The sequence below is a fragment of the Pinus tabuliformis genome, chromosome 1_1, assembly GCF_031772625.1.
Source record: "Pinus tabuliformis cultivar Carrire ecotype Pingquan chromosome 1_1, CPIR1, whole genome shotgun sequence".
In the NCBI taxonomy this organism is placed as follows: domain Eukaryota; kingdom Viridiplantae; phylum Streptophyta; class Pinopsida; order Pinales; family Pinaceae; genus Pinus; species Pinus tabuliformis.
In genome coordinates this window covers 970,978,873-971,050,961 of record NC_142297.1, presented here as the reverse complement: position 1 = coordinate 971,050,961, position 72,089 = coordinate 970,978,873, and the positions used below count along the sequence as shown (strand labels likewise).

Sequence of the window (72,089 nt, the reverse complement as noted above, 5' to 3'; positions counted from 1 at the left end):
ACACAAGGGAGCACTAGGTAAAAATGCATGGAAATGAATGAATAAGAGTTTGTGACCAAGAGTGCCAGCAATCTCTAGGTGTGCTAAGGAGAGAGTGACAAGGTATACTATGTAGTGCCAAGGAATGCTAGAGTGTTAAGGCAGTAGGCTAAGATGTGTCAGGTGCTACGGTGAGCTATGGAGTATTAGGGGGTGCCAAGGAAACATAAGGAAGCACTAGGTCAAAATGCATGGAAATGAATGAATAAGAGCGTGTGAGAGGGAGTTTCAATGAGTTCTAGGTGTGTTAAGGAGGTAGTGACAAGGTTATAAGCTAGGTAATGCCAAGGTATGCTAAACTACCAAGGCATATTAGGAGGTGCCACGGTGTGCTAGAGAGTGTAAAAGCATGCCAAGGAATGTAGAGGATGTTAACACATGCCACATAGTGCCAAGGCATTCTAAGATATGTCAGGTGCTATGGTATGTCAAGATGTAAATTGTGTTGCTTAATTGTTTTAGACCAAGGTTGGATGTGATGAGCCTTGTCTTGGTAACTTGTTAAGTGGGATGAGTTGAGATTGTACATGAGTACCCTGAGTTACAAGTAGTTCTTAGGTGAACAAGGCATATTTTGAATTTCCATGACACATGAGAATCCAGGTTTGGCCTTAGAATTTTTTATGCGAACACACTCAAGTGCCACAACACATCTACTATGCAAATTGAAATCTTCCATGAAAGAAAAAGTAGTGGATTGAATGCACAGAGTTTAGGGTCTGCCACATCTTCATATGTTAATGCTTATTATTGTGATATAAAATAGCCATTTATATGTTTGGTGTAAGACTCCTCTGGAGATTTCTATCCAACAACAACATCTTTATGGTAAAAGGTGTATTGTCAGAGGTTGCTCCATCAAAAATAGCAATTAAAAGGGACCTTGTTGTGCACACAGATGAATAATTAAGAAGATTATTATCTATGAGTGTTGATGTGGAGGTATGTGAAAAGGTTACATAGGCAGCGAACCTTTTTGTTCAACCAATCAAGATATAAAAAGGAAAATGTGTGATTATATATACATGTGTGATAGTATTTTGAGAAATTCCAACCTAACCCACCAATTTGTTGACATTTTGCTAGAGCTTATCTATAATTGTTCCTAAAGTTAATAAATAGGTAAAATAGGACTAACTTTTCAATACAAAATATAAATTGGTAGGAATAGGGCCAAATTGTGAAAGCGTAAAAATTGGTATGGTTTAAGGGACCAATCCCTTTGAAAAGTCTTAAATGTGGAAATGAAGGTTGACCCTCGTTCTAGAATCCCTTTGGGCATCCATCTTAGAAATTGGTGTAGGATGCAACACTTCAGAATACTTTTTGTAGCATTGATGTCAACACTTGATGTATGGTGACATGGGGTTGGAGTTGGCCTATCAAAGCTCATTGGTATACTTTGGACCTTCTCTAGGGTGATGCCTTAGATTATTTGGAGTATGAGGGCATGGTTTGATATTTAGTTTGCATTGAATAAGTTTTGGAGGCTAGATACTACAGAAAAACCCCTTGTTCTGGACAGGGAAGCACATGCCACTGAAGAAAGTAACAGAAAGTACACAAATTTGAAACTCAAATCACATCACTATTTATTAATCTTTGAAAAAGGAAATAACTAAAAAAATTAGCCACTACTATTCACTTTTCCTTTAGTCTAGAAGGTACAATGAATATGGAAACATGTACAACAATGTCTCAACTTTCTTAACTCCTAATCCTAATGCACATTCCTTGCATGGATAGACAAGACAATTAAATTATCCCTCTACTGAATATGATATGAGATATGCAAACATGCTTCCTTAGCTAAGGCTGAGAATTAATAACTAGGGAATTGCTCCTTTTAACTGTGCATGAAAAAACTAAACAAAGAAAAGAGTTTCACTACTCTAGGTGCTAGAAACGAATCCACTACCTAAGGTAAGTGCTTTGCCCAGAACAAGATATCAAGGACTCTAAAACTTTGTTGCTTCCTTCAAGAGAGGTGTATGCCAAACAAAACTAAGATATCTTGCACTATCCTCCAAATTCATTCACCTTTAATAGAAATCTTGTGCCCAGAAAAAGACAAGAGACCAATATCCAACAAAATTCGCTAACCAACCAGAGACCCTTGTGCCCAAACAGAGAGATAATAAGGGAATGTCAACTAGGGTGGAATCTTTCACCACTGAAATTGACAAGAGATAGAAGGGGTAAAAGACTATCAGACCTAATGCTCAAGAATAAATGTATTAATCCACACTTGGTGATCCAAAATGAATTCAATCCTTCTTTATTTATAGATTTTCTAGAGGGGTTTCATATTCTTAAGTGATTGAGTAAACCTTACTCCAAACCCCATATTTGGGTTTTTTAAGACCAGTTTCCCCAAAAATTGCCCGAATATGGGTATTTTTGGGTTTTTTCCCCTTTATGGAGGACTATAGCCTACAGGGATGGATAGGATATTACGTCCCATTCGTCTTCAATTTTTAGAGGATGTTACATGGCACCTGATAAAAGAAACAATGTTTTAGTTTAGGAGGTAATAAATAAATGCTTATTTCTTTCCACACGGGACATACATCTTGCAAAAATGATCATGGGGTACAAATACTACAAAAGGCCTAAATCTTACTAGCATTGTCATAGTCCAAGAATAAAAACCCTTTCACGTGAAACAAGTTCAGTACCACATACTACAAGAACAAATGACAAATTAAAAAACAATATACTTATTCAATGAAAGAATGATGAATCCTATTAGCGCACTTTAAATTGAATAGCTCTTGAGTTGCAGTGTCAATCAAAATTTCTCAGGTTAGATCATAATTAAGTACTCAATGTTGTTTTGGGTCCAATTTGGGGAAAAGGAGGAGCTCTTAGTGATAATGGGATGATTAGGCTTTTCAGAAGGGAGATCTGCAATACTTTTCAACATACAAGCCATTCATTCTAGTGGAGGAGATATAGAGAAGCCTTTAATAAGGACCTTTCCAAGATCAATTTGGAGGAAAATCCATTTTCAAAGCTTGAACATAGTTCTAGATTCAAACAACAGTAGTCATTTTTCAGAACAATTATTACTTCCCAAGAAATTGGAGCCAAGATGACATGTTGACCATTTATTCTTCTACTGGACAAGGAAGCATTTATGAAAAGTCCTTGGCCCTTTGATCTAGTATTTGATGTAAATATCTTGATTAGAAATGTAATAAGAGATGCAGTTTATATTAAGAAAAAGGGAAAAGTAGAGGGCCAGTTAATAATTATCTCTAAAAAACTCTCAATAGAATCCTAACATATTTGAAATGGCAAAGGTTAACTCCATGGTTATTTTTTGTTTTAGAAACTTTGCTAATTTCCATGATTGAAGCATGTATTCATGCCTTGAAAGAAGCTCACAAATGCTTTTGATATTGGTTGAACCAAAGAAAATGTGCAAAGTTACACTCACATAGAGGTATGGAAAAAAAGTATGTGGAACTTGTTGTCCCAAACTCCACACAAATAATGGACAAAAGGTAAAAAAACCAACTCAAAAGGTATGTGTAGCTTTTGTCATGTAGAGGTAGGTGTTAACTCCACACTCTACAACAAAGGCTTTTTGGCGCAAGTGACACAAAGGTTTGCATGCAGAACTTTGGATTAAAAGGAGTGGAGCTTGATGCTACATGTCCACTATTACCCCACTTTTCGTATGATTTATAGGAGATAAAAATAATGAGATAAGGGAGATACATAGTAGATACTATTGTTATTCAAATTTATAAAAAAATATTACTATGTCTTCCTCGACATAAAAAAAAAATATCTTCCATAAAATGTTTCCTCCATGAACCTAATTTAAAATGAATCTCTTTTGTTGACGCACCTAGCCGCAAATAGAAACGAAGCCGATGGGCCAATTTCAGTTTAGAAAATTCACAATTAGTTTCAATTGTAAGATCTCCTATTTTCAGTTTAGATTTCAGTTACAAGCAATGAAACAGGACTCGCTGATCAATCGCAATTAATCACAAGTCGGAATCTACTAACTCTCCAAATGATCCGATCCAAATATTTGTGAGTCAAACTCACGTTGACCAAGTTTAACTCGTGGTCAACACAAGTTTGACTTGCAACTTGCCGATTAAAGCAGATTCCTGCGATTGATTACCATTTATTCGATTTTTGGCCTTGACTCGATGAGAATAAGTTTTTCAAGTTTGGGTATGCCGCATTGCTAAAAACGAAACGTCGGTCATTCCAAAATTTATTTCTCATTTCTCAAGCCCACAACTCATACGTCGAGACCTTCAGTAATCAATCACTACTCACTATTACACAGTCCAAACTCCATATTGGGGAACCTCCAACATAAGCCTAAGTCCAGACTATATATCGGGCAGTTGCCAGTGTGTGCTCTATCCATACTCCATATCGACCCTCAGGCAGTCACGCGTCACCTTTAACATCTGTTACCCTCAGGCTTAGCTACTTCACTATTCAACAATCGAGGTACATTGGCACTTGGCTTAAATAATAGGTATATTACTATATTGAAGTTTCAATGTCATTTTCAATGGCAAGTTTCAAAATTCACTGTTCAGCAATCGAATGTTTGACATATTACTTTGGTTATGACTTTTCAACCCTATAAATGGGGCTTAAATAGATTTAAAAAATTCACTAAGAAATGGTTTCATACCAACCACTGACCAAGTCATCAAGCATTCCTTCCTTGGTCGATGTCTTGCCGACTCCAAAGGCTTTAACCATGCATTCACAAGTTTGGGTATTTTTGTTCTTCCAGAATCTGTTATTGATGTATTGGTTTAGTTGTCTTATTCTAAATGATCTTGAAAAGTCAAGATTACAATGCAATATATGTTGATAATATTTCCTTTAGGTAGCATTTCCTCATATATACCTAATTGTGTTTCAAGGTCATAATGATATATTAGGCTGAAATGTGCTTGTGTTGCTGGATAGACTCCTCTTTGATCCTTAAGAAAACCTCGTATCCTTTAAAACCAAACCTCTTTTTTGCAAAGTTATATATGGCATTTTAATTTTAATTTTTTATTGTCTTTTAAAGGAGCCAAATTAAATAAAAGGCACAACTCCAAATCTAAGTAGAAGCTACAATTTAAACACGAGTCCAAAACAACAACAATGCTTAGGGAGAAGGACTTTTCTTGGGCTTATTGTGACAAGATTCTTGGAGACCCCAAGCTCCTTTGTAAATTTTGCAAAGCGAAATGTAGTGGAGGAATATATAGATTCAAGTACCACCTTCCACAAATACCTTGCCATGATATAGGTCTCTCAAAAAATGCTGACGAAAATGTCAAACACCAAGCAACCTTGGCCATTGATATGTTGAATCAGCATAATGCAAAGAAAGAAAAGTAAAAAAACGAAATATGAACCCCTGGAGTTGAAAATTTTTCTTCCACTACCCCATTGTCATCTCCCTCTGTTGAATCTTCAGTGCAGTTCCAAAGTTTACCACACATGCCTCTAAGTCCAAGTCAAACTCAAGGCCAAATGAATCCTCCTGCATTCAACATTGGAGGTAGAAACATAAACACCTTTTTTTCTCCCTGCACAAAACACGGTTCCCAACCTACCTTGGATACCACTGGTTGGAAAAAAAATATCCATAGTCAGGCAAGGGAGGCCATTTCTAACTTTTGGTACTATTCTGACATACCTTTACACTATGCCATAAGTCCTTATTAGCAAGCTAAGATTGATGCAATTGATGTTGCAAGTCCAGGGTTCAAAGCCCCTTCATCAGAGAACATTAGGAGAAATTTGCTATTAGAAAGTGTTGAAGGTGTCATTCTTGTGCTATCTGAGTTTCGTTCATCATGGATAGAAACAGGGTGAACCATCACGAGTGATGGATGGAAAAATCAAGGAATAGACCTTTAAAAAATCTCTTTGTATCTTTTCCATTAGGTACAATGTTTCTCAAATCAGTGGATGCCTCAGAAAAGGTTAAGACTGCACAAATTATTTGTGAAATGATGGAAGAAGTTGTTCAAGAGGTGGGAGAAGAACAGGTTGTACAAACTGTCACCGACAATGCAGCTAATTATATGGCTGCTAGTAGACTTTTTGAGATTAGGCACCCCACTATTTTTTGGACCTATTGTGTTGCCCATTGCATAGATTTAATGCTTGAGGACATCGGTAAGCTTCATTAGATACATGAGGTTGTGGAGAAGGAAAAATCCATAACCAAATACCTATACGACCACACTATTGTCCTAAACACCATGGGAAAATACACTAAAGGTAAAGAAATTGTTTGACCTACAGTGATGAGATTTGCAACAAATTTCATATCTTTGCAGTTTGTGGTTGAGCAAAAGATAAATCTGAAGAGGATGTTCTTGGGACCTGAGTGGATGGCATCTAAGCATTCCAAGACCCTTGAAGGAATTGAAGTTGTTTCACTTGTGTTTAATGATGATTTCTGGAAAGATGCCAAAGAGATTATTGTTGTGATGGAGTCCCTTGTTAGAGTTCTCAAGTACTTCAAGTCTTTTAACTTTTTCATGTTTTAAATTTCATTTCAAGCTTCTTTTTGTTTTCAATGTTTCATATTCATTTAAATTTGAAAGCTTGAACTTTCAGGATGGTTGATGGTGACAAAACCGCTATGGGTTACATTTATGAGGTGACCGATCTCACAAAGGAGGCCATCAAAAGAATATATGGGGATGAGAAGGAAAAGTATATGCCTCTCTGGGACATTATTGATGCAGGTTTGGAAAGGAAATTGCATTCCCCCTTACATGCTTCTAGGCACTTCTTAAACCCACAGTATTTTTATGATAAGAGCAAATTTAATGAGGATGGGGAGGTTCACAGAGGACTTATGACATGCATGGAAAGGTGCTTGCCTAATCCAGAATTTCAAAGTCATGTCTTTTCCCAACTATAGGATTATAGAGCACCAACTAAATTATTTGCCTATACCAGTGCTATACGAGAAAGGTCTAAGATGTTGCCAGGTACCCTTTGAGGCTTGAAGACTTCATCAATTCATTAAATTTGTTTAAATTTTATTTTGTATGCTAAATGTTTTATTAAATTTTGTTTTCTTTTTAAGTTTTTACTATATAGTATTTAGTACATCTACTCATGAACCCTTGCCACTTGCTAGGTCTTTGGTGGCAAACCTTTTGTAGTGATACGCTAGATTTGAAGAGATTCACCATTCAAATCTTAAACCAAGCATGCATTGCTTCAGGTTGTGAGTGCAACTGGAGAATGTTTGAGAAAATACACTCTAATAAGTGAAACCAATTAACACAAAAGCGCTTAAATGACCTTGTATTTTTCCATTACAATCTACGACTTCGCAACAAGAAAATACTAGGTGAGAGCTTGAATTTGAAGGTTTCATAATCTGATTTGCAATTTAAAGTTTAAACTTTAAAGTTCAAAGTCAAACTTAAATTCACATTTAAATATCTCATGATAATGATAGGTTTGTATCATTCACCAATAGACCTTGAAGAGATAGATTTGCAAACTACGAATGTAGCAGATTGGGTTCAATTAGAGGAGGTTCCTCTTTTGAGCCTACATGACTTGAAGAACTTTGAGAGTTAAGCAATCGAAGGAGTGGGAGGAATCGCTTCTAGTTCTCACTCTTAAGAGTCTTAGACTCTTAGTTACAGATTTTTTTCTAATTAGTATGCGGTTCTGTAAACTTTTAGAAGTAGTCACTAGTTAGGAGTCATGACTCAGTACTTTAGATCATGTTTGGACTCATAAAATATATGAGATGCTTATTCATTCATGATATTTTGGACATCTATTGATATTATGAATTGTTTGGACATGGCTTTACTAAATATCAATGAAAAATGTTTTTTTTTTAATTCAATATATGTCTATATTTTTATATATTGAATTCACTAATTTTTTCCTGATTATTTCCTGATTTTTTGCTTATTTTTCCCCAATCTGATTAAAACTCTTATCTCTTTTGCCTTGCTGATTTATTGTCTATTCTGAGTCTGGTAACATTGTTTACAAGTTTATTTCTTCACTTATGAGTGTTAAGGTGTGCTAGAGAGTGCTAATGCATGATGAGGAGTGTTAGGTAGTACTAGGACAACACAAGGGAGCACTGGGTCAAAATGCATGGAAGTGAATGAATATGAGGGTGTGTCAGGGAGTGACGAGGTATGCTAAGCATAGGTAAGGCATGCCAGGGAATATCAGGGAATGTCAAGAAGTGCTAGAGTGTGCTAGGTAGTTCTGGGGTGTGCTAACATGTGCCAAATAGTGCCAAGGCATGCCAGGTGCTAAGACATGCTAGGATGTGCAGGGTGCCATAGTATGCCAATATGTGTCAAGGAGTTTCAAGGCAACAAAAGGAATAACCAAGCTAAAATGCAAGGAAATGAACACATAAGAGGGTTAATAAGTTGGGACATTATCTTTTTCAAAAGGGGCATGCTAGGCACACTAATAATATGTTCCAATACATGCCAAGTGCTAGTGAGTGATGATGGCTTATTAGGGCCTGACCCAGGTTCATAAGTGTTTTAGCCAAACAAATCCCACACTACCGGCCCTTTCGGTAATAGTTTGCGGAGCACAGACTGAAGTCTCACCCGAGGTAGTATGGGAGGGTGCTAGAACCAGGTTTCCACACCCTAGGGATGTCTTGATGAGGTCTGGAAAGGTCACGAACCGATCCTGCGAGATCGCGCTGCTCTCCGCGGCTGTCTGGCCTTCGCGTAGCTATGTGAGGAGGCACTTTCTAGATTCCTTACCCTTAGTATGTTATTATGATAGATCTGACTTAATTCTATGGTTTTAATCAAACATTCAATATTTATAACCAGTGTGTGCAAACATAAACCTTAAAGATATGCATAAAACCATAAGAACGAACACACAGATCTGCGACCAGATGCACAATAATTCAGAAACACTTATCTTTCATTAATCTTCTGTTCTAGTACAATCCAATTCCACCCTGTACACTCAGCTGCAGGGCCCGCACACACAGCTACGGACTCTACCAAGCCTCTGCGCACACAGCTGCAGAGCCTACTCTAACTACTACCAACCACGACTTAGACTCAGAGAAACTTCCACATTCATAAACCCATAACACTTAAAATCAAAACCAACCAAAAAACTGACTTCTACACTTAGAGCCTCGCTCTATTTATACATTCCCATGGTTCGCGGACCATGGATAAGCTGACACATTCTATATTAATTTACAATATCTTAGGTGGACAATACTTTGACTTGACTCATTATACTTCACACTTCGCGGAACCTTTACAATACCATTACCAAAAATTGTGGGCTTTAAGCCCCAAAACCGTTACGTGGGGGATCTGGTGCCCAACAGGCCCCCAACACAATCATTGTGACTCATCCCGAGTCACTCGACTGGTGCGTTGAACTTTGCGCAGATGTCATCTAGCAACTTCTATGCTTCACTTACATCCACAACACATTCTTCCGCTATTTGTTGTACCCGTTGTGTGCGTGTCTCCGATCCTTCATTGTCAGGTGCCATTGCTTGTCCAAGTGCATATATGCCTTGCATCTGTGCTATCTTTCCCTCGATCTTGGTGGTGACCATGAATGCTTCGTCAAGCCAAGGCTGGATGCGTTCTTTAAGCACTGCTTCTTTCTGACGCGCGACATTGACTTGTGCCTTGAGAGCCTAGGCCTCCCTCATCTTGGCCAATCACCGAGTAAGGGAAACCATCTGTGCGGTCCCCCAGACATTATCATAGGCCTGTTGCAACTCCCACGCTTCTGTCTCTAACCGCTGTAGCGTTGGCTCTTCTTGTAGTGAAGTGAGCATGACGAGTGACTGATCTAACAAGCCGGTGCACTCCTGTATGGTGCGCGCTATTACTTCCAGCCCATATTGAATTACACAGTGGCACTACTTTCTGACTTCCGGGGGTGTAGAGGGCTACGCCTTCAGCCTCAGCTCCACGATCTGTAAGTTCAACTCCAACTGGACTTTCGTGGTCTCCTCTTGGGTCCTACGGAATCCTCTCGCCATGTGATGAATCTTTTCAGCTGCTGGGAGTTCTGCTAGTACACTACTACAGACCTCCTCCACGGCCTGTTCCAATCCTTGGTTGTGTGCAACCAAGTCATCATGTTGTAGACTAATCTACTCTAGATTTACCTTTTGATCCATTAAGACCTAGAGGGTGCACTTTCCTGAGCATGGAGCTCAGCGGTTACCCCATCCTGCAGCTGGTATAGGGTCTCTTTAGGAAGGGTGGCCAAATTCAACCCCCAACCCCTCATGTCACCTTCGGCCTCTGCTAGGATGGCACCTACTGGTAACACCAAAGTGTTCATTGTGCAGGCGCACACCATCTGCTCAGCTGTGGATGTAGCTTCCACAAGGTTCGATATCATCACTCCTGGGGGTCGCACCTGTAATGCCTGCAACTGTGCTCTGAGTGCCCCCAACACATTTGTCTGCTTCGTTAGTAACTCTTCCAGAGCACCCTTAGTGATATCACGAACTGGTTCACTACTGGCAAGAAGATCTCCCTCCAAGGTCTTCGTTGTCTTTGTCTTTTTGCGTGTAGGTGGCTGCCCCTGGACACGCGGCCTCTTGAGTTGGGTCGATTTTGTGGTAAGGTCTGTGTGTTCCTGTGTCTCCACTTCCCCCTATATGTCTTGCTTTATGGACATTTCCTGATCTTCCACGATCTCTTCGATGGGCACGGTTGTGGTTTCTACAGTCACTGTCACTGTTGCCTCCCACTGCATGGCCACTTTCTGTTCCTGGCACGTCTTTCTGTCAAATTTGCAATGCGCAACTTGATTTCCTTCTTCCGCTATTGTGCAGCAATCTTTTTTAATTTGGCCAAGTCCGGGGCATGCCACTCCAGAGGCCATGCCACCATTACCTCGAAGATTGCATCGTCTGTTGCAATGAACATAAGCTTTACCCATGTTCGGGTTGGATCCTTTCGTGCCTGGATATAGGGATTATGCATATCTGCCTTGAACTCGGTCGTGCTTTGCAAACTGTTGTATACTGTCGGGGATAACCATGACTTGCGGTTGATCCATGTTTGGATACTCGCCTCCATAAATACCCAAAACACGTTGATCTTGCGAAACCTCATGGCGTCTTTCGTTGCCCAGAGCGAGATATACCTCACGGCTTCAGGTAGGTTCCTCTAAATGGTGGAAAACTAGCCATCCTTCGGTAGCTCCCCTGCAACCAGCAGGATGGATAGGAGAAACCACATGTAGTGGAAGGTCTTACCCTGCTCCTGGGCTTCCCTACAATGTTGAAAATAATACTGAGAGGGGGGGTGAATCAGTATTATCAAGCAATTTAATAAATCTTCCTTATTTGATCTTTGAATTATTTTTGCATATCAGTACCATAAAATAATGAGCATGAAAAACAGATAGTCACACCAAAGAACACAAGATGTAAGGTGGAAACCCAATGTGGGTGAAAACCACCTGCTGCAATATGTCTCTATCTTCTTTCAATTTAGAAACTTCTTTTACAATGATTTTGTACTGGTGCAGTCCTTTACCAGTACGCAGGCTGCAACCTGTGGAGAGCTACAACTCTCTCTCTTTCTCGTTTTTCCAGTCTACTTCTGGAAGGGAGCTACAACCCCTTACTTCTTTTCATAAAGCATCAGATGATCAATAAGTACATAAAAGATATAGACCACTACAGATATTAGATCAGCAATAACAGAACTAACCCAGAACACCTTATCAATAGAGAAATTCAATCAACAGAACATCTTAAAACAGAGACGCAGTTTTCCTTTCTGTGGCCTGCGACCAGACGCTGTTAACCTTCTGCTACTCTGCGTCCACCCGCAGATATCCTTCTGTTTCGCTGCGTGCCCACGCACTGTTCCTTTGACTTCTCTGCATTCTGTTGCTTCAGGGACGCACCCAAGGATACTATCGCGTCGCGTCTTTCGCTACAGAGACGCACCTGAAAACACTATCGCGCCACGTCCTTCTGCTTCAGGGACGCACCTGAACCTTGATCGCCCTGCGTCCCCACGCAGGTCACTCTCTACTGTACTGCGTCTCAGCGCACTTGCCCTTTACAGTACCTGCATCCCGGCGCACTTTCCCTTCACTGAACCTGCGACCCTTCAGATATAAATGATATGAAGACTTCAGAACAAACCCAAATAGTTAGATCTACTGATCTGTTCATGCGCCGTAGAGATCACAGTCCATTAGAAGATTCGCCTTTTTAGATCTGGACTAGATCTCACCAAATAAGATATTCAACCCAAGACAATTGCACAATCCAAATGAACTCCTTTGCTTTATATAGGCAAGTTTCTCCCCAAAACATGGAACAATACCACGAGCCGACACCATAGAAACACAAAACCGTCGGCTAGATACCACACAAGAAACCCCCACGTGCTTTTCTCTGCCTTGAAATGTGTGCACTGGGTGGACGCACCCCCTGAACGGCCGGCCGGCGTCCTTGGACGCGGTTTCTGCATGGTATACCTGCGGGGGCGCACTTTCTGAACCGATTGCCTGCGTCCTTCTTAATTTTCATCAAACTGAGAGCCTTACTACTGGAGTTGCCATCAAGTACAACATCTGTAACATACAGTCATACCAGAAAACATAATGCCAACAATCTCCCCCTTTGGACTTGATGGCAACCTCACAAACTTCAGCTTCATTCTCCCCCTTTGACATCAAGGGCAAAGGGTATGCTCCCCCTAAGCTCATGCTCCTCCTGAATATGAACCAGATCTGCAGCAACGCACCACCATGAAAGAGATAGAGACATATTGCAGTTATTTCCAAGATCTCCTTCTCCATAATGCCAACAATGCATTATGTGCTCCCCCTGAGCCTGTACCACTAATAAGAAGAGGTTCAACAAGATGATGCATCAACAACCCCCAGCTTTTGCCTGAGGTATTCAAACGTGTCCCTGGGCAATGGTTTGGTAAGAATATCAGCAACCTGTTCCTTGGAAGGAACATACTCCAACTTGACTTTCTGTTCAAGCACTTGTTCCCGGAGAAAATGGTACTTGATTGGTATGTGCTTGGTTTTTGAATGCATAACCGGATTCTTTGAGATGTTGATTGCACTTGTGTTATCACATAAGATGGGGATAGGTGGTGTACAAGTGATTTGAAAATCCTGCAAAGTTTGCATCATCCAAAGGAGTTGAGTGCAACAAGATGCAGCAGCAACATATTCCGCTTCAGCTGTAGACAAGGCAATCGAACTTTGTTTCTTGCTGAACCAAGATACCTGTCTGGAACCCATAAAGAACGCACCACCACTTGTGCTTTTCCTGTCATCCACGCTTCCGGCCCAATCTGCATCTGTATAAGCATGAAGAGTAAGATCTGTATCTCTAGGATACCATAAGCCATAATTTTGAGTCCCTTGAAGATATTTGAAAATTCTCTTTACGGCCTGAAGATGAGTCTCCTTCGGATTTGCCTGAAATCTTCCAACTATTCCAACTACATGCATGATGTCCGGTCGGGTACCTGTCAAATATAGTAAACTTCCAATCAAAGATCTGTAGGTTGGTTGATGTACTGCTGCAGATTCATCATTTGCACTGAGACTACATCCTGTGACCATGGGTGTACATACTGGTTTGGCATCTTCCATGCCATATTTCTTCAAAATCTGCTTGAGATACTTGGTTTGAGATAAAAAGATTCCTCCTTCCTTTTGTTGGATTTGCAAACCAAGGAAATATGTCAGTTCTCCTAGCAAGGACATTTCAAATTCTTTCTGCATGACCGAGGCAAAGCTTTGACTCATAGCTTCTTCATTGCTGCCAAAAATAATGTCATCTACATACACAACAAGTATTAGAAATTTGTCATTTTCAACTTTTATATACAGATTGCTATCTGCTGAACCTTTTGAGAAACCTTGTTGATGAAGATATTTGTCCAACCAGTAGTACCAAGCCCTTGGAGCTTGTTTGAGACCATAGAGAGCCTTTTTCAATCGGCATACAAGATTTGGATCATTTCCAAGAATGAACCCATCTGGCTGTTCAATGTACACTTCTTCTTCCAAGTCTCCATTCAGAAAGGCTGATTTCACATCCATTTGAAATACTTTGAAGTTTTGAAAACTTGAGAGAGCAAGGAACATTCGGATGGCCTCAAGTCTTGCAACAGGAGCAAAAGTTTCTTCAAAGTCTATTCCTTCTTGTTGTGCATACCCTTTACAAACAAGTCTGGCTTTGTTTCTAATTACTTCTCCATTTTCATTCAATTTATTTTTGAAGACCCATTTTGTTCCGATAACATTCTTGTCCTTTGGTCTAGGAACCAGCTCCCAAGTGTTGTTCTTTTCGATTTGCTCAAGTTCTTCATCCATTGCTTTCACCCAACATTCATCTTTGCAAGCTTATTTCACATTTTGTGGTTCAGTAGAGGAGAGTAATGCCAAATAGCTTGAGGCTTCTGCAGTTGTTCTTCTTGTTTGTACACCTGCTTCTTTCTGCCCCACAATCTAAGATTCTGGATGATTCTTCTGAACATATCTGGATGGAGTTTTCTCTTCTATTCTTGTCTACTCCTCTGGTTCTTCTTGAAGTTCTCCTTGGGGTTCTTCTTCTTCATTATTCTGTCTTTGAGGGTAGCCTTCATCTTCTTCTATATCTTCATGATGTACTTGCCTAGGAATATATCCCTTCTCATCAACCACTACATCAATGCTGTCAACAATTTTTCCAAGTCTTTTATTGTAGCATTTGTATGCTTTGCTATGTGGAGAATAGCCAAGAAGAATGCCTTCATCTGCTCTAGGTTCAAGTTTGCCAAGCTGCTCATCAGTATTCTTGATATAGCATTTGCTCCCAAAGATTTTGAAGTGCTTTACCGAAGGAGTTTTACCACTCCAGAGCTCATGAGGAGTTTGAGTGTTGTTCACCCGGACATTTGTCTTGTTGAGAATAATAACCGCAGCATGTGCAGCTTCACCCCAGAAAGTTGCGGGAGTTCCTGATTCATCAAGCATAGCATGAGCCATTTGTTGGATTGTTCTGTTCATTCTTTCAACAACTCCATTTTGCTGAGGAGTTCTAGCTATAGAGAATTCTCTTCTTATCCCATGTTCATCACAGAAATCGAAAAATTCATTTGAAGTAAATTCCCCACCTCTGTCGGATCTGAGGCACTTAATTTTGTGACCTGATTCATTTTCAACCAAGGCTTTGAAGGACTTGAATTTTTCGAATGCTTCATCTTTGTGTTTCATAAGTCCTAACCAGACAAACCTGGAGAAATCGTCGATAAATAATATCAAGTATTCCTCTCCTCTAGGTGTTCTTTTCCTGAATGGGCCACATGTATCTGTATGTACTAGCTCAAGAGGCATGCTAGCTGATCCCTCTTTCTCTGGAAAGTTAGTCCTGGTTTGTTTTCCAAACTGACATGATCTGCATATGGTGTTGTCAGGAATTTTGATATCTGGAAGATCGCTAACTGCCTGATATTTGCATGCTTTCCTTATTTGTGAGAAGCTTATATGTCCCAACCTTCGATGCCATAACCAGTGCTCTTCATCCTTGCTAAGATAGCATTGTTGTTGTCCTTCTTCAAATATGTACAGATTATTTGGAGTTCTTTTGCCCTTGAGTACTGTTTTACCTGTATCAAGATCACGAACAAGACATCCATTTGATCTGAAAATAACCTCGGTTTTCTGATCACACATCTGGCTGACACTTAGTAGATTATGCTTCAATCCATCAACATACAAGACATTCCCAGCCTTGACCTTTTCTTTCAAAGGAGCAATACCTTTTCCTTTTATAGTTGCAGGAGTATCATTTCCAAAAGAAACTTTCTTTCCCTTTTCTAAAGTAGAATAACATTCAAGTTTTTCTTTATCACCTGTCATATGTTTCGAACATCCACTGTCAATGTACCATAGATTTTCTTGTCCTTCTGCATAAAATGCTATCCCACATTTTTCTGTTTGAGGTTCCTTTATTCTCCATGTTTTGGTGCTTGTGGCTTGTTCCTTTTTCTCCTGAAACCTGCTCCTGCATTCAGAGTCTTCATGACCAAAATTATTGCAAATAGAACATTCAACTTCATTTTCAAGAACCGAAAAGTTGTTATAGGTCCTTTTTGTAATCCTTGTCATACTTCTTTGTTTTTGGGCTTCCCTAGTCATGATTGTTTTATATGCAACACATTGAGCTGCTTTGTGACCAAAGTTATGGCAAGAAAAGCATTGTCCATTGAAGAAGCTTCTGCGGTTATTGAATCTACCAGCCAACTGATTGCAATTTCTATTTTCATCTATTCTTGAACCAAACTGAGAAGATTTTACCTGTGGCTGGTTGTAGCTTTTGTTCACCCTTAAGATGGATTGTCCCTGATAGTTTCTGTTTGTAATTCGTCCCTGCTTTACCTGATTATCTTCATTGTTCTTCTGCTCATTTCTTCTTGCTGCATCAAGATAACTTTTTGAGGTGGATGCTTGAGAGGTTTCTCCATTATAGCCCAAACCTGTCTTGTTTAGAGGAGACCGCTGCACATTGATAATCTCATCCAAAGTTTCAGATCCTTTGACAAACTTAAGATTAATAGCTTTTGTTTTCTCAATTTCTTTTCTGAGACCAACAATTTCACCTTCTAGTTTTTCAAGATGTTTTTCCTTTTCATCAATTTGAAATTGCAAAGTATCAATGATCACATTCTTTTCTTCTATGCATCTCTTGAGTCTAGTAATTTCATCATAGAGATTATTCACATCTACAACATCCTCATAATCATCATCTTCAAATGCCATTAACAGCTTATATTTATTACCTTGTTCATCTTCATCACTGTTTGATAAGCCATCACTATCTTCATGGGTGTAGTAGCTTTTCTTATTTGCACTTTGTTTCTTGTTCCATCTAGCAGGTTCCTTTCCTTTATCCTTATAAGGACATTTTGCAGCATAATGACCTACTCTTCCACAAGCAAAACATTTGAAAGGTAGCTTACCTCTGAACCTTCCAGAACCCCTTTGAATATTTCTGACAAAATTTGATTCTTCTTCCTCTTCTTCTGGAACATGGCTTGCTCCATAGTAATCTTCTTTGCCTGATGCCTTAAAAGCAGCTTCCCTTCTGTCTGATGGACCTCCCTTTCTCATTTCATAAGCAGTTAGAATTCCATGTAGCTGAGACATAGTGAGAACACGAAGATTTTCCTTTTCTTCTATTGCAGATACTTTAGATTCAAACTTGGGGGATAATGATCTTAGAATCTTTTGAACTACTATAGTCTCTTTTATTTCTTCACCCAAATTTTTCATACAATTAACAATCTCATCTACCCGAAGAAAATAATTAGCCACACTTTCATCATTATACATCTTGAGAGTCTCATATTGAATCCTGAGAGTTTGAAGTTTAGCTTGTTTTACCTGTTCATCTCCTTCATAGCTAGTGATCATTTTGTACATATCTCTTTTGCTGATTTGAAGTGCATTACCTTCATGAATTCTGTTTGAGATATACTTCCTAATAGAGTATTGACTGCTTTTGCATTTGTTTCATACTGCTTTTTCTCAGCTGGATCTGTAGGAGTAGCTGAAGGAAAAGCATAGCCTGTTTCTACAATGTTCCAAACTTCTGTACCAAGAGATTGAAGATATGCAGTAACTCTTACCTTCCAATAATTGAAATTTGTCCCATCAAAAATCGGTGGCCTGATTGATGCTTCTTTCTCGTAGTTTCTCATGATGAATGATCTACCTTCAAGCGATCAAGCTTCTCTGAAGGACCTGCTCTGATACCAATTGTTGAAAATAATACTGAGAGGGGGGGTGAATCAGTATTATCAAGCAATTTAATAAATCTTCCTTATTTGATCTTTGAATTATTTTTGCATATCAGTACCATAAAATAATGAGCATGAAAAACAGATAGTCACACCAAAGAACACAAGATGTAAGGTGGAAACCCAATGTGGGTGAAAACCACCTGCTGCAATATGTCTCTATCTTCTTTCAATTTAGAAACTTCTTTTACAATGATTTTGTACTGGTGCAGTCCTTTACCAGTACGCAGGCTGCAACCTGCGGAGAGCTACAACTCTCTCTCTTTCTCGTTTTTCCAGTCTACTTCTGGAAGGGAGCTACAACCCCTTACTTCTTTTCATAAAGCATCAGATGATCAATAAGTACATAACAGATATAGACCACTACAGATATCAGATCAGCAATAACAGAACTAACCCAGAACACCTTATCAATAGAGAAATTCAATCAACAGAACATCTTAAAACAGAGACGCAGTTTTCCTTTCTGTGGCCTGCGACCAGACGCTGTTAACCTTCTGCTACTCTGCGTCCACCCGCAGATATCCTTCTGTTTCGCTGCGTGCCCACGCACTGTTCCTTTGACTGCTCTGCATTCTGTTGCTTCAGGGACGCACCCAAGGATACTATCGCGCCGCGTCTTTCGCTACAGAGACGCACCTGAAAACACTATCGCGCCGCGTCCTTCTGCTTCAGGGACGCACCTGAACCTTGATCGCCCTGCGTCCCCACGCAGGTCACTCTCTACTGTACTGCGTCTCAGCGCACTTTCCCTTTATAGTACCTGCGTCCCAGCGCACTTTCCCTTCACTGAACCTGCGACCCTTCAGATATAAATGATATGAAGACTTCAGAACAAACCCAAACAATCAGATCTACCGATCTGTTCATGCGCCGTAGAGATCACAGTCCATTAGAAGATTCGCCTTTTTAGATCTGGACTAGATCTCACCAAATAAGATATTCAACCCAAGACAATTGCACAATCCAAATGAACTCCTTTGCTTTATATAGGCAAGCTTCTCCCCAAAACATGGAACAATACCATGAGCCGACACCATAGAAACACAAAACCGTCAGCTAGATACCACACAAGAAACCCCCACGTGCTTTTCTCTGCCTTGAAATGTGTGCACTGGGTGGACGCACCCCCTGAACGGCCGGCCGGCGTCCCTGGACGTGGTTTCTGCATGGTATACCTGCGGGGGCGCACTTTCTGAACCGATTGCCTGCGTCCTTCTTAATTTTCATCAAACTGAGAGCCTTACTACTGGAGTTGCCATCAAGTACAACATCTGTAACATACAGTCATACCAGAAAACATAATGCCAAAATTCATCAAAAAGTCATCGCAGAGAAACTGTGCCCAATTGAACTGAACCCCCTCTACACACTGCTCCACAAGCACAATGACAGATGTTGGCACCTCGTCTACGTAGCATTTCCTCATGAGCTTGTCGGCCAATAACTAGGTGGCAACGTGCACCCCTCGATCTTTGATACTTGCTATTACATACCCTCGCTTCTGCTTCTCCAGCTTATATTTGGCCTTCATAGCTTCTGCGAGGCCCATGTCGCTGCTCGTTCCTCCTATGGCTATGGGATTGTTTCCTTTGGTAGGCAGCTGGGAAATCCGGTGTATTAAATCGGTCGTGATGGGAATCGGCTCCTCTAGCCAAAGATACCCATCATGTACTAGACATAGTAGCTGTCAGATAACAAAAATTGTGATGGGCGCGCGGTGGTAGTGGGTTATCCACCTCAGATGGAGTAATCCCACCTTCTCGACACCCCGTAACCACTTCTGCTGCAGTAATTCATCCGTAGCCAATTGGGGGAATTTCTCGCTGTCCACGAGGTCCCAGTCTTCAAACTTGATATTCGGTACCCTTCCCAATAGCAGACTATCAAATCTTATTTCATCTGGAATAAGTGGGGTCTGGAGCGCACTCTTTGTGGCCTCCAAGTCCTTCGGTATCTTGGCCGTCCCTTTCCACGGGGAGATGTATCGTGGTAGCGTTATCACCGAAGGTACTTGGGAAACATTTTCTACCTCATCGTCCTATGATTCAATTTGAGTGATCAGGGCTTGTAAATCTTCCTCTTCCTCCTCATTTTAAGTGGTGACAGCTTTTCCCTTCTCTGCCATTGACAATTTACTAAATCGTGGTGATGCCAGAATTGGCCCCATAGTCTACTTGCCTTTCTAGATTCACGGCGTGCGTGGGGACTTTGGAACCTCTGGTGCAGCTACCACCTCTCTAGGCTCCTCCTGGGTCAGATGGGGCTCTTCTGTGAATCTCACTCTGGTTCTCGCAGCTGACATTGTTTCTATCTTGGATTCGTTCAGGCACTTACTCATGGGTGGCAAGGTAGCTTGGTGCTCGTTGCTCTGTACTGGCTCAAATCTCAAATATCCAAGTGTTGTTTCAAGGCTACCCCAAGGGATTTTACAGTAACACTTGAATTTGAATCAACCATTCCCTCCACTTCTATGTCACTAATATCTTCTTAGCGGCAGATCATCCTGAATCTAGATCTTAATTCCTGTCTTAATGGCCTGCCACCCACTCCTTTCTGCCTTAAATTATACCTCTTATCATGAACAGTGACATCAACGGTCACCTCCCAACCTACCCACCCGGCAGCACATCCTCTTATGCGCGACCATGATCCCGGTGACCTAGTGGCCCTACGTGGAACCTCCTTTCCACGCAGCTCTCCTGCAAACTTGTTTATAGTCCCACACCTTCTTTCAACTCCTTGGAGCGTTGAGACTATGCTTTCTACAGAGAGTCAGGTGGTCGCACCCCAAGTGTGAGGCTTCAACTTTCCTGCTAGCCCGAGCTGCGGGCATCCTTCACCTACCCTTGTGTCCATTAGTGCATCACGTTCTTCTTTGTATGGTACGCTCCCCTGTTTAGTAAGGTGCAGTCGCAGCCATGATAGCAGGGTCGCAACTCTTTCTAATGTAGTAGTAGGGCCAACTAGGCCTGGTCTCATCATGCCTAGTTTCTTGTGGCCTACTCGTGTGACTCCAGTTTCCAATTTTCTAAGTTCTTCGTCCAATATCACGCTTTTCCTCCTCATTCGTGCCCACTCTTCATCAAGTTCGTGAAGTTTCAAGCTCCCTCGCCGAATGGTTTCCTATGACTGTCGACTTCCCTTACCCAGGTTCTCACATTTTGTCCAAACTGTGGGAGCTGTGGTCTAGGCATTCCTCTCCGTCCTCCTGGTTTCATCTCTTCTTGTCAATGATGGGGTCATCTTCGCACTCCTCTTCTTGCTTATGGTCCTACAGACCCATCGAACCACTGGTACATGCAGATCCCAATTGGTTCGTTTTCTATGGTGAACTTTGTTCATGATTCCGCCTGTCTTTTCGAATGTTCCATCACAGACTGCTTGTGGAGTGCGTCGCCTTCCCTACGTCAGGTTCTGATTTTTGATACTTAGTTTGGGAAGTGGTGGCATAGCATACGTGTGCACCCCTTGACGCGGGTGGCCGTTCAAACTACTTCGTCCTTGCTGCCCAGATCGCTTTCGATGATAGGGACTTCCAAACCGTACATGCATCTGTCTTCTACAGTCACGCCAGTTCCACCTAGTCTTCTTATGTGTACTCCATCATTGTGCAGTTGTCGCACGCAGCGCCCCTTTTTGCGCACCGTGTTGCTTCTGTTATGATATTGCATTTTCACAGTGGTCTAAGGATTCCTCCACGTTTGTTGTGCCATCATCTATTGGCAGTTCCCTTGCTTCGGTTGTCATGCGTCGCAGTGATCTAACCATCATATTACAATTCAATGTTGTTACTTCATGCAATCGGTTCTGCCATCACTCTATTTCTTCATTTGAATCTGAAGTGCAGGAACTGTCACGCTCCCATGAGATTCTCTCGTCCGCTGTCGGATTCACCCGATCCTGGTCTTGCGTTGTTATCTAGTAAATGCAGTCCAGTTCATCGTCGTTGTCCTTGTCACGCACAGGTTCAGTGTAGCGTGCTCCTTCGGCTAGATCTAACAGAACTACCATGCGTAGGGACTTTTTCTCGAAAATCATCTTCCGCTTCTTCAGGTTGATGACTCCATTCATATCAGTGGCCCAATCTATTCCTAGCAACGCAGGGTAAGGGTTACTGTCATCCACAATCTCTATTACCTCAAAATCCGTTTGTGTGCTCATGCCTTCGATATCCATTGTTACTCCTTGCAATCTCCCCATGGGAAAGATCTTTTGTTGGTTCACCATCCGTAATTGAATAGGAGACCACTGTAATGCGGGCCTGCCCATGCGTTCCCATGTCTATTTAGGTAGCACATTCACATCCGAACCCAAGTCCAAGATGACCTAATCCATCTCATATTCGCCAATCTACATCGTCAATCACATTTCCCACTCGGTGCGCAACGCATGCTTTCCTAATTTCTAGACCACGCGTAGTTCACCCGACCCTGTGCACCTAGTGATCAACTCTTGTAATCCCTTAACTGCCTTATTGTCACATAGCAGCTTCATGCATGTCTCTAAAAAGGTAGTTAGCATAGAAGGATCCATTCCTAGCTCGGGTTGATCCTTGCTACCTGATGTAGAGGCCTCCACGAAGCTCTTCTTAGCTTCTATAAATGTCTCCTTTGCACGTTCCAAGTAAAACTCAGGTTCCTTTGTAGGGGCCTTGCGAACCCATGTATTTTCCTCAAGCTGCTTCCCCTTATCCTCCCCTGTGGTTGCACCGCTTCTGAGCACCATATTTACGTTGGGGTCTTCTTCGCACAGTTCAGACCTCATCATTTGGATGTTCTGTGTCGGAGTAGGCTGAAGTACCCCTTTCTCATGCATCTGTGCGATCAATGTGGGACAATCTACCGCTTCATGATCAAACTAATAATAGTATGGGCAACATGTTCTAGTCGGATTCGTACAGTCACACACATAGTGCCCAGGTCCTCCAAAATTATAGCAGATTAACTATCCACGCCCTCGTCCGGGTCCAATTCCTCCTCATCCTCGTCCGCATCGTGGGAATCCACCGCGTGTTATTGCTGCGACTGGATCCTGACCTCACGCCTCGGTCCGCATCCTATAGGCAAGTGTTCGATCCATCAACAATTCATAACTTCGACATTTTCACTCATCACAGCCTACTAATCTACAAAAATTGCAAAATAGCTGTTGGGGGGTCTGTGTAAACTTCTGCAATAAATGACAGTTGTTCATCATGTGCTTTCCTCCCACCTGACAGAACGCGCACCAGAGCGTGGGTGCTACACTTGGCCCTACCTCTGCCTCTAGTCTCAATGGCATTGGCCCCCCCACCCCTGCCAAACAGTTCACGAATACTGGACAATGATCCTTATCATGGCCCTGGCCTTTACATTTTATGCACCACACCTCTTCACGCACTTCTGGTCAGGGCGCCTATCTTGCTTCAAACTCTGCATATCTAAGCATAGGTTCTGTAGTTGCGTGTGGATCTATTGGACTCCCAACCCAGGATCCTGTATCGAGGTTTCATGCAACCTCATTGTTATTTCCAATGCTTCTGCTTGGGTTGAAAGCTTCTGCTATGACAGCGCCATCCTCAGGTGTGGTGTCAAAGACGCCACAAACCACGCGCAGTGCTGCGCATCTGTTAGCATCATATTAGCCTTGCGGATCATACTTTTCAGTCTCTAATCCAGATCCCAGGGGGTTTTTCCTGGATGCATCGCGATCTCTTTAAACCCAATGATTGACTGAGTCTTTGACTTCCTCCGGCTAAACTCTCTATTGAGTACAGTCTAGATTTCCGCTATTCCTGCATTTGGGTGATTGTTCAAGTGCTTGATATACCATGTCAGTGCGCGATCCTGCAGCGCACTCACCAATGTGGCCTTCCTCATGTTGTCATCTATAACCCCGTGTGCTTCCCGTACTGTTCTTACTACAAACCAAAGTTGATCTGGATCCTCACTCCCTACTCCTTTGAATACGGGTAGCTTGATTGCACTCGCCATGCTAAACTGCAAGTTAGGTGGAGGTGGGGTGGTTGAAGATGGAGGTGAAGAAGGTGAAGTGGGTGATGGCATAAGTGGAGGTGACAACTATGGAATGCGCTGCCTTATAAAACTGACCGCACTCCTTGGAGAAGCTCGAGCGCATTCTTCCTCTATTTCTCATGAAGGTGAAATTAAGGGACTATTTCCTAAGCCTTCGATACCTTGGTGGATCCTTCTGCTCCTCATTGCTCCAAACATTAATGTAGTCGCATAACTTGCTTTTCACATAACAGCATCTTAATCCAGGTATTTAGGGATTTGATGTACCTACCTCGCAGTCCCTTGAGAAAACATCGCTCTGCTTCACTATAGCTCACGGTTGTGTCTATCACAAACTCAGTGATAAACCCTCCTATTATTCGGTCGAGCCAGTGGTCCACAGCCCGTGCGATCTTATCTTCTAATGCCTCTAGTCTGTGCACTAGCTTCGGAGTCCACACTATTGGTTGATCAAGCTTATACCTTCCCTGGCTGTTGGCTAGCCTCGTGATCCAATCATATAGCTCTAAAGAGAAGGTTACGAAGAAGATCTCGTGGATTTCCATATATACGTAGTGATCCAGCCACCTCTTCTCGGATATCTGCGGAGTTTTGTTTTCCTGTACCATGAACTCATGAAGCTTCTGATCTAACCACTCTTCAATTTCCTTCTTAGTAGGGTTCCAGTGTTCCGACATCAGACATCCCTTAGGCAAATCCCAGTCCCGACAACGGAACCATTTTTTGGCTTATTGGGGCCTGATCTAGGTTCAGAAGTGTTTTAGCCAAACAAATCCCGCATTACTGGCCCTTTCGGCAACAGTCCGCGGAGCGTGGACTGAAGTCTCACCCGAGGTAGTATGGGAGGGTGCTAGAACCAGGTTTCCGCACCCTAGGGATGTCTTGATGAGGTCTCGAAAGGTCGCAAACTGATCCTGCGAGATCACGCTGCTCTACGCAACTATCTGGCCTTCGCGTAGCTATGTGAGGAGGCACTTTCTAGATTCCTTACCCTTAGTATGTTATTATGATAGATCTGACTTAATTCTATGGTTTTAATCAAACATTCAATATTTATAACCAGTGCGCGCAAACATAAACCCTAAAGATATGCATAAAATCATAAGAACGAACACACAGATCTGCGACCAGATGCACAATAATTCAGAAACACTTATCTATCATTAATCTTCTATTCTAATACAATCCAATTCTGCCCTACACACTTAACTACAGGGGTCCGCACACACAGCTGCAGAGCCTACTCTAACTACTACCAACCACGACTTAGACTCAGAGAAACTTCCGCATTCATAAACCCATAACACTTAAAATCAGAACTAACCAAAATACTGACTTCTACACTTAAAGCCTCGCTCTATTTATACATTCCCATGGTCCACGGACCATGGGTAGGTCGACACATTCTATATTAATTTACAATATTTTAGGTGGACAATCCTTTGACTTGACTCATTATACTTCGCGCTCCACGCAATTCGTGGAACCTTTACAGTACCATTACCCAAATTTGTGGGCTTTAAGCCCCAAAACCGTTACATGGGGGATCCACTGCCCAACATGTGCCAAGTGCTAATGTTTTTCAATGCAATATTATGCCAAGGAGTTCGAGGGAATGCTAGGGACTACAGGGAATTCCAACACATGATAGGGGAGTGATATGCTATGTTATGGCATGCCAAAATGTGCTTGGGTATCCTACTCATGGCAAGATGTTCTAGGTACAAAGATGTTCCAAGTACAAAGATGTTCCAAGACATGTGAGGTGTCAAAGAATGTTAGTGTACTGCTCCAAAGCATGTTAAGGTGTGTCATGAGTGTTGAGGAGTGCTAGGTCTCTCTCATTAATAGAATTGACAGAGCTTGATTATGTATTAAATGATATAGTTCCTACACACACTAGTGGAACTTTATTTAAAGTAAATTTGCTAGATAATAAACCTAATAGAGATGAATCATGTGTTGACTCATAGGAATACTATATTCTTATGACTTGAGGGAAATGATACACACTAATTACTTCTTAACAAATTGACTGACTATTATAACCACTATGACCTTGGACACATAATGAAAAAGACTCCACATCAATGGTCTTAAATTGTTATATTTTGACAAAAAAATATAGTAACAGGTACATAGTGTGATAAAAAACTCATTGGAATGATCAATGATGACGAACTTTTTTGACCGTCACCAAAAGTAACCAAAAAGAGCATTAGTGAGGTTCAATAAAAGATCATCACTAGAAGTGTCACCAAAGAGAGAATTAGTGATGGGCCTTTAACGACCCTCACCAAAAGTTTCACCAAAGAGAGAATTAGTGACGGGCCATTAATGAACCTTACCAAAAGTGTCATTAAAAATGGCTTTGGTGACAAACCTTAAAGGACCATCACTATATACACTTACAACAACGATTTTTTAAAGACCGTCACCATATGTGACATTGGTGATGGATCTTAAAGGTCCGACATAGGCATGAAGTGTCATCAAAAACTCATTGGAATGATCAATGATGACGAACATCTATTGACCGTCACCAAAAGTAACCAAAAAGATCATTGGTGACGGTAAATAAAAGATCATCACTAGAAGTGTCACCAAAGAGAGAATTAGTGATGGGCCTTTAACGACCCTCACCAAAAGTGTCACCAAAGAGAGAATTAGTGATGGGCCTTTAACAAGCCTCACCAAAAGTGTCATTGAAAATGGCTTTGGTGATAAACCTTAAAGGACCATCACTATATACACTTACAATAACGTTTTTTTAAAGACTGTCACCATATGTGACATTGGTGACGGACCTTAAAGGTCCGTCACAGGCATGACCCTCGCCAATGACCCTTTTTCTTGTAGTGAGAGGTTAATCTAGGCATAAAGGATTATCAAGCAACCATGAACTGCAATATACACCTTGGCTAACCAAAGACTTAATGTACTATAGCCAATCTCCTAGAATGTTGTGTTAGGTGTATCATGGTATTCAAGGAGGCCAACTCAGTTGCCTATGGCAAAGGATAGCAACTTATAGGGGACTCCCAAAATATACTCAACGGTACGTGGTAGTAGAGTCCGTAGTAGTGTTGTCTAATGCATAACCATTTGATGAGAGCGTTCCCATATACTTTACATGTGTGGAGCACCATCCAATATACCAAAAGGTATGTGGAGAATGATCCTATACACTCACATATGTGGAACGAGATTTCACCCCCAAGATACATTGCTGGAAAACAATGACAACTCCTACGTTTAACGACGCTAGAACACGTCTCTAGCCTAGACCTCTAAATGTTTGCGTTAATGTTACAAATGCTTCTTAGGTTGATTCAATAAATTTTACTATTTATCTTCAATTAAGTTTCAATTTTAGGGCTCACCCTGAATGTCACCTGAATATCCTAAAATTAAAACTAGCATAAGGAAATGGAATCTTTCACATTCAATGAAAATCTATTTAAGGAAGGGAAGAGACAAAGAGTATGCAACAAACAATTTTCAAGATGCAATTCCATTTTCAATGTGATTGTTCCAATTTCAATGCACACACAAAACTCTAAATGCCAATGCAAATATTTTTTCTTTTCAAGTCACTTAATTTTCAAAAATTAAGAAAACTAAGATGCAAAGTCTAATCACTGATTCAAATAATCTTTTCAGAATGAGGACTAGAACAACAATTCATCTAAGAAACCAATGATCAAACAAAATCAGTTTGAAAACAACCTAATGATAAGAACAAAGGAAAATCTTCAAATAAATCCTTACCAAAGGTATCAAAACACAAGCAAACCAAATGGAGGCTTTAGAGGGACCACAAGACACTCAGAGACTCAAGGAAGAGCAGTTGGAATCAAGGCTGGATCAGAGAGACAATCAAAGAAAAAAACATGTGCATGAATAGGGGCCAACGCAGGTGTAGAGAATGCACTAGTGATATGCAACGCAGGTGCAAATAAGGTTGGGCTGAGGTGAAATGCTCTGTCAGAGGACCAGAGGGTGCATTGGTCTAGGGATGAAAAGTTCTAACACAAGGATTGCAATTGAGAATCAATGAAAGGTCTTCCTAGGTATGTTCTTGACTAGATAAGATAGTAAAGGTCCAGAAAAGAGGTAAACAAAACACAATGGACAAATAAAACACCAAGGGAATACATCGTTCCCAAGTATGGTCGCTAATTTTTTATGCAGAATCTACGAATGCAGACATAAGTATCTTCCCTAGGCCTGGTGGACTAACCTAGAACAACATAAAGACAAAGGAACTAATGTTTTCCTTAAAGTAAATAGATAACGAGATGAATCTTACCTGGAATCCATCATATGTTTCAATCCTTCCTTGGCTTGAATGCTCCAATCCTAGCTCCAAATGTTATTATTAGAACCTGCACAGTTAGATAACACAAGCCAACAATCCACATAATCTATGTAGCATCATCTAATCACTTTATTCAATAGATCAACATGGTATTGAAATATATGAAGCCATAACATCATATATAGGAAAACAAAGAACTCTTTGCATTAATAGAAATGGAGTGATTTATAACCAAAAATAGGTGTTGATCTTGTAATAGAGCTCCTCCAAGTTGACTTGTCCATTCCTTGCCACAAAGTGCACCTCTAATCACCCTAATGCATGGGAATATATCTCTCACATCAGTAACATAAGGGTAGAACCACTCTCCAAAAGCTAACCCCTAGCTTCTGGATGGCCACAAATATATAGAAAAGGAGGGTAAGTTGGGAGTTCTTATCCATTTACCAATCTAGGGCTTTAGATCCACTCTTGATGGGAGGATAGGATCAAAGGATAAGGGATGAAAAATCCAAGGTAGGATAGGATAGGATTCAAGACTTTTATCTAAGGTAAATGGTTACAATAGATCCTGGAAGCTTCTGGAAGAAGAGGCTTCGAGATTCTCTCTCTTTTTTCTGAATTTATAAAACCAATGAAGGTGCATAGTGGAGTAACGTGTAGGTGATCAACGCAGTCCATAGTGGAAAAACCTTGTTTTCAATGTTGTCTAGTAGGAGGGCAGGGAGAATTTTTCCTTAAAATGATTGAAACAAGGTGTTTTCAGGCAAAAACGCAAGGATAAGAATGGTTCATGCTTAGGGATTAGGGCTATGATGATGAGAAGGATGTCAAAGGATGTTTATTGATCCAGTTAAAGGATTATTGACCATATGTGACAAAATGGCCTATAACTCTACAAATACCAAGATAGGGGAGAAACATCTCCAACCCTACGGGTAATAGATAGGGGTGATACCCTATTTTCTAGAGATCCCTCAACCCTAGGAGCCCTCTATCTCAATTCCACACCCTGGGAGTTCGAACAGGGGGGAAGAGTTGGCTCAGTGTTCTCAATTAGCGATGTTCTCTGTAGATCAACAACATATCATCATGCTCATATCTAGTAATCATCATGTCTCAATAACAGTTGTCTCATGTTCATAAAAGACATCAAATCAAATATCATATTAGAACAAAAAATATACATATAAAAAAATGATACCATAGTCATCCTCCCTCTCACGGAGGTGCCCACCACAAGCCTAAGCTTGTTTCATACAACAACATTGTATTAATGAAAATATCTCATTCCATCTATATGCAGGATTCTTTGCCAATTTGTACCCAATATTTGTCATCGTAATGTATGCATGTCATATCCAGATCCTGCTCAAAACATCTCTCCAAAAATCTTTTACATCTTTCCTAATAACTAGTCATGCTAGTAACATCGTACTCAACCTTGTTCGTGCTTAAAGCTACATAATTCTCATCCAAAACATCTCAGAAGATCTCATACTAAGGCAACACCCAAATGTTCTTATCTAATCAACAATGATCCTAAAAAACATCAGTACATCCATGTGTCACATATCACAGGAAGAATGTCTCAGACCAAAAATAGATCGTTCATGCAAATATTTCGAAGTGAGTTCGGAGGCAACTCAATGTGTATGAAGTTGCTCAATCATGAACACGGATGGGTGTTGGAACATAAATGCTTCAATCAACTGTTGGTTGCCAAATCCATTTAATCAATATATATTCACAGCTTCTTGAAATTCAATTGGAGTGTCTAAGGATTTGCACTTCCACTTTTCAAAAACTCTTCAATAGCTTTGCAATATATATTTTCTTTTCCAAAATTAAGAAATCGATTCATCATGATATGATTGTTCATTTCAAACTTCAGAGGCCATCTCCCTCTTACTTTGATCAGTAGGGGATCATTACCTGTCAAGAGTAAATCATCAGTCTATAAAACCAAAAATCAAAGTCATACCTTGGACCACTTTTCAAGTAAAAGTTTGGATCAACGACGCATCATCCAGGCTTCACTAGATAACTGTCAATGTGGTCATACCAAGCTCGGGGAGCTTTCTTCATATAATTATTTTTGCAAACATAACACTTTACCTAACCAATATGATCAGCATTACATAACTCAACATTGTATAATCAAATCAATTAAGTTATCTTAACAAAGTTTAGAAGCCAAATCAAAACTTATATCAAACTTATGAATATCACTATATTGTTTGGACCAGGTGATAGGTATATCTCACATCCAAATATCAAGTTATGACTTCATCTATTGTCAAGTCAACAAATTGTTATTAAAATTGATCAAAACAAACTTCATCAAGTCATCCTCATGATCATAATATAAATGATTTATGTCACTAGATGCAAATGCATACATCAAGGATGAGTCATGCAGGTTCCATCCATTTATTGTGAGATTACTTCATACAATTGTCAATACTTCAATCAATGTGTCAAAGCTAATGATGTCAAAACAAGTCACCATGCCCATATAGCATAGTTATCAAGGAAAATCATCTGTTGTCAAATCAAATTAATAAACATCAGGTCAAAACCCAAAATATGGTATCACAATGAGGTCTATAGCCCAAAACATATCTCAACATCAAGTCAAAGTTATAAATCATTATCAAGCATCATGTCAAAACTCCAAAAACTATTTATCTATATCAATCATCCAAACCTCTGCATTTGTTATCAAATATTGTCATACACAAGCCTTAATGGTTAAATCATAATGACATATTGATATGCATATCCTGGTCACCTGCAAACACAAGTTTAGTCAACATATTCACATTATATTAAGTCAAACATTCAAGCTTCCCTACTCATAGAACTTTCAGTTGTCTACTCCATGTCTGTAGGACTAACATCCTTCAGGTGAACTTTTGATTTCATGAACAAAACTTCACTTTTGTGTCCTTCACCCATAGTCACACCCTTGATCTTATTTCCGTGCGGCTGAGAGGATCTAGTCACACCCTTAGGCTTTCTTTCATGCGAATGAGGCTTAGAATAAGGAAAACTCTCACTTCTTAGACTAGAAATTTGCTACAAATCAACAATATTAGATATTTGGCTATTCATGTCCATACATCTTAGTTCAATAATAAATAATCATCTATACATATAATGCAAATGATAATAGGAGTAAGGATCTTATGGAGAGATTATCCCTTTGAATGGGAAGCCACTTCAGTCATCTTGATTCAATTCATCAACCTATCTATAATACTATCATGCATCAATAGATTTGTTAGATCATAAAGTATGACTATACCACATATTTATCATGGTCATATATGTTAGCATCAACTTCTTCACCATTACATCATGAAATCAATTTTTCATCAAGAGTAAATAGATAATATGAGTATACTTTATGAACCATGATCACAATATTACTTCTTTGTAACATAACTCAATCCATCAAGTTAGGGCATTCAATTTTACCATATTCCATAATCAAAACATAACCATGGTCAACAAGAAGATCATGAATATCAATCTCTTTGTTACACTTCTATCATCATGGCTACCGTGCTTTTCACTATTAATAGTATCAAGTTACCATCTATTAGAATCAAGGTTTTAGCCTTCTTTATGGGATCAAGATATCCAAAATTATAGGTGTTAGCCAAACATCAAGTATACCAATATATCAATATTAAGTAGCTTCATAGAATCAATAAGTTCATCATGTCTAAGAGATAAGATACTTGTTCATTACCAAGTGCATCATAGGTATCATGAATCAAACTTCCTTTCATATGCATACATGAGACATTTATGAAGGAGACATTCTCACCATACCTTAGGGCTTACCTTGTCATCGAATATTGTAGCTAAAACATGACATTGAAACAATACACCATACATACATTGTAGTATATAGATACTTATGCACCTTCTTATTTTAGATAGGAATCTTGTAGCACTTTGTCACCTTTTCATTAAGTGCCTCTTTACCTTTTCCAATGCTAGTTGTTCTCTTCCTGCACTAGCCATGATATTCAAGAAGGATCCACTTATCACAAATCATCAGGAGGTTAGAAGCATCCAAATACTCAAATATACATGCAGGAAGTATAAGTAATGTTCAAAACAATAATCAGATCCATAAGTCTATGTAGAAATTCCTATGTAGAGTCAAAACTACTCATATAATTTACTAAAACATAAGATTCAAATCTACTCTACTCATCTGCGAAAAGAAATTCATGATCGAGAACACAAATCATAAACATGTATCAAGATGCAACACACATACACAAATATTTATCTAGGGGAAAGCAACTACTCAAAATCCCTTCCTATCTGTATTTCATTAATCAAAGAATATAGATGAATACATATGCTTTCTCAACCTTGAGCACACCTTGCACTATTATAATCTATCTCACTGTTTCACTGACTGACTCTGGCTAATACTTAGCTAATTTATCAGCCTGCCAAGCTCCCTATTTCCTTGCGTTGTTCCTTGAGGAATTAACTCCTATTAATTAGGAAATTCCTCAATATGGATTGAACAATTCCTTTAGGTTGATCTCTGACTGCATGCACCACGTGTACAACTTGGAATAGTTTACAACTGATAGTACACTGCCCTTGAACTGCTATCTCAATTGGGTAACTCAATTTCTATGCATGCATCCATTATTTTGGGTTGATTAATTAGTTATCTGGTTGATCACTACAATGATTTGAAGTTCCACTTCTACTCTTGGACCTTCCACTTGTTCCTCTTGCAGTTAGAACCAGTTTAACTGATCTTAACTCAATTTAACTGAAATAGATTGCTAGAAATTAGCAATCAATCATACTGAACTGAACTCAAGTGTCTCCAAATCAAATTAATTGAGTTAACTAAGTGAAAAGTTCCATGTCACCTTAATTAACTACCTCCAAGTATTCTCCTGAAATATAAATTTGAATTCTGATCTAGTTTGACCAAGGCAAAGTCAAAACTAGATTTTCTTGTTGCATTTTCAACACTCCCTCTCAACAAAAATGGATTATCAGTTACCTCGATCCTACCTCTATGGAACTTGAATTTTCTTCGTGACAAAGCCTTTGTCAAAATATTTGCATCTTCTTCCTCTATAGGAATGTACTCCAACAACATAATCTACCTTTGCACACAATCTGGTAGATGGTGATACCGGATATCGATATGCATGGATCGATCTTGAAATATAGGATTCTCAGAGAGTTTGATAAAACTCTGATTATCATAGTAAATCACAATAGGATCCATCATCTAACCAAATAACCCAACAATAATATTTCTCATCCAGATTGCCTCACATTTTTCTTGACTTGCAGCCATGTACTCTGCTTTTGTTGAGATGAGTGCCATAGATTTATGCTTCGTGTTGTACCAAGAAACTGTTGTTGACCCAACAATGAAAATTCCTCCTGATGTGCTCTTCTTGTCTGATGGACTCCCCACCCAATCCACATCTCTGAAGCCTTGAAGCTTCACTCCCTCTGCCTGTCTGTACCAAAGACCAAATTGGGTAATTCCTCTGAGGTATCTCAACACATGCTTTGTTTCCTTCCAATACAGTTTGGTTGGATTAACCATAGCTGACTAAGCTAGTTAACTACATAACACATATCTGGTCATGTTCACCAAATACATAAGTGATCCCACAAGCTGCTTGAAAATGGTAGCCTCCACTTCCTCACCTAAAATGACATCCTCCTTCCTCCAACTTCCTGCTCTCCATGAAAAAATTCTTAAGTATCTCGTTGGCATACTTTCCTTAAGAGAGAAACATTTCCCCATCTCCTTTCCATACTTCCAAACCAAGGAAATAATGTATGAGCCCCATGTCCTTCATCTCAAATTCTCTTGCAAGGTCCTCCTTGCAAGATATGGTCAACTTGTTATCACTGGTCAAAATTAAATAATCGACATATAATACTATAATCAATAATTTTCCCTCAAGAACAATATGGTAAAGGTTTTCATTTGCTTCACTTTTGGTGAAGCCCAAATCGATGAGATAGTTGTCGATCCTAGTGTATTAAGCACGAGGTGCTTGTTTCAATCCATACAATGCTCACTTGACTATACGCACATGAAACTCTCTGTCAAAGGTCTCAAAACCTTTTGGTTGTTTAATGTACACCTCCTCCTCAATCACTCCATTAAGGAATGTTGTCTTCACATCCATCTAGTGGATCTTCCATCCCATCTGTGTTGCAAGTGCTAGAATTGATCTAATTGAAGAGTACCTTGCTACCGGAGAAAATATCTCCTCATAGTATATTCCCTCCACCTGAGAGAACCCCTTGGCCACAAATATGTCCTTATGTTTCTCAATGCTTCCATCTACTACTTGCTTCACCTTGTAGATCCATATCGAACCCACCATTGATTTGTCCTCTGGTATTGGGACCACTTCCCAATTTTTTTTTTCTAATAATGGAATCATATTCCTATACCATAACATCAACCCATATTGGTTTCTGCACTACTTCCTCGAATGAGGATGGTTCAGTCTCTACAAGCTCACTCATTAGAGCCTGTAGCTAGTGTATCGATCTGGTGACCTCCTCTTCCTGCGCTATGAAGTGGGTGCTCCCACATTCTCTCTAGCATCATGCATTAATATGTCAGCTTCTCTGGTTCATTTTCTTCCTTCCTTGGATGTCTCTGCTTGAGTGGATGTCTCCATTCTCTGCTCCTTAACTTGTGGTTGCTCCACAACTTCTTGAGGTTCTTACTTTGGAGTTAAAAGCTCTTGATCTGAATGCAACTGAAGCTCCCTCTCAAGAGAACACCCCATTGCCTTCTCCTCATCAAACTTCACATATCTCCTAACAACTATCATCCTAAGATATGACATATACACATTGTTGTCACCCACTGCTTCACAGGTCATCAGTTGCTTCAAAAGACAAATAGAAGTGATGTTTGATGCAAAATTTTGAATCATCAAAACTGTTATATCTAGATGGGACCCTCTCCAGTGCTTAGTGCTTAGAAAGAGCTTTCTAGTGGTATATAGAAGTCCAAAAAAGGGTTCCTAGATCAAAATTTCGAACATGCTGAAGAATCCATTTAGAAAAGTCAAAAAACCCAAAAAATGGCTAAGTGTTGAAGAAAAATCGCAATCGGGACTTGGGGCAGTTCATCACAATCGCATATCAGTATCGGCGGGGTCCAGGAGGTAAAAAGCATCGGTGGATCGACGAGGTTCCGAAACTTAAAAGTCATGTAAACAATTATTCTTGCGATATAGTGGTGCATCGTCGGGGAGGCCGAGAAATGATTTATAAAGGAATTTCACAAAAAAAAATAAAAAATTGGCCCACCCCCTTCTCTCTCTTCCACATGGTAGTATGACGGTACGACAATCGGAGATCGGTGGTTTTGGGTTCTTGGCATATCGTCGATCGGCGGGGGTCACAGCTCCAAAACATGGTAAACCACCGATATTGCGATTTAGTGCAAAGTCATCGAGGAGGCCAAAAAATCATTTGCAAAGGAAATGTCTGCAAAAACAGGGTTGGGAAGGCCTTTTTCTCTCTCCTCAAAGGGGCCACATGGTGACCTCTGATTGGTCTCGGGTTGACATGGTATCTGATGTCACCAATGGCGTGGTACATATAGATGATGACATGGTAGGTGGACATGTGTCACTCATTTTCAGCATTTTCAGGGGTCTTATGGGGCCATTTATGGGTGCCACGTGTCACCACTCAAAGGGTTACACGTAGTAGTGATGATGTCACCTATCGCAATCAGTGATTGGGGATAGTTCAATGTAAAGCTTTCTCTTTAGTTGTGTTTCCTCCCCCGCTGCGATTGCGATAAGGAAAGGGACCCCCGTATGCGATAGGTTATGTGTTGTATTGTATAAATATCTCACATCTGAACTATTGGCCCACTCCAAAATAAAAGGTAAAGAGTCCCTCCCTCTCTGTGGTTTCAACTACGATATCTTTTGGCGGGCCCGACCCCATAGATCGGCGATCGCAAGGATAAAGGGAAGTGCCACAGGCAACACACAATAACATGCCAAAGTGAAGTATTTCATAATAACAAAGGAAATAAAACCCAGGACATGAGCCTGAAGGCCTTACCGTCTGACGGCTCAGCCTCTGGTCGTAACCCCCGTTCATATGATAAGAAAAGCACAAAGGGGCTGAAATAATAGGTGGCTAAAGGGGAAATTAAAAGTGTCGACCTGTTCATTTGTTTTAAAAATTAAGGACCTATGGTCGTGGTGCTCTGATAGTGTTCTACAGCGGTTTCAAAGGACATATGGGTCAGCAACTCCGATATTGAATGAAGCAAGGGGCAGTGCATAAATGACAGTATGGTAGGCCTCTACGGAGACTTAATGCCTCAGCGTGGAGTCTCGCTTCTCTACACAGTGCAGCACTCCCGAGAAACACTCCATCACTTCTCCACGGAACAACTCACTCACGCAGTTAAGGCAGAATTGGTAGAAGTCAGCCGATGTAGCAGTAACTGCCTTAACAGTAGAGAGAAGCATGACAACAGTAGGGACGTGGCTCCATCCAAGGCCTCCACTGAATTAGTAAGGGGATACCTCCTCCTTCCTCTCTTGACTTTCTTTCTCTGAAATTTTATTTATGCATCCTTCCAATAAAGGGATTCGATCCCTATTGTAATCTTAGGTAGGTGGTAGTAGAGCTTGACAGAGCCAAGACAGCTAGTCTAGCATGACAACTGGGGCTTAGGCTCAAATATTTTGATTGTAATTCAAAGATCTCCCCCCTCTTCTTATAAATAGGGGGATGAAACATAATACAAAGCTTCCAGATTCTCAGACCCACAAGGGCTAAACTCTGTGTTGCCATTTTGGTTCAATATGTTTTTATGGGACTTCACTGATATCATGGCTTAGTGTGTGGACTGGTTAGTGGGCCCTTTGGGATAAATGGTGTTTCCCTGTTGATTCCAAGCATGATTAATGTGCATCAAGTTCCTCTTGGCAATCCCATTTAACCTCTGTTTTTCTTTCTTTCAAATAGTGTAATGAATGTAGTTGACTCCTCTTCAATCTATGGATTTATCTTAGCTATTGTGGCAAAGGATGATACCCATGTTATGTTTGATTTGAAACCTTCTTTTCTCCTCTATTTCTATCATCTCATTGGAAAACCATGGTTTAGGATTTTGTCTTGCTTACAACCCTATCCATTGAATTCCCCTTTCTGTTTGAATATTGCTGCCTAGGATTCTATTTGTTATAGCCCTATGCATCTATTTCTCTCCCTCCTTTCCTCCTCTTCACCATCAATACAACTTCAGTTTAAGTTGTCTCATTTTCACGTGTCAGCCACCATAAGGAGAAGTTGCTTCTCTTTGAGATTTCCCAAATATCCCCAAGCATTTGGATCCATGAGTTGGCCTTAATCTTCCTCTTTGAAATCTTATTGAATCAAGCCCCTCATACCTTTTTACATGACAATTGGAGTGTTGTAGCCCCCTCACATATAACCTCAAAATCACTCCTCTATTTAAGATGTCCTAGGCACTGGTCTACAATCAACCGAGAGGCTATCTCTAGGGAGATTTATTTGTCTCCTTCTGCACTTGTGCTGCAGGTGAAAGATTTAGCCACAACATCTTTCTGGCACCGTTCTTGGGGAACGGATTAGAATATTTTTCCCTGGGTACGACAAAACATTTCATTTCCTCTGTTAGGTGAGAATAGGAAGTGTGGGTTGAAGAGCTCTCACCTTAGCGACTCCACTGTCAATTTTATGGTAAACATCTTGGAAACTCCATTGTCCATATCTCTATTTTGATCATCCTAGATTTTAAGCAGCCCCATACTCACTCTGATGCTACAGTAGTTGAAAACTCTCCCTGCTTTCGAAGCTGAAATAAATCACATAGGGAGGTTTTCAAGATGGCCCTTCCTGCATTCTTGGCCAACCAATTTGCCCCACTGGATTTCTCTTCCATTGCTGGTTATCCTAACCATGTTCCTTCATTTCATGAGTGGGATAGCTATTTGCCTAAATTTAGTGGGAACTCAGAGAGAAGACCTGACCAGCACCTCAAAGACTTTCATGAATGCATGGAGCAACAAGGTATTCTTCTTGAAGATGTACTAATGAAGTTGTTCAAATTGTCTTTAGAGGGGGATGCTAGGGTCTGGTTTAAAATACTACCTCAGGGCAGCATATCTTCCTTGAAATTTTTCCATACAGCATTCCATCAATATTACAAGACATTTTATTTACCGAATGTTATGTTTGAAGATTGCTACAAATTTTGTAATGATGAAAATAGTCTCGAGGTTGATGAATCTGCGGAAGATGTTTGTGGAGCTTCATTCCAAGAAAACATCCACTCGCATCAAGAGGCATCACCCATTGAGCAAGAAAGAGATAAAGGAAACATATTTGCCCTTTAAATAAACCCTCAAGGGTCTGAATTGGTCGAGTTTAATGTTTCCCCTTCCTTTGATGAATATGACTTTGATAGAGAGTCAAGTGATGCGGAGCCTTCACAACTTGTTATGGGAAGCTGCACCAGAAGAGGAGGCCAGTAAAGAGGCTCCCACCCACGATACACATCTTTCACATGGAGAGAAGATCAAGAACCTCCTCCCATTTATGATGCATACTATTTAGAAGAGGAGGAAATGGTCATGAAAGTGCAGGAGTTGTTTACTAGTCAGTGGGGAGAAAGCTCCCAACAACAAGTTTTTCAAGAAGAGCCCAAAGATGAATTTCTGCAGAAATATTTCTACCAAGACTTCTCAACAGACCCTCAAATTTATGACTCTTATAGTTCTGACAATGAAGAGTCTATTGCAGATTTCCAAGACAGAAGTCCCATTGAAAAATGTGTAGTTAAATAGCAGCAGTAAGGTTTTCTTAGAAAGACTGAAGTTGAGGGGATAAAGGGTGTTTGTAGCTGCCATCACCAAAAAGACATCAGCCATCAGCCTCTATGTGAAGAAGAGGTTGCTACAAACATTCCTTTTCTATTTCATGACCCTGTGGTTGAATACATGAACCTATTCATAAGCCAGCAATAGAGGTCATTTCAAGAGCATGTATTAGGTTCCATATTTGCATATTTTTCATGTTGCATGCATGTTTTAATTTTTATTTTTCAGTAGTATCAGGGCGTGTGGTCCAGTACTCTTATGTTGTTCTGGTTCTATTGGAAAATTGAACATACTTGGCTGAATTAAGTATTGTGCATAAGTAGGATTGTACACAAATAAGCTCACCAGCTAAGCATTTACTTTCCAGTTCTTAGAATTTTTATTTCTACATTCTAGATTGAGGAGGAAAGTCCCATGGAGAATTTTTTGATTACAAAGATTCATTTATCACTGAATCCATGCCAAATGGTGAAGGAGGCTGGTTTGCAGGTTCTCAGCACCTTGCAAGCAAGGCACTGTCCCGAGTAGGAGCCAATGCTATCACTCACTACTTCACAGGTCATCAGTTGCTTCAAAATCCAAACATCAGTGATGTTTGATGCCAAATTATGAGCCACGTAAGCTATCAGAGCTAGATGGGACCCTCTCCAGTGTGTATTTCTTGGCAAGACATTTTCGGTGGTATATATAAGTCCAAAAAAGGGTTCCTGGATTAGAAGTTTGAACCTACTGAAGAATCCCTTTAGAAAGCTCAGAAAACCCAAAAAATGGCTAAGTGTTGAAGAAAAATTGCAATCAGGATTTGTAACAATTCATCGCAATCGCATATTGGTATTGATGGGGTCTAAGAGGTAAAGAGCACCGATGGATCAGCGGGGTTCCGAAACTTAAAAGACCTGTAAACCGTCAATCTTGCGATACAATGGTGCATCTTCGGGGAGGCCAAGAAATGATTTATAAAGGAATTTCACGGAAAAACAAAGGTCAGGCTACCCCCTTCTCTCTCCTCCACATGGAAGTACAATGGAATGGTGATCAGACATCGGTGGCTTTGGGTTCTTGGCATATTAGCGATTAGCGGGGGTCACAGCTCCAAAACATGGTAAACCACAAATATTTTGATTATTGCAAAGTCGCTGGGGATGCCAAAACATCATTCACAAAGGAAATGTCTATAAAATCAGGGTCGAGCAGGCCTTTTTCTCTCTCCTCAAAGGGGCCACGCAGTGACCTATGATTGATCCTTGGGGCTGACATGGCAGCTGACATCACCAATGATGTGGCATGTATGGATGATGACATGGTGGGTGGACACGTGTCACTTGTTTTTGGCATTTTCAGGGGTCCTATGGGGCCATTTCTAGGTGCCACGTGTCACCACTCAAAGGGTGACATGTAGCAGTGATGACGTCACCTATCGTAATCGGTGATCGACGATCGTTCAATGTAAAACTTTCTCTTCAGCTGTGTTTCCTCCCTGGCTGCGATTGTGATAAGGAAAGGGGCCCCCGGATGTGATAAGTTATGTGTTGTATTATATAAAGATCTCGCGTCTGGACTGTCAGCCCGCTCCAAAATAAAAGGTAAAGAGTCCCCCTCTCTTCATGGTTGTGATTGCGATATATTTTGGTGGGCTCGACCCCGCAGATCGACAATCACAAGGATAAAGGGAAGTGCCACAGGAAAAACACAATAACACGCCGAAGTGTGGGATTTCCTAATAACAAAGGAAAGAAGCCCCCAGATAGGAGCCTGAAGGCCTTAGCGTCTGAGGGCTCAGCCCCTGGTTGTAACCCCCGTTCATATGATAAGAAAAGCACAAAGGGGATGAAATAATAAGGGGCTAAAGGGGAAATAAAAAGTGCCCACCTGTTCATTTGTTTTAAAATTTAAGGACCCGCGATCATGGTGCTCTGATAGTGTTCTGCAGCGGTTTCAAAGGACATATGGGCCGGCAGCTCCGATATTGAATGAAGTAGAGGGCAGTGCATAAATGACAGTATGGTAGGCCTCTACGGAGACTTAATGCCTCAGCATGGAGTCTCGCTTCTCTACACAGTGCATCACTGCCGAGAAACACTCAATCACTTCTCCATGGAACAACTCACTCAGGCAGTTAAGGCATAATTGACAAAAACCGGTCGATGCAGCAGTAAACCGCCTCAACAGCAGAGAGAAGCATGACAAAAGCAGGGACATGGCTCCATCCAAGGCCTCCACTAAAGAAGCAAGGGGAGACCTCCTCCTTCCTCTCTCGACTTTCTTTCTCTGAGAAATTATTTCTATATCCTTCCAAGAGAGGGATTCGATCCCTGTTGTAATCTTAGGTAGGTGGTAGCGGAACTTGACAGAGCCAAGACAGCTAGTCAAGCATGATAGTTAGGGCTTAGGCTCAGATATTTTGATTTTAATTCAAAGCTCTCCCCCCTCTTCTTATAAATAGGGGGATGAAACATAATACAAAGGTTCTGGATTCTCAGACTCGCGAGGGCTGAACTCTGTGTTTCCATTTTGGTTCAATATGTTTTTATGGGACTTCACTAATATCATGGCTGAGTGTATGGACTAGTTATTGGACCCTTTGGGATAAATGGTGTTTCCTTGTTGATTCCAAGCATGATTAATGTGCAACAAGTTCCTCTTGGTAATCTCATTTCACCTGTGTTTTTCTTTCTTTGAAATAGTGTAATGAACATAGTTGGTTCCTCTTCAATCTATGGATTTATCTTAGCTTCTTTGACAGAGAATGATACCCATGTTATGTTTGATCTGAAACCTTCTTTTCTCCTCTATTTCTATCATCTCATTGGAAAACCATGGTTTAGGATTTTGTCTTTCTTACAGCCCTATCCATTGAATTCCCCTTTCTACTAGAATATTGATGACTAGGATTATGTTTGTTACATCCCTATGCATATATTTCTCTCCCTCCTTCCCTCCTCTCCACCATCAATACAACTTCAGTTTAAGCTATCGCATTTTCATGTTTCAGCCACCAGAAGGAGAACATGTTTCTCTTTGAGATTGCCCAAATATCCCCTAGAATTTGGATCCATGAGTTGGCCTGAATATTCCTCTTTGAAATCTCATTGAATCAAGCCCCTCATACCTTTTTACGTGACAATTGGAGTGTTGCAACCCCCTCACACATAACCTCAAAAGCACTCCTCTATTTAACATGTCCTAGGCACTGGTCTAGAATCAACCCAAAGGTTGTCTCTAGGGAGCTTTATTTGTCTCCTGCTACACTTTTGTTACAGGTTCAAGATTTAGCTGCAACACACATGATAGTTTTGAGGTGTTTATGTGTAACCCACAAATATCCCCAACTCTGTTGTTAGCTCTAGCATTTTCCTTGAGTCTTTAGAAACATGACAGTAAAATGATGATCCAAATATCTTAAAGTGTGACACATCTAGTTTCTTCCTTGAAAAAACTTCTTCTGGTGTACTCATGTTAAGAATCCGACGAGGAATCTTGTTCTATAGATAGACCGTTGTGTTACATGCTTCAACCCACAAGTGCAGTGGTAGGACCTGGTCATGCAACATTTCCCTTGCAACTTCCATAATAGATTTGTTCTTCCTCTCAGCCACCCCATTATGTTGTGGGTTATGGGGTGTTATTAACTCCCGCGTGTTATAGGCCATTTTTTCACATCTGATCAATCAGCCTCCTAATGGGATCAATCAACATATTATTCCCCCTTGTCATCATCTTGCACAAAGCCCTAAGCATGTATCTTTCATTCCCTAGAGTTTCTACTGAAATTACATCATATGACCCAGTTTTATGACTAATGCACCCTGACCTCTTGTTGGACATTTCTCACCTATAGGTTGCTCCACTGTGGCCTACATTGATCACCTACAGGTTGGTCCCCCTTGCACCTACGTTGGTTCTAGAAATTCGGGAAAAAGAGAGAAATTCCAAAAGCTTCCATAATTTGTTACAACCATTCACCTCAAATAAAACATTCAGATCTTATCATCTCCTACTTTGAAGTTTCCATCCCTTGTCCTTTGATCCCATCCTCCCATCAAAGGTGGATCTAAAGCCTTATATTGGTAATTAGATAAGAACTCCCAACTTACCCCACTCCTCTATATATTTTCAACCTTCCATATGCAAGGGGGTGGCTTTTGGAGAGTGATTTTACCCTTATATTGTTGTGGTGAGAGGTTTCATTTCATGCATTTAGGGTGATTAGAGGTGAAAATTGTGATAAAAAAAGCATAATTCGACCTTAGAGGAGCTCTTCTACAAGATCAAAGCTTATTTATGGTTGTAAACTCCTTCCATTTATATTAATTCAAATAATTCTCTATTTTACTATATGTGATGTTATTTCATATATTTCACTACCATGTTGATCTATTGAATAGAGTATTTAGATGATACTGCATAGATCTCGTAGTTTCTCGGCTTGTGTTATTTGACTGTGTAAGTTCTAATTTTGGAAATCAGAGCTAGAATTGGAATATCCAAGCTAAAGAAGGATTGAATCCCGTAATGGATTCCAGGTAGGCTTCATTTCGTCATCTATTTACTTTAAGGAAATAATTGGGCTCCTTGTTTGTCTGTTGTTCTAGGTTAGACACCAAACCTAGGGGAGATACTTTTGTCTGCAATTGTAACTCCCGTAAAACACCATCAAATGCCTTCATTTGCACATAATTCTTTAAACTCATTTGAAACATATCCACCTCCATTGTTTCTCCTGAGAGCCTTCACTTCCTTTCCAGTTTCTTTCTCAACAAGTACTTTAAATTCGATAAACTTAGAGAATGTCTGGTCTTTCTTCTGCATGAATAAGATCCAACTCTTCAATGGGAAATCATCTACAAATATAACATAATACATGTGCTTGGTAGTGGAGGCTATCGAGAAAGGTCCAAATAGATCATAACGGATCCTTTCAAGGACTTCTTATGCTTTATTTTCCCAATCATTGAAGGTAGCTTACACCCTTTGCATGTATCCTACTGGTCTAGTGCTCCCTTAGGGAGGCCCATGAAAATATTTTTCATGATATTCAAAGCACCGTGATGCAAATGGCAAAGTATTCTATGCCATAATTCAATGAAATCTCAGCTTTGAACCTTCTCTGCTTTTGTGCTCAACGTTGCACAATTTTCCACATCTAATTTGTAGAGGTTCTTCACTCAAACCCCAATCTACTTCACTTGTCCCGTGGTGATATGTCTCAGGAAATCCTTCCCTTTGCCGAATATTACATCGTAGCCATGGACTTCCAACACTGCTACGGAAACTAGATTCTTCTTCAGACCTGATACAAAAATCACATCCTTGAGCCTGAGAGGGGAGCCAGACTCCCTCTAAAAAGTAATGGTACCAATACCAGTCGCACTATACCTTCTATCTCCCATCTCGATGTGCATTTAGAGATCTTTCTCCTCCAAGTCACTAAAAATTTCTTGGTTCCTCATCTTGTGGAATGAGGCATTGTTATCCAGATACCACACACTCCCCATCACTGTGCTTTCCATGCATGCAATGAGGGTGAAGTCCAACTCGAATTGTGACGCCAAAGCTTCACTTGCCTCTCCTCCTGAGGGCTTCTTTCACGCCTTCTTATGTGGAAACTTTATTGCATAGTGTATGAGTTCATGACACTGAAAGCACTTGATTTTGGACAAGTCTTTATTCTTTCCCCCTTGACCATATTCTGCTTTGGATTGGGATTTCTTCCCTTTCCATTTCTTTGCCTTTCCATCGAAGGCACAATTCTCCTCATCCTAACATTTATATGAGGTTCCATATATTGTGTTTCGACTTGTTTATTCTTGCACCAAATCTGACCAAAGGGGTGCCCAATTTGGTAGCTTTTACCTCTCATTTATTGAATCCATGTAGCTATGTCAACTCTTGGAAAGGCCTAGAACTGCTAAGCTTACCAGATCATCATCTACATATTGGGTGTTTGTTATATTCTTTCCATGACTAGTGGGTATGTGTTTAACCTATTTGGAGGAGCAGTCAGTTGGATGAGTAAGATACGGTCTATAGTGGCACTTTCAACTACAGAGGGAGAATACATGGCAACCACTCATGAAAGCAAGGAAGTAGTTCGGTTGTAGAGATTGTGTTAAAGTATGGGGTTAGTACATCGAGCTATAAGGATAGACTGTGACAACCAAAGTGTAATTTTCTTGGCAAAAAACACTTCTTATCATTCAAAGACAAAGCACATTGATGTTCAATATCACTCTGTGAGGGATATGGTTGAGGACAGAAATGTGTTGTTAGTAAAGGAGGACACCTTTGAAGAATGTTTCATATGCATTGACGAAGTCTTTGAGCACTAAGAAGTTTTCTTGGTGTAGAGAAACAATGGGCATTACAGGGCTGGACCAATGACTAAGCTCTCATGTGACCCCCTGTGTGGAAAAGAAAGCAACAAGTGGGATAATGTTGGGTGTGTATTATATTCTTTCCATGACTATTTTCACGTGCAGGGGGGGCCACAGGGGGGCGCGATATCCTCCCCAGTTCATTGCATTGAGTGCATTAGGTGGGTGGTAGCCCCCCTGCATGGGGTTCAAGGCAGTGCCATGGAAAAAAAAATTTGAACCCTATAATAGGTAGGCAGACCTACCTATGGTTTTGTGCATGGGTTTTTCACATGGTTTTGGGCATGATGATTTTTTTCCCATGATATTTTGTAGATCTGATCAAGGGAACTATGGTTATGTTCTAATATAGGGTTAATGTATTGGGGTTTATGAATGCTTCGACATGAATATATATGTATTGTAACATTGAAAGGAACATAATGAAAAGTCAATTTGTAGTCCCAGTTTTGGGATCCAAGGGAAAATCTCTCTATATATTTGTTTTCTATTCTCGCTATTGTATATTTCTATTTTAAGAATTTGTTTGCTGGTAATTTCTATACAAGGTTAAAACCTACACTACAATTGTAACACCAACACTCCCAAGTTCATCATGGCATTGTGTGAACTTTCTCAAAAACTGTGGTATTGTGTTTCCCTTCTCTATCTTGATACTCCAAAGCTTCTCCTTGAGTGCTAGCTTCCTGCAGTCACTACTATTCTGGAACAAATTTGTAAATGCTTGCCACATTGCATACAAATTATCTTTCCCATGGAGTTTAGAGAAAATATGGTCGCGTATTCCCTCCAATATGATCCTCCTCTCCTTGGCTACACATTTCTTCCATTCTTCTAGATCCTGAGCATCAATTGCTACCAGTTTCGGGATATCATTATCTATGAATTCCTTCAACCCATTATTTTCCAGCACTACCTCTATCTGGTCCTTCCAAGAAACATAATTTAAGCCACCCTTAAGGGCATACTCGAGTCTTAGTTCATAGAAAGCCATCCTGCTAGCAGTGAATAATCAATCCTGCAAATTTGATCCTCCAATCAATCTTGCTTTGATACCATGTAGAAATTCCTATGTAGATTCAAAATTTCTCAGGTAATTTACTAAAACATAAGACTCAAATCTACTCTACTCATTCCGAGAAAGAAATTAGTGATCGAGAACACAAATCATAAACATGCATCAAGATTTAACACACATACACAGATATTTATCTAAGGGAAAGAAATTGCTCAAAACCCCTTCCTATCTATATTGCATTAATCAAATAATAGAGATGAATACATATGCTTTCTCAAACTTGAGCACACCCTACACTAGTATAATATATCTCACTACTTCACTGACTGACACTGGCCAATACTTAGCCAATTTCTCAGCCTTCCAAGCTCCCTATTTCCTTGCACTATTCCTTGATGAATTAACCCCTATTAATTAGGAAATTCCTCAATCTGGATTGCACAATTCCTTTAGGCTGATCTCTGACTGCATGCACCACTTGTACAACTTGGAATAGTTTACAACTGATAGTACATTGCCCTTGAACTGATATCTCAACTAGGTAACTCGAGTTATTTGCATGCATCAGTTATTTGGGATGATTCATTAGTTATCTGGTTGATCACTACAGTGAGTTGAAGTTCCACTTCCACTCTTGGACCTTCCACTAGTTCCTCTTACAGTTGGAACTAGTTTAACTGATCTTGACTCAATTTAATTGAAATAGATTGCTAGAAATTAGCAATCAATCATACTGAACTGAACTCAAGTGTCTCCAACTTGAATTAAATGAGTTAACTGAGTGACAAGTGTCATGTCACCTTAATTAACTACCTCCAAGTATTTTGCTGAGATAGAAATTCAAATTCTGATCTAGTTTGACCAAGGCAAAGTCAAAACTAGATTTTCTTATTGCATTTTCAACAATCTAAATAAAAATGACATAAAGGAGCATCATAAATCGAAAAATACATATCTTCAACGAGAGGTGGTCATCTCCCTCTTGAACCAGCCTTCAGGAGCCATCACTTTCCATTGTCCACTTGCTTCCTTCAATATATATTCATCAACTTCATCAACAACCATGCCTAATAGAAACTATCACATCTAGGAATTCATCAAATCTGTTACAAGTGCTTGAGCATATTCACATTGACCATGTTAGGGTTTCTATATTTAATATCTCAAATATTTGCCATAAACCAGGGTTTCTTTCAAACCCTATCCTCATAACATCCATCAAATCATAACAATCAAATTTCGTTGGGTTTCTTTCAAACCCTAAAATTCTCTTAGGTCTCCTCCATCCTCTCTTGCTTCCATCAAAGGTGTCTTCATAGGGGTGATCTTCATGACTTTTCTTTAGCCCAACTATGATACCATGTTAATTTTTCTTAGGGCTATATTATTCTTTGCTTTGATAATTGCGTTTCTTCATTTACACATTAAATTCACCCCATAATATCATAAAGTATTCATATTTACATCACTATTCAACAACATATGAAACTATGTAGAAAGAACAATAACATATTCTTCAATGCAGTGGAACATAAAGGAATAATAGAAGAAAACCATTCACACATAGAGACTCCAAGATTGATAGGAGGCCAGGGCAAAACCCACTATGGGGAAAACCCTTTCAAATTTTTCTTCTTATTAGATTGTTATTGAATGATTCAGAAAAAGAGAGTACAATGATCCATATCTTCATCCATACAACTATCCAACAAAAAAATCAACTAAACAAAAACCATGAAATGAACTCAACAATGCTCATACTGAAAACCCTAATTGTAAAGCCTGTAATGAACTGTCACTATCCGTGGTCAACTAGCGAACACTGTGAGTAATGAGTAAAAATTTCAAATAACTGAAAAGCAACATTTAGATCTTGGTCGCATGGAAGAAGAGTCATGCATGCGACTGGGAGGTTCCAGTCACTCCATTGAACCTATAATCCAACGATTGTGGTCGAAGTCAGCGTTTAGAAAGCCAACGACTGTGATTCTGAAACCCTAGATTCCAATTGCATGGAGGATGTGTTGTGTGTGCAACTAAGATGCTTCAGTTGCATGGATGAGTCGTCCAACGAGCGACTGTGGTTGAGTTCTTCCTGTATCATGTCTACAACTGAGGCCCAAAACCCTAAAACAAAGATGTAAGCTTCAAACCCTGCAATTTTATCTTTGAGTGAGCCCATTCCTCCACAGACGTGCCTCAGACTTGTGTGAGCCAAAACCAAGAAAGAGAATAGAAGAGTGACTCATGATGATGTCCAAATGAGGTAGAGGTAACTTGTGTTTATAGCCTAACAAAGGTGTCCACTTTTCTTTAGGGCCGACTTGATTAAATATGCACATGTGGGCTTATAATTCAAAAATACACTTTAACTTATCTAAATTAGATGATATTTAGGTCGATTTTGGTCCTCTCAAAAAGAGGAATTCAATGCAATCATTATCTCCATCAAATGAGTTGTCCAATGTGGAATTTGACCATAGTTGCATAATTTAACAAGATATTGGTATTTATACTCTATTTCCAAATCATCTCCACACCTAAATTTTGAAAAAGTTTTAAAAAAATTAGTTCGTAACTAAGTTTTTTAAATGAATCTAAATGAACATGAAATGCTCGATTTATCTCCAAAAAGTCTTATATATTTAATAGGACTACATTTTAAAGAACACAAATGAATCTTTGTGGAAAATATTATGATGAAATTATAAACACTTGGTCACAAAAATTTTGGTAGAATGGTATGGAAATGGATTCAATGTAAAAATGAATTATAAAACATCATGAATTATAAAATATTAAGGGTTATGAAATGGTATTATCAAGATAAGTTTGATTTCAATTAAATATTTTTTATGATAGTTTAATTCCCCAAAAATGGTTTTCATCCTCAACTCTTCCTTATGAAGTTTGAACCTCAAATCTAATAGAGACCAAACCCCACTCAAACCAACTAATTTACACCTCATAAATAACTTAAATTTTTAATTGTGTAAGTCATATCCTCTTTATATATATATATATATATATATATAAAATAAAATTTCCTAAATACTAATACTAAAATAAAATAATCTAACTTTAAAAATTTTACATAGAATGGAACTATATAGAATGGAAATATGTTTAATGAAAATTTCAAATTATGTTTGTTTTTCTTAAATTATCTAATAATATTATTATTTATTTATATTTATTAAAATACGAAATTTAATAATATTTTGTAACATTACAAATATTTCTATAATTATTGATATGTATATTTTAAAATCAAATTTATTTTAAATATAAATATTTAATAATTAATTATTTTAAAAAATATTAATCTAATAAATAATATAATTAATATATTAAAATTTAATAAAAATAATTAAAGTTCGGATAAAATGATAAAAGTAGAAGTTTGTAACTAAAAAGTATGTCGATTATGATGTGCAAACTCATCTGCGTCTATTCTAATTGTGTATAAAATTATAAATATTATAAAACAAATTTGTTTGTAAATAAAAAATCGCTGGGATATTTGACTTTTAGCGAGAAGAATTAAAATTCCAAAAAGTAAAATGATGTATATCTTTGAAAAATATACTAAATGCGAAAATGTTGATCACGAGGAACAGACCTCAACTAAAAGTCGAAAAAAGTCATCCAATATCATTAAACCAATACCAAAACCCCAGAAATAAAAGCCCAAAGAAATAATCCTCCACTGCACTGCAGCCTTCTCCAGTGCCTCTGTTGGAAGCTCTACATCCAGTCCGACAAGTCCCAGTCCGACAAGTCACAGTCCGACAAGTAACAACGACTAGGCATCCCATACCAGATATTGTCCTCTGCACTACGCTCTTTCTGCTTTGCATCACGCTCTTCCTCGGAAATGTCGCCGAAAGTAACGAGTTTTTGATATTTCAATGATTGAGCTGGAAGCAGCAGCTCATCCACTTCTATAGGACACCCTACTATCCTCAGCCACGAAAGCTGCACGAGACCATCAAGCCCTCCTATCTTCCTCAATGCATTACAAGAAATCAATTCCATCTCTTTGAGTGTTACGGGCAATGCCCCAACCTGCACTAGATCACTGCAACAAGAGATGTTCAGATTGCGAAGGTTGGGACAAACACCTTCCGGAAAGGATATCTCCCGTATTTCTGTCTTTAAAAGATATAACTCCTCTAGCTTAACCATCATACCTTTCTCAGCGGAAGAAGAATCCAATTCATTCAACTTCACTCTTTTTGCTCTGGACGATTCTGGTAATAATGCCGTATCTCCTTCTCCTCCTTCATCCTCCTTTTTAAATGGAAGTTCCCGTAAAGGACATCGCCATATCCTTAAATGCTCCAGATTGTTCAGCTTCATGACAGCTGGTGGTAAGTATTGTATTCCACATTCACCTATCCTCAACTCTGTCAACTGAGTCAACAGTCCAATGGACTCGGGCAGACACTGCAATTTCTCGCATCCATACAAACACAGTTCCTTCAAACTCTTCAGGTAACCGAACGAAGGTGGAAGCACTTCCAGCGAAGGGCTTCTTAACCTCATGTATTCCAAATTGCTTAGCCCTGCAATATCATTCGGTAACTCTTTCAAGTTTGCACCCTGCAAAGCCATCCTTTCCAACCACGGTGGACGTGCAACTCGGGGAAGCAATGGATCCATTTGGAGACAATAGTCCTCCCCCTCCCCATCTGACCATTCCTCAACTAACCATTCCTCAACTAACCATTCAAGGGTGATTATATTTCCAAGCGTTTCACTGGAAATGATCAAACTCAAATTCAAATGCAGATGTTTAAGTCGCGATAGATTCCAAAATGAAGTTGGAAGCATCTTCAAATTTTCGCACGCAACCAGATCGATCCCTTCGAGGCTTGTCAGATTTCCAAAGGACTCTGGAAGCATTTTCAACCTTGTGCACCCACTCAGAACGATCTTTTGGAGGCTTGTCAGATTTCCAAAAGAATCTGGAAGCATCTCCAAACATGTGCACCCATTCAGATAGATATTTTGGAGGCTTGTCAGATTTCCAAAAGAATCTGGAAGCATCTCCAAACTATCACATATACTTAAATCGATGTGTCGGAGATTTGTGAGACTCCCTAAGGAGTCTGGTAGCATCTTCAAACTTCTACATCCATGCAGATTGATCTCCTGAATATTTGTTGAAAGCATCTTCGAGGAACCTGGAAGCGTCTCCAACTTTGGGCAGTCCACGATATGTAGACATAGGAGATTTCTCAAATTCCACAGAGAATCTGGAAGCATCTTTAAGTTTTCACAACGAGACAGACGGAGAAATTGGAGATTTGACAAATTCCCCAAGGAATCTGGAAGATAATTCAAACTGCGACAGTCCCGCAGATCGATCTTTTGGAGGCTTGTCAGATTTCCAAAGGACTCTGGAAGCATTTTCAACCTTGTGCACATACGTAGATCGATCTCTTGGAGGCTTGTCAGATTTCCAAAGGACTCTGGAAGCATTTCCAAACTTCTGCACCATCTCAGATCGATCCTTTGGAGGCTTGTCAGATTTCCAAAAGAATCTGGAAGCATCTCCAAACTTGTACAGTAATCTAAATTGATGAGTTGGAGATTCACATTTGTTAAGGAGTTTGGAATCCTCTTCAAACTCTTGCACGCAACCAGACGAATGTCTAGGAGATTTGTCAAATTCCCGAAAGAGTCTGGAAGCATCTCCAAACTATCACAACAATTTAAACAGATGTGTCGGAGATTTGTGAGACTCCCTAAGGAGTCTGGTAGCATCTTCAAACTTGTACATCCACCCAGATTGATCTCCTGAATATTTGTTGAAAGCATCTTCGAAGAACCTGGAAGCGTCTCCAACTTTGGGCATTTCTTGATATGTAGACATCGGAGATTTCTCAAATTCCACAGAGAATCTGGAAGCATCTTTAATTTTTCACAATGAGACAGACGGAGAAATTGGAGATTTGACAAATTCCCCAAGGAATCTGGAAGATAATTCAAACTATTACAGCTCCGCAGACTGAGATATTGGAGATTGGACAAGTTCCCCAAGGACTTTGGAAGATCTTTGAAATCCTGACATCCTTGCAAGCAGATGTGTTGGAGATTTGTCAATTTAGCCAAATCTCCAAAGCCGGTGAATTTTGTGCAATTTTCTACTATTAGATATTTCAACGAGCAAAGATCGTAAAATTCTTCTGGCAATGCTGTTCTTAGAAGAGCTCCCGAATAAGAAGCAGACGGCTGTTGAAGGCGCAGTACAACGTCCGGCAGGAAAACGTCTCGCAGCACGGCGTTTTGTAGCACAATCTTTTGAAGGTGCTTCAACTGTCCTATTGACTTCGGAAACTCTAAAAGTGGAGCATCAAGAATCAATTCCTCCAACTGCAAAGGCGCCTGCATTGTTCACACATCCATCATCATAAGAAAAAAAAAAAAGCATCCTGATTCTCATTTATAAATTACTACAGCTACATCTACGTACCTGTTGTTCCTCCCACAATCTTTTTAATCTTTTCCCGGAAACTTCTAAAACTCTTAAATCCCGCATTGGAATCCAAGAAGGCAGGGAATCGAAGGGACACTCCTTCCAGCGAAGCCATACGAGCTTTGGTGAGCGCACCGAAGGTAAGATGCGTTCAACATAATGGCCTTGAGTATCCATAAGTTGTAATTTCCTGATCCGCGACACTTGTGCTTCATTCAATGACAACAACTCCTTGGTGCAAATTCCGCGCACTTCTGGATTTACCTATTCGGATTACAAAAACAATAGATAGTATAACATTTTAAAACTGGCCTTACTTGGAATAGGAAATCTTGGAAGTTGCTAACATATTCAAAAGTTTGCCATGAACGAAGCACTTACAGATGGTGATTCTTCCAACAGATCACGAAGTCTCTCTCCGGAATTCCAAACACGATGTGCCGTTAATCTTGAAGCAATATGTCTCCCCCAGTCCCTGAGGTGATCATGCATTCTTATTTCTTTATCTTTACAGAATATGTCAGTGCTGAAGTCAAAACTAACAAAACCAGGATCGACACCATAGGGCAGGCACTGCTCCAGTGGTGGCATTCTAACGTCTACAAGGCATTTGTACTGGAGATTTCTGAAGCCTGACAAACCTTGCCAACCTGATCCGTTCCATATTTTTATCCACTTATCCATGTCTTCTCCTATTGCAAAACAAGCGATATCTAAAAATATTTGCTGCTCCTGTTCACGCAGGGAGTCATAACTAATTCTAATTACTGCCCCTATGTCAACAGGTAGTGTTTCGCTAAGTCCATCCAGTTCCTGCTGCCAAAGACATAGGTCATCTTCGCCATAAAGACGAGACCCAATTAATTCCAGCGATAGCGGTAATCCATCGCAGGCCTTTAAAAATCCATCTACGAAATTTTCATATTTTGGCAGTGGATCTAACTGAGAGAAGGCATGCGAGCAGAAAAGCTGTAGGGAGTGTATTCTATTGAGCCCCCTAAGGTGATAGATGGATGACTCTGCAATTCTTGCTCTTATAAGTAAACCCTTGTCACGACTTGTAAACAGGATCAAACTCCTTGGATGAACAACATCCTTAATTGGCAAGAAGGCACGTAGTTGATCTAAATGGTCTACATCATCTAATATTACAAGAACTTTATCATCTTTCAGATTCTCTTTAAGTTGCCCTATACCTTCGTTCCAATGATTAATTTCAATACGTACACCTTTAAGGTGCTTAAGTAGATCAATCTGTAGAGAATGTAAATAATTTCTGGCTCCATTTTCCCGCACATTGAACAGAAAGGAAGATGCTCCATATTCTGATCTATGACGATTAAAATACTCTTTGGCAAGCGTGGTTTTTCCGATTCCACCAGCACCCACGATCCCCACAACTTTGGCCTCCGGGCGCCCTTCTTCATGCGATAGCACTGTAGTTTGAAGCTCTTGCATTTTTTCTTCTAAACCCGTTGGAAATTTTGCCACATCCAACGGTGGTTTTGGAACCTTTTCCCGCACGGTCTCTATGACCTTCTCCAAGAGCTCTTCATTGTTGCTGAATAACCATTGAGAAGTAAGATAACAACTGAGAAAACCCTAACTAAGCTGTTATGTAACTATCAAGCAAACAAAATACAAATTACAGATTGGGATAGTGGCAGATGCTTACCCCTTAAAGGCATCCAAATCAAAGCCGCTTATTTTCGCCACACGACAAAGAGCGTCTCTCCATTTCTGAATGGTCTGCAAATCATATCGCTTCTTCTCTTCGTGGATGCGAAGGGCTTCCGTGTATCTTCCTGCATACTGGAGTTCAGAAGGGTTTACGTTGTAAAACACTGGCAGAATAACAGCAGCCCTCGACTCCATGGAAGTAACCATGAGGACGAGTTCTTCGAGGCACCATTTGGACTCTGCATAACGTGGAGAGAATATCGCGACGTGGACAGAGGCGACTCCAATAGCTGCTTCTATTTGCGGGAAAATGTCGCATCCAACCTTCATTTCTGGGTCGTCCAAAAATACTTGCAATCCAGAGCAAGTAAGGCGATGATAGAGATCCTTGGCAAAAGTGGCCTTAACATCAGGCCCGCGATGGTTGAGAAAAACGTCATAACGGGGATAGGGAGCCGAAGCAGGAGAGGCCATGGAGGAAGAAGATGCCATTAGAAGTGGTATTTGATATTGGATAGATAGAAATCAGAGCGAGATGAAGTGAATGCAATGAAACAGAAAGCCAAACGCAGAGAGTTGTCTTCTCAGCTTTCCTTCCTTCAAAAGAAAAGCAGTCCTACTTTTTGTGATGCCAAAGTTGCACGCGCTCCAATTATTTCATATCGTAGGGGAAATTCGTGCGAATTTCGTCCATAACTTTTACACAGATGCCAAAGTGCACGCGTACCAATTTTTTCTTGTGGTACAGGAAATTTGTGAGACTTTCGTCTATGTGGACCATAGATTTCATTTCATTTTAGATACAGGCCCTGCGAAAATTGCGCATGCCCTAAAACCCTGCCCCTGCCCTTCGGAATTATCGCGTGGCCTTTAACCTCGCCGATGGAATTTGACGGGCAAATTCACCCGTCAAATACGTGCACCTATGGTGGAGTCGCCGTGTCAGTTACTTCATTGAGCGTACAGGCGACGCGACATAAAGATGTTAGCACTTTATCACGTTGAATACATGTATGTGTATAGGACCCACAATGTCAAATACATTAATCAATTTCAAAGTGTTTACACTGCTCCATAAGAGATCAACCCTTCTTTTGAAAAAAATGGACTTTTACATTTCCCACAATAAAACACTAACTTGTTTTCGAAGGAAAGCTTAACAAAACAGGGTCATAAATATAATTAAAAAAAATTTAAATATTTTACACTAACCTGTTTACAAAAGAAAGTTTAATAAAACACGGTGATAAATATAATTAAAAATAATATAAAGAAACTTAAATATTTCCTTTATATTAAAATAGTTTATTAATAAATTTTTATTTTGTTATTGCATAAAATAAAGCGGCCAAATTTAGGGCTTTTGATCAAAGAGGTTTATAAAAAGAAAATCAGATTCTATAAGCATTGTAAATATATTTATAATAATAATTATATTGTCAATTGATTTTAAATGTGTGTGTTTTCGTTTTTTTAATATTAAAGGTTTGTGTTGAAGAATATGAAAAAAATATAATTTTTAAAGTAATATTTATATATTTATTTTCAATCATATATTATTTATTAAAAATACTAATTAAATTTAAGATTTCTAATGAATTTTGTTGTGTAAAAGGTTGGGAATTTGATAAGGCCATAATTTTGTTTGAAAAAATATTTTTCATTTAAATTTGACCATTTTGTTTTTCAAATAAATTTATTTATAATAATTATATTGAGAATTGATTTTAAATGTGTTTGCGTTTTCGTTTTTTTTTAATATTAAAGATTTGCGTCCAAGAATATGGAAAAAATATAAATTTTAAAATAAAAGTTATATATTTATTTTCAATCATATATTATATATTAAAAAAAATTAAATTTAAGTTTTCTAATAAATTTTGTTTTGTAAAAGGTTGGGAATTTGATAAGGCCATAATTTTGTTTGGAAAATTATTTTTCACTTAAATTTGACATTTTGTTTTTCAAAAATTATGATAGGAGTGTTTGAATCTTTGTTTTGATGGTGGAAATAGATTCAACATCATAAAAAATGTTTGGGGGGGCCAGCTTGACAGTTATAACTCATATTTCCTAAAATCTATACCAGAATTTTCACTATTTTCCAGACAACGTTGTGACCTACTTAGACTACTCTATTTGATATGTATTCAAATTCTAGGAATTTTATGATATTCAAGTTAACTATGAGATAAAAACGAAGTAGTTCATAAAATCAATATGAAAGTGAATAATTAATTTGTTTACATATATATAGTTTTTAGTGTAAAGTATGACTTGAATGGGTTTAATAGTTAAGAACATATGTTCTGTCATAAAAGGTCATAATTTCAAAGTTTCAATTTAGAGGTGGGTAGAGTATGTACATTTCCATAGACTTTATCAAGCATTAAGGTGAGTCCATTATCCCACAAATAAAGGTTCATAGACCAAACCATTCTACTATCTAACTTGGCCATAACTTTAATCTTTACCAGTATAGATCCATCTTAACCACTGATGTAGCAAATTTTACTAGTATAGATCCATCTTAACCACAAATGTGGCAATCCTCTGGAACTATCAAATCTTTTAAGGTGTAATGAAAAATGTTTGCATCTAGAGAGATTTTATCCCTGTCATTGCTTGATAGCTATCAAATCTTTTAAGGTGTAATGAAAAATGTTTGCATCTACAGAGATTCGATCCCTCTCATTGCTTGATAGATTTGTGCTCTTTCTATCTCTCTACACACACGATGTAAATTATTCATTGTTTAAATTGCATTTTTTGAATGTATAAATGGATTTTATGTCTTCAAAATCCCCTTGGGATTTGCATTAAGTAAATTACACAGTTTAACACAACAAATATTTGATGGATTTTAAACAAAAAAATAAATATTTTATTTTATTTGAATTACATGATTTACATGTTACTTAATAACACTATCATCACTATTTGAGCTATCCCATTGGATAAGTACATGTGGATATTATTTAACCCTACATCTTGTTTTTTTTTTATTGAAAACTTACATTATTAAATGCAATATATTAATTTTATATAATAAAAAAAAAAATTGTAAGTTTGGTAGGAGTCCTTGATTTTCAAGTTTACATGTCTATTATTCACCCCGCTATTTCCTATGCTATAGGGTATTGAATGCCTTGACAGTGACCGTGACAATGGAGGATTCTGACATTTGCTTTCACCGTAAACCCATGTACATAATTTTTCTAGCAAATACACCTTCCGCTTAACGGTTGATGATCCCCATGGTCATGATGGCCAATAAATAATGTTTGCAGTCATACAATATGTAATCCAGTCTGGCAAAATTAATGTTGAAAACCAATTTGAAGTGAATTCAAATTTGAATTTCCAAGGGCGCTATTTTATTTATTCCAATATCTGGTGCTTTTAATTAATTAATCTTTTATCGCAGCTTGGCCCTTTTCATTTTTGTGATAACCTCGAGTAAGCACTTTGCGTCTTGCAAGTTTTCCATGGCTCCTGGCTATGGATGTTTATATTCCAGAAGATTATGTTAGAAGGCACTGCAAGCCAAATATATCGATGCAAAAACTAGATGGTCTACTCTCTTTCAACGATGTGGAGGCTATTATTATTATCTTGCTCTTATTATTATTATTTTTACACTGGTCTTCCCCTCTTGTCTTACGTGTTTTATCATGATTTGTCTGATCTTCTGAAATCAACTCCCCTCTTGTCTTACGTGTCTTACCATGATCTGTCGGATCTTATGTTAGACGATTAAACTGTTTTCCACCGTTAATCAAAAATATTGTTATAACTAAAAATAATAGTTGAAACTTGATCCTTTTCTTGGAGCAACAAGGAGCAGTGAAGCCTCAATTGAGAGAAGGTAGATGGCCATGGCTTGCCTCGCAGAATATCATCCTCCTCTATCTTATCCATCCATGAAACCTCTTGTTGTTTTGCCCCTGTCTAGCAAGTTTCCTGCGTATCCCTGCCAAAGAGGATTTCTTACTTATCCATGCCAAAGAGGGTTTCCTGTCCAGGGAAAGTCTAATTTGACACCTCTACCATGGTATTCCACTGCCCTCATCTCATCTCGGTTCCCCATTTTGGCATTTTTCTGCCCTCATCTCATCTCGGTTCCCCATTTTCCCTTTTTGCATATGAAACAAAACACCTAATTCCATATTTTATTACATTGTAACGAGTTTATTTTTTGTGGCAATGAGTTTCTTTTTTGTGGGAAGATCCTTAGAGCTATGCAATTATCGACCTGCAATTCATTTGACAATCATCGATGTGGTTGAATGACGGTAATGGCATAAAGGTAAAAGAAATCGTAAGCTCTCAGAATCAGTCACTGATCACGAAATGGTGAATTTATGAATTTTATGTCGCTAAATTAGCCTAAATTTTTCTTTAGATCTGTTATTGCTAAAATAAAATCTTTGTTTTATGCTCTCAGCATCAATAACCGATCACGAAATGGTGAATTTAAGAACTTTATTTAGTTAAATTAGCCTAAATTTGTTCTTGCTAAAATAAAATATTTGTTTTAAGCCCTCAGCATCAGTGAACGATCAGAAAATGGTGAATTTATGAACTTTATTTAGCTAAATTAGCCTAAAATTTTCTTTAAATCTGTTCTTGCCAAAATAAAATGTATGCACGAAATTTTTTCTGTATAAATTTTTTCATGTGGAAATGAAATGGATGCATGAAAGAGAATTTTAATAAATCTGTCCTTGCAGTAATAAAATGAGAGCATGAAAAGAGATTTTCTCCAACCTAGTTCTTTCCTAGTTTATAATTACAGATCATAGAAGTACGTTTAGGGAACTAGCTCGCTTGTCGTTCACACCAAATATGAAAAATTCGTTTTTAATGCATGAAATGTTTTTTCTTAATTATATATATGGAAAGAAATACTTTATATATACACTCTACAACGAACCTTAAAAACTTATAACTTGATTTTCTTTATTAGTAGATAGTTATAAAGAACCATAAAAATTATAAATTGATTTTTTTTATTAATAGATAGTTATAAAGAAGTAGATATTTTATTAACACAATATACATTAATAATTTATTTCATATAAATCTTCTATATAGATTGAGAGATACGTTGTATATACACTACACTACGAACCATGAAAATGTATAAATTGATTTTTTTATTAATAGATAGTTATAAAGAAGTAGATATCATGCTAATAAATATATTAACAATTGATTTCTTTTATTTATATAAAAACTGGTTACTTAATATTTATGAGTTATTTTCATCAATATTTATTAAAAATTAATTTATATATAAATATTTTATTTTAGTTATTAATTATATTCATCAATATCATATATAAAATTGTGTAAACTCTCATAATTTACTTTAATTTAAATTATTATTTATCAATTATAACTTTTAATTTATCATTTTTAAAAGTGCGTAAATGATCTTCTCTAAGAAACAAATAGATGGTAGCATATGCACCTTACTTTTCCAATCCTTGTCATTTTTTTTGTAAGCTAAGGTAGATCCTCGTTTTCTATTTATATAAAAGTAAACTGAAACCACATACAGTTAATAGGTGGCCTCTGTAGGAAACAAATAGATGGTAGCATATGCACCTTACTTTTCCAATCCTTGTCAATTTTTTTGTAAGCTAAGGTAGATCCTCATTTTCTATTTATATAAAAGTAAACTGAAACCACATACAGTTAATAGGTGGCCTCAACTTGCCCATTGGGAAACCAAGTCTGTTGGCCACCTATGCATATTGTAAGCCATCCAAAAGCGATAAGTTATCAGTCTTTCTACCCAAGCAATATATACATAACTATTTAAAAACCAGTCTATAGTCTTAGATCCCATAAGCATGCATGTAAAAGAAAGCTAACCGCTAAAAAACAAAATCCTGAGGACATTGAGCTCATCTATTCTTTGAGGTCTTCCGGTTCTGACTTCATTGTCGTTGGATCTTCAGCTGAATCTCTAGGTGCTGGTGTCATTTCAATAATACATGGAAGGTTTCACTGTATACGATCTAGTCTTATGTCCTGCTTGCAGAGTTGGAACTGGATTGTTTGCAAGTCCTTTTTATAGTCAGGCATGTCTCTGACGATCAGCACCATCACCATGGACACTTGCTCCATTACTTTTCCTACTAGTCTTTTCATGAGTCAGTACAGATGCAGGGTTTGTTTAAATTGTGATAGTCTCACTCTGGTGTGTTCCTAGGATCTGGGATATGGTCTTTCCATTCTTCCATCTCGTCCTTAGAGTCCTCTTCTAGAATTCTATCCTCCATTTCTTCAATAATTTCAATAATACATGGAATGTGTCACTGTATACGATCTAGTCTTATGTCCTGCTTGCAGAGTTGGAACTAGATTGTTTGCAAGTCCTTTTTATAGTCAGGCATGTCTCTGACGATCAGCACCATCACCATGGACACTTGCTCCATTACTTTTCCTACTAGTCTTTTCATGAGTCAGTACAGATGCAGGGTTTGTTTAAATTGTGATAGTCTCACTATGGTGTGTTCCTAGGATCTGGGATATGGTCTTTCCATTCTTCCACCTCGTCCTTAGAGTCCTCTTCTAGAATTCTATCCTCCATTTCTTCAATAATTTTTCGGATCCCAGCATTCGTTCCTTCCTTGCATGCTTTTGTTGCCTCCCTCATAGTCTTGTCCATGGGTCTTCTGCCTTTCTTCTGTTCCGAGGTTCCCAAGTCCTTTGGACAAGGACCAAATTTCCCTCGTCCTACGCGACCTCTTCCTTTGGTTGGTCGTTCCATGTCGTCGGTGTCTGCTACCTGTTCATAGTGATCACAATTCAATGCCAGGATAAAATAACCATTACCCATCCAAATACCAATAGCCTCGTGGGGTTTCTGTTCTTCGGTACTACCACCTTTTTGCCTACACTCTATTGCTCCCAATCTTTCAAGTGAACCAGGAGTGGTCTTCACCTTCTCCCTGCTCACCTTGACCTTCCTCTCGATCAGACCCATAGTCTCTGTCTCTCCTCCCCTGTCCCTTCCTCCCGCGTTGAGGTCCCTCAAGCTAACCCATTCCTTATGCGACCCCGTGAGAGCAAATGAAGGGAACTTCGCGCTGGGACTTTCCTCCCATCCCCTACCTTGCTTACCATCGACGCTCTCTCCCCTCGCAACGCTACCTCCTCTACATTTCACCCATTCCTTGCTTGGCTTCCTGCCCAACTCCCCTTCCCAGGCTTGCTCTTCTCTGCTACCATAACTCCCCCTATCTACCCGGAAATTCAACCTGAGGAACTTATCCGGACCCGCAGTCCTCCATTCCACCTAGATAAACTCCTTACTAGTCTCGCAAGCCTTTGCCCTGAGCAAAATGCGCCACTCCCTATTAACTTTTATACCCTCAACCCTGGCTAGAGTCGACGAGAAGCTACCAAGCCACTCTTCCTCACTGCTTTTGCTCTCTCTGCACAACATAACCTCTCCTCGTGGAATTTCCTTGCCAACCTGGCACATGTTCCTTCCACCTCCCGGCATACTGAATTTTCCTTCATGAATTACATAAAGAAAACGATTAACGTACCCATGGTTACTATGCCTGCTTGCTGAATGCGAGTATGGTCGATCCTCCGCTCTCGTTCTTACGCTACTCTGCAATCTAGCCACCCTCTCTTCCCTATGCTCCCTCTCATACTCTACCTTACCTACCTGCCATCCCATACACCATACGTCGTCGTCCTTACCACCTCTCCTCTTGCCTACGTACAACCTACCACTTCTCCCTTATGACATCGCTACATACATGCAAGACTCCACCACGCTCTGCGGTATAATCGTGTGGGCTGTGGTGGGCAGTCCTTTCGCCTCCTGGCCTTTGACAACCATAATTAGTTTGATTACCCACTCCGTCACCCCGATCGGGGGCCAATCCTTGTCATTTTAGATACAATATTAACATACCATAAAGATAAGCTTTTAAGAATATAAATCCAAATATCAAGGCCAACATCTCAAATATTTTTCTAAGTGCAATAAAGACTAGCATTTAAATTGCATTGAACAATCTATGAGTTATTAGACATTCATTTAAACTTGAAGTGGAAGTTCAAATGCTTGGAATTTATTTCCTTATAGCATTAGGTTTTTATTGCAACCATACAAAGGTTAAGATGAAGGCATATAGATATTTATTTCACTTCAAAAATCAAGTACTAATCAAATATAAAATAGGTAAGAAGACCATAGAAACACCTAGTGGAGTTATTGGAACCTTGTTGAAATACAAGTACTCTAGTTACATTGCAAAGGTCTCACAAACATCAACTTATATTAATTTTCATGGCTTGAGTTTTGGCTATAAAGGAAATTCAAAACTAAGCTTAGAAATTTGGTGTTTAATAAATTGAGAAGATAGTTTTTTTTTTTGTTAAGCTTGGTAGATCCTTCTTGTTCATTATAAAATAAGTAAGCAAGTTACACAAATATATCCTAGTTAGGTGGTCTCAACTTGCCCAGCGGGAAACCACGTATGTTGACCACCTAACCGCAGTTTAAGTTGTCTAGTAGCAAAAAATGCTTATTCTATCTATCCAAGCTATATAAACTTGATAGTCATGTCCACAACCATATTCTAGTTCTCTATACATATATATATGACTGTAAACTATAAATTAAAAGCTATCTGCATGAAAATAAATTAAAAAAAGGACTAAGAGTCAACATTCTATTCCTCCTGTTCGGCGGAAGTCAAAGCCACCGGGGTCGAATCTTTTGCGCTGGAGCCTGGAATCTCAGTGAGCATGAACAGGCATGGGAAATGTTTCTCTATATGATGCATGTGGCCATCCTACTTCTGCAATTGAAATTGCAGTTTTTGAAAATCTTATTTATAATTTGGAAAATCCTAGACAACAATCATCGAGATTTGCTCCATGGCCTTACCCAGAAGGCATTTCATGAGCCAATACAGATAAATGGACTATTTGTATTGTGCCTCTTGACCTTTGGTGTGTCTCGGGTCTAGAATCAGGATCTTCCCATCCTCTGTGTCTGTTGGCTCCACACTCGCTTGACGATTTATATTTTCCTCCCATTCAATTATGAGAAATTTGATTTCCCGTATGGTGCCCCCTGCATATGCAACCGTCGCTTCCTAGATCAGGTTGGCCACGAGCTTCTTGCCCCGATGTTTGCCCGCGATGCTTGGCTCAACCTCGGCCTCGCTCCCTTGCATTCTCTTCCTGTGGCCCTTGGTAATCGCTGCTCGAACAATAGCCACAATACCCCTGTACCTTCCGAGCACCTTCAAACATTGGTCCGAAACAAACCTCTATGCTTTTCTTGGATAAGGAAAGTTACCTCCTGGCTGACCTATTGTGGGAGCAAGAAACCATAATTTCTAAAATGTTAATTTTAGAATTTCCTTCATCCCACGATTCTGACAATGCAACAAATCTGTCACCCATGATTTATGTGCATAACCCTCGAGCATAAGGGACCTCCACCCGAGACTCCCGAGACACCCCTGCATGACCCCTGCTTTGCTCGCGCTATGACCGTGGTCTTGGAGACGAGGTGCATGGCCACCCACCAAACTTGTAACCCAGAGGTCAAGCCTGAAGGAACCGCACCCCTCATCTCTGTTGCCTCTCGTTGACTGCCTTTGCCCCCATTCCTCTTGACTTATCCTCTGCTTAGCATGACTCAGATCATCCCCGCGACCTGACATCTGAACCCCAACACCCACAAGGCATCATGCCTTTAGCTTACTCACCACCCGGCTTCCCAGTGACTGCCTTAAGCTAGCCCGGCCAGCATTCTTTGCGTGCCAATTCCCCCATTAAAGAAGACCCCGACTAGCGACAGTCTTCCCTCGCCTAATGCTCCTTAGGGGCTTGGCATTAGAGTATTTTAGGAATTGGAGTGATCTAACTGCAACGATAATTGCCACTTCCTTAACTTCAACTCCCAGGTTTGCCAGGCATACAATAAACAACAAATCACTTAGACAAACTCCCTCCCATCCCATCCCTATAATCCCCATGCAAGATAGCAGAATGCCAAACTTAAGAGACAACCAAGAAGACCCCTTGGAATTGGGATTGTTCCCACAAACCACCTCCTCCAGGCTAATTCCCCTGCCCCAGTTACTCGCCCACACAAACCCCATGCCCCCATGAAAGCCCCAGTTACTAGACCAAATGTAGGGAAGCATAACAGAATGTAGGCTAAGCCAGTTAACATACCCGATTATCTATGTTTGAAGACGTCGTATCTCATCTCTTTCCCGAATTCGCCGCTCCTCTTTCATCATCGTCACCTCTGTGCTTACACCCTCCAAATTATTCTCTCTCTGTGGTCAGTAAACTCAATTGCATGCAAATGCCACCTTCCCTCCTCTTGCTTGCCTTAAGCCTGCCGACGGCCACCACGCCCTGCGTGTCAAATGTGTGGGAGGCAGTGGAACCATCCCTTCTTGTGCTTTTCATTATGACAGCCTTAATGGCTCTGTCCGCCAGCTCACACCCTAATCCGGGGGAGAATATAGTTTTTTAATTTACTCAAATGAATTAAATTATAATACAACTTACATTACAAAGGTCTCACAAACATCAACTTATATTAACTTTCATGGCTTGAGTTTTAGTTATAAAGGAAATTCAAAGCTAAGATTAGAAGTTTGGTTTTTAATAAATTGAGAAGACGTAAATATACTCAAATGAATTAATTACAATACAAATTAATTTATCCATTTGTAACAAGCCAATTTGGTTATTATAAGAATCAATTTATGCTTTCATAGAAAAATGGTTATTTGGTAACATAGTATAGTTGAAAGGAAGCCTAGACTTTAAGAAGCATTATCGTGAGTGGACAAACTCAAATTATATTATGAATTATTTAGTTGAAGCAAATCATTCATATATAGTTATTATTGTGTGCACAAATAGATTGTTCTACATACATTATGGAATGGTTGAACCTATGACAAAAGAAGAGAAGGAAGATAACTCCCATGGGTAGGAAAATCATTGTAGAGGGTAACCCCGTTGATTTGTGATGACCTTAATTCAATATGAGTCACATATTTTCTATTCATATCTCAACAATATAATATATTTTCACCAAGTGGTTCATGGCCAAATCCCAACAAATATGGGTTGTTATTTCATAATGCCAAAGATTTCAAAGTTTCAAAGCATACACAACGTAACACACCCAATCGGAGGTCATTATCATCTTCTACTCATCGAGAGCTTTCTCATCTCATTATAAGCTCTAGGAACAATGTTATGGAACTCATAAGATGTACCATTTTATGCCACATCAACATTCATACAATTGACACATAGTAGTCTCACACCCATGTCTCATCATGATATTGCACCACATTCGCAAGCCAGACACCTTGGCTTGCTAGGTCATATCCAAATCTTGGTTTATATTTTATCCTTCCTGCAGTCATATCCAATTCTTCTAGATTTTTAGGTTTTCGGATGTTAATGATTTCTTATCAGTATGTTAAAAATATGTACTTCCATGTCATCTACCATGGAAATTGTAACTCGGTCCTCAACATCCACACTGTTGACCTAGATTGGATCATTATATTGTTTTTCATTCATGTCGATGCTTTTAGAGTGGAAAAAGTGGAGAAATCAGCTCACAAGACCATTTCTATCAGTAGGACCTAGTTTGGCAAATTGACGTCTGAAAACTTTCAAGAGAATTTTGAGGCATCAAACGACGTTAACCAAAAACCTTAAATTTATTATGAAAAATAAATAATTTTAAAAAGAATTATAAATTGTAACTAAAAAAATGTAATTTATAAATGAATATTTTTATTCACTATCTACATTATGATTTGAAAATATAAATTGTTGTGTGGAGAAACTCTCTATATCTCATTATGAGGAGATATGTAGGTGTTAGGCCTAACATAAAAAAATATTAACATTTTTAACTGCCTACTCACTACGTTGAAATTATATATTATTGAATTCTATATTAATATGTTGAATTTATAGAACATAAAGCATAGTTTTTAACCCTTTTTCAATCATTACTAAAATTGAAATGGAGATGGAGATTAATATTTGCACCATTCCTAAAATTTAAATGGATATGGAGATTAATAGTTGCACAAATAGCGTTGATCCACTGAATACAACATGTTGGGCGTAGTTATGATCATGATAGGGCTCTACGCTCTTCTGTGGGGAAAATTGAAGGATATTAAGGCCTTAATGGATGAAAATGAAAATAAGGTAGACGACATAGAAGCTGTGTCGAACAACCCCATGAATGAGAAGATTTAACCTCTTGAATTACACGCAATGAAACAATTTCTTGTCAAATAGAGAGTACAATTTGCTAATTTAGCATATGGTTATGGAAATTTACTAAAACAATGCGTCCTTATCATTATTAACCACTCCTCTATAACACACAATATAAATACTTAATGGATTCTTGAATATTAACTTTTTGGCAATGTGTAATAGAAACAAATATTTTTTAAACCAATGGTGATGATTTATTAAATTTTAAGTCATAAAAATTCATAATGTAAAGTTTGTCATCATACTCTCAGCATTAGTGCATACCTATTCATTTACATGGCTTCATCAGTTTGCATACAGCTGCAATTCCTCCTCAACAAGGGTATTAGTGTATACAAGATATGCACATACCATCAACCATGTTCAGCCTTTACCTGCATGTCAGAATATAATAAAATGGGATCTCAAAATTTTAATACAGAATGGTGGACATAACTTACCAAACACACAACTCAATGACCCATAATAAATGAAATGTAGTACCAACCAACACTATTCACCACTGGAATCCTTAGGTTTCAACACCAATATGGGCATATGAAAGAAACCAAAATGCACTAACCCAACACGATGAGCAATATAAGCATTAGTTATGGTTCATAAATTAATATTTGGTAAATTTCATCGCATTTTTAAAGCATATTTCATATATATATATAGTAGATTCAATTAATATATACCACAAAATTACATATGGCCAAGACCAAGCATACATCATGAAAGACTCAAAAGAATCCTTCTTAACATGAAAATATCATTTCAATGTCCATGTCACAAAATGTAAAAATGATTACTTGGTACAACAATGAATTCTTACATAGTGGCCACTTTGTGTGAGGAAGCCCCACATATTAAGACCCACATAGGATGTTTGCAAATATCATCACATGAATTGCAGATGATATGTCATCAATTTTAAAACATCGTACTTAACAAGTTAAAGTTTGAAAAATGAGAAGAATTTGGTATGATGTCATTGCATTATTGACTTATCTGTCCCACTTGTAAAGAAAATATAGAATTGCTCAATCTAAGTAATTTTTCCACTATCAACAAATCCTTCTCACTTTTCTAAGTTCCACCATTGCCTCACATTCATTTAGATCTGAATTCAACCTAAGACAAGACTGAAGACATTTGCTCCAACCATCCATAACCTCTAAATTCAAATGCCCAAAATGTTGCATATGGGATAGATGTGGCTAGTCTCAAATTTGTCTAAATCTTTTTCATATATGCCTGTCACACATAACGATCCATTGAAGTCATCATAAAAGAAATATGAAATATGAAAATCCACACTTTTACCACAACTCTTCACCTTCTCTAATAATAATAATGGGCAGTATGTACTATGCTTTTAATTTTTACAGGGTTGGAAATATGTACAATATGTAGTTTTCATCATTACCCTACTCCATTGAAGTTGAATGGAGTAGGGTAATGATGAAATTGTAAGTTTCATTCATGCATCTTAGAGGAGCCTACCTATAACAATTAGACAACAATTTGTTAAAACAGTTCATTATAAAAATTTCCCAAAACATAATCAAACTAAAGGTTTCTTCCATTTAAGCTTAAGGTCCTCCTACAAATTCTAGGACAAATATTGTTGGCAACATCTACTTTGATAACACAAATATCAAGAAGACTATTGAAATTATGTCTTCCAAACCTCAAACTTGATAATTGGTTGCTCTCGGGCTTGTCTAGTGCAAGTTATGGTGAAAAGTATTTGTTCACAGTGCAAATATAAATTAATGTTCAACCATAATTCAACAACAATGTGGTTGTGGTTATGAAATTTGAATTAAACTTGGACTCCATCGGTGGTAAAGAAGACATTAGGAAATATTTCTAGTGTGTATCACAGGACATAGAATAAGAACTATGTCCAACAGAAAAGGGAAAAAAATCCACAAAAAAACGATGTGAGGTTAAAATAGCATTCTCCTTGCTATGAAATAGATGTAGAACTTCAAACATTGGGATCTCACAAATGTTGCACTCCCTCTTTCAAATGCTCATAACTCTAATACCTACTACTTTATGGGTGAAGTATAAAGACTCAGTATTTTAAAAAAATGATGGAAATAATACCCAATAGAAAGATATCTAAGAGAATAATACAACATTCCTTTTGAGATATTCTTCTTATGAAGCATAGCTATAACCAATAATAGATTTGGAGGCATTGAAAAACCTAATTTTGTACAAACGAAAGATCGCAACCCAAAGAAAGACATTAGATGAATTAAAAATTCCAAAACAATATACACAAGAAGAAGGTAAAGACAAAAACACACCAAGGGGTTCAAAGTACATAACCACAACCACTTGAACCTTAACATCTGGTAGGGTGAAATGCAGGAATAGTAAAGCTAAAAACATGCGAAAATAAATAGCAAAAAAAAAGTGTGAAATCAGTGAAAGTAGAATGGAAAAAATTAAACAACGTTGTCCTATATCATGCAACATACTCACATCATGAAAATTTTGCATATCAATATTAAATGCTGCAAAATTAAAATTTCACAAAAATATAATGAAGAATACAACAAAAGGAATAAGAGTAATACAAAAGAGTTGGTTAAAATTAAAGTGAACTCCTCTTTCTCCATCATATTGATTTATATTGTGACGTGTTGAGGGAATACTTACCCATTTCAATATTGTGCTTACAACCAATCAAGGTGCTTTGCTTTGCCTAATAATATCTTTTTTATACCCTACACATCATCCCCCATAGACTTCTTCCTCTGCCAATCTCCTACGATTGCTTTCTCCTTACTAAATAGAGCTAGCCTTTGACAAAATCAATAGTAAGAAGTTCATAATTTAACACATATTTGCTTCTGGAGGGAAAATTTGCATGCATGTTTGTGCTAAAATATATGATTTACCCATAATGTAGTTCAAGAAAATAAACGATGCCTTGTTCATTACATGAAAATGTAAGTGATCCCTTTGGAAAAGAGAACCCTACCCCCCACCACTAATGCTTCCAACACTCTCAAATCAACCTAGTACAAGGATTGTTCATAGTCCTATATTTTTTCATCAACCATATAGAAAATGATAGTCCTTCCAATGAGGCAAATGAATTCATCCATCTCCCCATAAAAATGTCTGACAATATTGAATTTTTTTCATTCTTCTTGGATATCAGCAATTGGAACTGAAAGACTTGACAAAAAATATATCATTTGACTACCCATTCGAAGCAGGCTCTCGAAATCATCTTGAGTATATAGAATTTTGGTTGCTAAATCAGAAGCTACAACCATACCCTAGAGCATTTTCATGACCTCCACAGTATCATCTAAAAAAACTTTGCTTTAATTGGTTTCTGGTAAACAATACAAGAAATGACTTTGACTATAGAGGCCATAGATGGTTGTCTCATTTCACTTGCAATACTCACAAACATATAGTCATCAAATCTATCATCTCTCATGCACAAAAAAATCTGGCAGCTTTCCTCTTTCACCCATTGTTGACAAAAGTTGTGCTACCAAACCCTTACTAATACATTGCAAATTCCAATTCAAATGTGTGAAAATACTAGAAAGAGAGATGAATTGAGAGAGAGGAGGAGAGAGGGAGGGAGATATGGAGGGAGATAATAGAGAAGGTGAGAAGAGGGAGATAGAGGAGAGAGAGAGGGAAATATGGATTCAACATATATATGGTATATGTGTATATAAAAGCCAACCTATATCCATCTTAATCCTCGATCTATCAAGCGCCAAAATGGATTAAATATATTTTCACTTTAAAAGAGGTTTGTATCTCAAGAGGCTTGATCCCTCTATGTGCTTGATAGATTCGTGGTTAAGATGGATCTAGGCCGTTATTTTGTGGAAGTAATATTTGTGCAAAAGATTTATTATGTTTATATTATTTATCTTTTCATATATAAATTGAATATCATTTTACTAATATTATTATTATCTTCAATGTTTCAAAAAACTAAATCCACTTTATTTAGTGAGTTCAATTTTAACAACTAAGTGTATGAATGATCTTCAAAATGACTTAAATTACATCTCTTCCATACGGGGCTAGAGAGCCTCTCTTGGTGCAACGAGCATTAATAGAAAGCAATAGTAATCTTATTAAACTAGCCTAGATCCATCTTATCTCTATATATACCAAGCGCCGAGAGGGATCAAATCTCTTTTCACTTTAAAAGAAGTTTGGACATCAAGATATTTGATCCCTCTTAGTGCTTGGTAAATCCAGAGTTAAGATGGATCGATGATAGTTTAATTATTAATTATAATTATATTAGCACTTTTATTTTTTTAATTTATTTTTATTTTCGATGGGGTTGAGCGCACCAAGAAGTACCGGGGTGGCGGTGGACGACATCCACCCATATGGGCTCGATGGCATTTAACGAGTTGGTGTCATGGCATTTGCCTCACATGTAAAAGTGTGTGAAGGCATATGCGTGGCGTGTGAACACATTGTTCTATTTAATGGTGGCTTTAGTTTTAATGAAGAGCCTAGTTTCCTTGTGTTGTGGTGATTCTGTTAACTAGTGGAAGATTCTTCAGTCTAGTATGGGTTGGCTTAGAGCAAGAATTTGTTGTATTGACATAGTATTTGTGGTGGTGAGTTTAGGAAGAAATAACCATTGTTTGTTTGTGGGGGGAATTGGTGACGTGCTCTAGAGTGGCAGAGGGGGAGATATTTGCATATGAAAAAGTTGCACATATATGAAAGATATGCGCATATATAGAAGTTGTGCATATATGGAGGCTACATATATATGGAGGTTGAAGTTGTGCACAACTTTTGTATATGTGCATATATGGAAGTTGTGTATATACGGTAGATGCACATATATGGAAGCTACACATATATAGAAGTTGCACATATACAAAAGATACACATGTATTTTGTATATGCACAACTTCTATATATGCACATATATTATGTATATGCACATACCTTCCATATATGCACAACTTCCGTATATGCTTAATTTCCATACATGTGCATATATTCTGTATATATGCATCTACTATATATGTGAAACTTCCATATATG

At 38.8% G+C, this 72,089-nt stretch overlaps 1 protein-coding gene across 1 annotated transcript; it reads right to left on the bottom strand.

Annotated features, from left to right (window-relative positions):
- Positions 1–50,165: 50,165 nt before the first annotated feature.
- On the bottom strand, positions 50,166–55,451 carry LOC149217743 (uncharacterized). The gene is made up of 4 exons (XM_089393074.1): positions 54,697–55,451; positions 53,403–54,582; positions 53,019–53,285; positions 50,166–52,930 (listed from the first exon to the last, which is right to left on the bottom strand). The coding sequence occupies exons 1-4, from the start codon at positions 55,191–55,193 to the stop codon at positions 50,285–50,287; spliced, it is 4,590 nt and encodes a 1,529-aa protein (XP_089249200.1). The 5' UTR covers positions 55,194–55,451; the 3' UTR covers positions 50,166–50,284.
- Between the last annotated feature and the right edge of the window lie 16,638 nt (positions 55,452–72,089).

Bases quoted from the DNA above. Each gene is read 5' to 3' on its own strand.
- LOC149217743 (XM_089393074.1), bottom strand. From the start codon at position 55,193: ATGGCATCTTCTTCCTCCATGGCCTCTCCTGCTTCGGCTCCCTATCCC. The intron at 53,286-53,402 runs GTAAGTGCTTCG...TAATCCGAATAG, and splicing joins TGTTGGAAGAATCACCATCT to GTAAATCCAGAAGTGCGCGG. The intron at 52,931-53,018 runs GTACGTAGATGT...TGAACAATGCAG, and splicing joins GATTGTGGGAGGAACAACAG to GCGCCTTTGCAGTTGGAGGA.